The sequence below is a fragment of the Suricata suricatta genome, chromosome 7 (genome assembly GCF_006229205.1).
Source record: "Suricata suricatta isolate VVHF042 chromosome 7, meerkat_22Aug2017_6uvM2_HiC, whole genome shotgun sequence".
In the NCBI taxonomy this organism is placed as follows: Eukaryota; Metazoa; Chordata; class Mammalia; order Carnivora; family Herpestidae; genus Suricata; species Suricata suricatta.
The window spans coordinates 21,398,202-21,466,297 of NC_043706.1; the positions used below are offsets into that span (position 1 = coordinate 21,398,202).

At 42.9% G+C, this 68,096-nt stretch overlaps 3 long non-coding RNA genes across 6 annotated transcripts; 1 reads left to right on the top strand and 2 right to left on the bottom strand.

Moving 5' to 3' along the window:
* Positions 1-5,789: 5,789 nt before the first annotated feature.
* LOC115296902 lies at positions 5,790-22,170 on the bottom strand. Of its 4 annotated transcripts, XR_003911129.1 has the most exons (8): positions 22,081-22,170; positions 21,411-21,578; positions 20,953-21,089; positions 20,069-20,183; positions 19,822-19,916; positions 11,821-11,960; positions 9,331-9,513; positions 5,790-6,111 (listed from the first exon to the last, which is right to left on the bottom strand). It is a non-coding gene; the product is annotated as an uncharacterized LOC115296902 (long non-coding RNA). The 4 variants fall into 4 exon arrangements; XR_003911131.1 differs by lacking the exon at positions 20,953-21,089; XR_003911130.1 differs by lacking the exon at positions 19,822-19,916.
* Positions 22,171-41,329: 19,159 nt separating this feature from the next.
* On the top strand, positions 41,330-60,342 carry LOC115296904. The gene is made up of 3 exons (XR_003911134.1): positions 41,330-41,446; positions 57,725-58,001; positions 60,257-60,342. It is a non-coding gene; the product is annotated as an uncharacterized LOC115296904 (long non-coding RNA).
* On the bottom strand, positions 57,661-59,101 carry LOC115296903. The gene is made up of 2 exons (XR_003911133.1): positions 59,001-59,101; positions 57,661-57,957 (listed from the first exon to the last, which is right to left on the bottom strand). It is a non-coding gene; the product is annotated as an uncharacterized LOC115296903 (long non-coding RNA).
* Positions 60,343-68,096: the final 7,754 nt, after the last annotated feature.

Sequence of the window (68,096 nt, forward strand, 5' to 3'; positions counted from 1 at the left end):
TTATGTGTTAACCTCAACTTTTTTTTTTAATGTTTTTTATTTATTTTTGAGAGTTAGAGAGAGACAGTACGAGCAGGGGAGTGTCAGAGAGGGAGGGAGATATAGAATCTGAAGCAGGCTCCAGGCTCTGAGCTAGCTATCAGCACAGGGCCCGATGCGGGGCTTGAACCCATGAACCGTGAGATCATGACCTGAGCCGAAGCCGGATGCTTAACAGAACTGAGTCACCCAGGCACCCCATTAACTTTTTTAAAAGTCTGTCTTTATGTATTTATTTTAAATAAACCTTTTACCTAATATGGGGCTTGAACTCATGACCCTGAGATCAAGAGTCACATGCTCTACCGACTGAACCAGGTAGACACCCCATCAGCTTTTAACAAAGTCTTGTTAAGTGTCCCAGCCATGCTCAAGGGTGTAAGGGAAGTGTGTTCTAACTTGGTCAGCTGGAGTTTGGTAACCACGTAATGGTAAGAATGTCTTTAGAGGAAGTGCTGGTAGGAATAGAGGTGGCGATTGGGGGTCCAGCTTCCCCTCCCTAGGGCCATCAGCATACGGCAGATCTCCTTCCGTGCTCCCTGGTACTTTGGCATGAAGCATGGAGGAGGGAGGGCAGTATATGATATATTTAGGTGGAGTCAGGGGTCCCGGGTTTGAGTCCCTCCTCTGGCACTTACCAGAAATGTGATATCGAGCAAGTCACTTGACCCCACTGAAACTTGCTTTCTCCACCTATGGAAACGGCATAATTTACAGATCTTAATTGCATTGTGTCTGTTGTCTTTTTCTTGAGGCCTGTATTTCCAGAAGGTCACATCGTTGAGGTCCTTATCTTGCTGGGAGGTTTGTGGTGCAGGACTGAAAGCACAGTTTCCTGAATCCAAACCCACCCTCTGGGGTTTTGTTTTGAAAGCTTAAAGTCCTCTGGCCGATCATGCTAGCTAGTGCCCAGAAGATGGGGTGTGCGCGCAGGGGTGGGGTGGGGAGTGGAGGAATGGAGGCTGGCATTCTTTGTTTTGTTTTTGTTTTGTTTTTCAGTGAGAGGAGAATGAGGCAGAGCAGAGAAGATGCTTTCCAGGGGCTAGCAAAGAGTTGGTCGGTTGGGGATTCTAAAAAAAGCCATAAGAATTTGATCCCTGTGCTGTCATAGCCCAGCCCTCAGGAAGGTGGCCAAACTCAGGAAGGGAATAGCTGCTTGACTCCTTATAGGCAGCATGCAGACCTTTCCTGGGTGCCCAGTGGGCCACTGCGATGACATGTCAGGGATTACCAGGGGGATAGAAAACTAGAGCGGCCATACCTTGAATGTTCTCTCTTGCTTGTGACCCTGGAACCTTTGCCTTTTGAATGACTGCAAGAGCTGGCATGAGAAGTAATAGTCGGAGAAAGGGCTAAAGTTGGACTTGTGTGATTTAATAGAAATGAAGACATTACTATTTCTTATGACCTTAGTTTCTGGAGTGAGAGTCCTACTGGCCACATATAAACACAATGGAGACATCTTAACATCCAGCTAACATAACTACTGTGGGAATAAGAGAGGTGACTTAACAAATGAGCTCTCCATCAGTTCCTCTAGGACCCAGCTGTCCTGGCTCCAGAGAGAGCGTGCGGGTCCCAGACTCCTCTGTGGGATGGTGGGAGCGGAAAATTACCCTGGGGGAGGCAGGCTTCCCTGGGCTTCTGCGTGGGTGTTCGGCGTCTGTTGCATCCATCAGCAGACCAGAGCAGGATGTTGACAGTTGGGGCTGCTTCCTTTGTGGGATGAAGCAGGGCGTTGCTCCTAAATGCTGACACTGCAGATTTTGCTGAGTTTATCAAGGAGGAGAGAGAGAGACTGAAATGCATCTCAGGCCAAGCATCAGAGACTTTCTGAAAGGCTTCTGTGTCCATCCTCTGTCATGCCTCAACTGTCTGGTTCATCACAGCAACAGACAGTGCTGGAAAATGACTGTTCCTGCAGCAGTAAGTCATTCACAGGGAGTCTGGACTCCTGATCAAGGACGGCCTTAGACAGCGGTGTCTAGACTTGCGTAGAAATCCAATGCCCCGCAATTGGAGTCGCATATGTTTGTTTCAATTTTTTTTTAAGTAGCCACATAAAACTTTTTTTTCATAAAAAGTTAAAAAAAAGAAAAAAGGTAAAATTAATATTTAAAATTTTTGTCTTATATAACTCAGTGTATTAAAAATACTATCACTGTGAGGCGCCTGGGTGGCTCAGTCAGTTAAGTGATCAATTTCAGCTCAGGCCATAATCTCAAGGTTCATGAGTTCGAGCCTCGTGTTGGGCTCTGTGCTAACAGCTCAGAGCATGGAGCCTGTTTCAGATTCTGTGTCTTCCTCTCTGTCATGCTCTGTCTCTCAAAAATAAATAAAACATTTAAAAAATCTATGAAAAATACACTATCACTGCAACATGTAATCTGTATAAAATGTAAAAATATAATACAGTAATATAAAAATATTCATGAGATATTTTATATTCTTTGTTTTTCATTAGAATGTTTGAAATCCAGTGTACGTTTTATACTTACAGCACATCTCAGTTTGAACTAGCCACATGTCACACATGCTCAGGGATCACATCTGGCTTCTGGGTTAGACAGTGCTGGTCTACACCAGGGAGTTCTCGAACCTGGGGATAATCCTCCCTCACAGGGCCATTTATTGACTGTGGATGTTTTTGATTGTTGCAGCTGGAGGTAGGTGCTACCAGCACCTGCGGGGTAGAGACCAGAAACACTGCCAGGCATCCTTCAATGCACAGGAGAGCCCCCACAGCAAAGAATGATCTGTCCCAAGACGTCAGCAATGCCAAGGCTGAGAAACACCAGTCTGAACCAATCCCCACTCCCTGCTTTTTTTCTCACAGCAGTGAGAATAAGGCACTGAGAGCCAGGGGGTGGCCGAAAAGGATCTGACACCCAGGCCTCCTGAGATTAGCTCTGGGGCCTTCCCCTACATCACCCATGGCCTCTTCCAGACACATGATGCTAGCAGGTGTCCCTTTTTCCAGCACAGCTCAGTAGATGAATGTAAGTGACAGGTCACAAGCTATGGGCAAGAGACCAAACCCCCACAGAGCTCTCTTTTGTGTTACATGAAAATTTAGGGAAAATTCATGCACTTGTTAGAACCTGAAGACTAGCCCAGGAGACAAAGGAAATGCTGAGGTCAACAAAAATTCTGCAGCTGCTGCCGGTCCAGCACTGGAGGATGCCCTGGAAGGTTGGGTGTCAGAGAAGAGCATCTTTCAATAAGATCATCTTTCTTACTTAGCTGCAAGGGGACCGTTTTCTGCACATCCATTTACATGTTTGTTCTCAGGTGATAGGGTGGCTAAGTCGGTTGAGCATCCAGTTTTGGCTCAGATCATGATCTCAAAGTTCATGGGTTTGAGCCCCGCATCAGTCTCCGTGCTAACAGCTGGAACCTGGAGCCTGCTTCAGACTCTGTGTCTCCCTCCCTCTCTGCTCCTCCCTTGCTTGCACTCTGTCTTTCTCTCAAAAATGAATAAACCTTAAAAAAAAATTTTTTTTTAATGTTTATTCTCATCAGTCAACAAAAAGTATTTTTCAGTGGTCAGGAAGCCAGAGTTTAGAAGTCAAATGACCAAGCATGTTTCCTTTCCCTTTGGCTTCTTAGGAGTCCTTTCCCTGAGTGGGTGAGCAGATATGGGACTTCTTGAAATGCTTATAGAAAGTGATGGGAGAATGAGTGAATGAATGAATGAGTTGCATAGAAGAGCTTCAGATATAAACTAACCTTCCTCTTTGTTTTGCCTCAATGTTAAGTAACATTGGTAAGTAAAAATGGTAAGTCACGTTTACAGTAGTTTTTTTTTTGACCCTTGGCCTCCTTTGCTGGTGATGCTGCTTCTGGCAGAGAACTGTGTGTACAGCCCTGCCCTGCATTCTCATGTCCGGTTTGTGGATGGCCTGATGGCAGTGATGTGGGAAGCCCCCTGGACTCCTCCCTCCCAGGCCATGAGCCTGGTGGGAGGGCTCCATATAAACAAAACTGCGTTTCCCTGCGTCCCACTCTCCTGGACACATTCAGATCTCACTTCTTGCATCAGGGACCACGGGGCTCTCCTGGAGCCTGTCCAGCCTCCGCGGGGAGAAGGAGCCCTTACTACATGTTTCTGCCGACCAGGAGCCCTTCAGCTTCCGCCGCAGTGTACTTGGTTCCAGAGGATATGCTGGCCGCTTGGTGGACACGAGGCAGTCATTTGTTCAGGCGGTCTGCGTTTTATTTCAAGACTCTTGCTGGGGTTTGCCCAACCTTTGTGCCTTTTGCTGCTCATCATCTTAACGGAGGATAAGGAAGCAGCAGTCTGGCTCCAGCCATTTTGTGGTTAGAAAGGAGCTCAGAGCTGCTTGCAGATAAGATTGGCAGAGAAACGTGGGGCTGTCACACGTGGCTCCCTCCCCAGCTCAGTCTCTTGAATTACGGGCTGACCACTGGTGCTCTGACCCCCAAATTTGCAGATGCCAAAAGGCTGAATAACACGGGAATCCCCAGCCCTCTGACCCAAGGCTGTGTCCTGGCCCATTTCCCTCCGTGGTCCTTACATTTCTCATGCCATCAGCAAGAGAGCGAGAGGTCTAACTCCACTGGGTGTGCTGGGTGTGGGGTCATTAGGCTCTAGGACAACAGGCCCAGCTCTGGGACGTGGAAAATATGATGCCCCATGCTGAGAATGAGAGGCTTGTCTCAGAACAGAGGGAGAGCATGTTACTTGGATGTGGATCAGTCTGCTTACCGACAGCCAGCTGCGGGGACAAATCCCTGGTCACACACACAGAGTGGCTGGCTTCAAGGGCACAGCCGCTGCACCAGCTCCTGGTTCTGTATGGCTGCCCAGTGAGCTCACGTGGTTGGTACATTCGCAGAGAGGGGACTCTTGTGTCTGCTGATCAAGTACTAATTAAGCCTTTCCCAGACACTGAGAGCTGTTCTCCTCAGAGAATTAAGCCGTGGCTATTTCTTTTTCCTCTTTCTCATCTTCTTATTATTTTATTTACTTTAAACAATGTACACAATGTCTCTCTTAAATGAGAGGAAGCCCAGAATCCAGGGATCTGTTCTAAGCACAGTGGATTTCTCCAGATCACTCACAAGAACTCGGCTCCATCCTGACAGTCTCCTAGCTCTCATTAGCGGGGAGACACAAGCCCTGCGTGCAGGGGGGTGGCTGTTCCTCGGTTGTCAGCATCTCTGGGGCAGCTGGGCTGGGGCAGGAAGTGGCAGACAGAGGACACTCCCCCGCTGCTGTGCTGCTGTGTGCAAACCACCTCCCCTCCCCAGGCAGGCGGCTTCCGCAGCTGGACCCGGTTACGTGCGATTACGGAACATGGTTTTGTGCTGCAGACACTCGCCAGGACCAGCGTAAATGCCATCATGTGAACACTGACATGAACAGGAGAAAGCGAGTGCTTTGCAACGGGCCCCGGTCTCACCGTCCTCTTTGCTGACCTAGCACATCACTTTAGCTGAATCTTGATGAAAACATTTTTGGACAGGGATGAATACCAGAGGTGCTTTCATTAAAGGGATTTCAGAGCATCGCTGACCCAAGTTCTGAGTGGGACACAGTGCTCCTCTGGTGGGTATGGAATGAACGGCCAGTGTCAGAGGAATGCCACATCTCACTTTTTCTGTTCCATCTGCTTGCTCTGCTGGCTTTATTTTCATTTTACGAGACTACACAATGTTCCGGTGGAGGGTGAGTACCCAGGGAGTCATTTTCAGGGGAAGAACATGAGGACACTGGCACAAGGAAATCCTTATGTTCTCATTGCATTTATTTTTCTGGGGTTTTTTTTTTTTTTCTATTTAGGCTTAAAAAGTTGGAGATCCATAAACCCTTAGAAAGACAGGCAATTTGATTAAATAGTACACAAATGGATCTTAAAACCATCCGTCCCCTCGCCTGTCTGTGCTGGAGAACTGGGAAGCCAAACAGAGCTATAAAAACTGCTCTGTGCAGCCCAGCAACTCTGCCTCCCGCAGCCGCCGCCCGCGGCCCCCTCTGGCCGGGCGCTTGCTGAATCCTGGCGCGGGCAGACATTACTGTAAGTCATCACCGCTCACTTCTGCAGCATCCTGAAAAGAAAACACTCTCAGATGCTGGATCTGGCCTTTCTCTCTCACGCGGGCTTCCTGCTCTTTGCTTTGCTGTCAGGTCCACGGTCCCCCAGGAGGTGACGCGGTGGCAGGAAGCAGGGCACCTCCAGGCCTAATCTCCATGTGTTCTCAAGGAGGAGGCCTGTGGGGGAAGACTTCCTGGAGTTTTCTCTGTCATCTTAGCCCACTGCCCGGGTCCCCCAGGTCTTTCTTCTCACTACTCACTTCATTTCCCAACAGGGGACTACATTCAGATCATCAAAGAAAGAGCCTTGCTTTGGGAAGGCATATGCTAATGAGGTTGGGCCTGGAATCCAGAGCCCCACTCTGCTGATCTCTTAGGGTGCCCCCCTTTCCTGCTCTGCCTGGGCCTTAGACGTCACCGAGAGCACCTCCCCTTTCCTCCCCCGCCTCCCATCCCCATCTGCGGTGCATCAGGAAAGCAACCAAGCAGCCTGTTTGCCTTTCTCTTTCAACACTGCCACTGATCAGAAATCCAGAAGAGTTCAGCTGCTGAGGCGGCTGCTTCAGCCTTCTTAGGACACATGGGAGAATGGAAGAATTAGAACTTCAGTGCCCCCAAGAGGTGGGATGGATTGAAAACATAGGTGCAAAAAAAGGTTTAGGTGGATGCATAAAGTGACCAGTTTCTAGAATTTTCAAAGGGATCTAGGAATTACTTATATGTAAGCCTCTGCTATGTGCCAAAGAGAAAGATGAAGCAAATAGGGTCCTTGCTTCAAAGAGCTCTCACAGTCTTGGAAGGAGGTGGGCACAGCCTGTAGGTGAGAGATCCCTACCCACACACAGTGAGGACCTTCTGCCTCCCACAGCTTTAAGACCTTTCTCAGCAGGGGGCGAACACAAAGGAACACAAATCAGACTCCATGGGTGTTACAGAGTAATGCACACATTTACTAGAAACTTCTTGAGGGGGGCTTTGAAGCCCTGAGGGGTTGGGCATTGCATAGAACAGCACAGTGAAGACTTACAGGAAAAATTCCTCTTACCCATCTCCCTCTCTGGTTCTAAGCCTCAACGTGAGGGCTGAAAGATTTCTTCTCTCTTAGAAGAGACAGCCTCCTGCTGTTTGGCTGTCGCCTTCTCTTTTGTCAACCTCACACCACATTGCCCCCCACAGCCAGCCCCATTGAGGCTGTCTTCCTTCTTTCATTCTCTTGGCCCCTCTCAGTTTCTACACCCACTTCCCCCATCAGCCAAAGGACAGGGGACCTCCTTCCTGATAGGGCTAAACTTCACTTGAGATTTCTGCTCCCTAAGAACAGGGAAGGTTAATCTCTCTCAACTTTGTGACTGAAATCTCCCACCCCTCAGTGGTCTGGGAAATGACTTATTACAGAGACCATCCTTCCCCCACATGCCTTAGGTAAGACCCGTTGTTACAGGCCGAAGGTATCACCTCAATATTCGTATCTTAACATCTTGAGTTTCTAATCCCCAGTACCTCAGAATGGAACTGTATTTGGAGATAGGGTTTTAAAGAGGGGATTCAGTTAAAATTAGATCATAAAAACAGGGCCCTAATCCACTATGACTGGTGTCCTTATAAGAACAGGAGGTCAGGACACAGGCATAAACAGAGGGACAACCATGTGAAAACACAGGGAAAAGACGGTCATCTATAACCCAAGGAGAGAGGCCTCAGAAGAAACCAACCTTGACAACACCTTGATCTCAGACTTCCAGCCTCCATATCTGTGGGAAATCAATTCCTGTTGTTTAAGCTCCTTGGTTTATAGTGTTTGCTATGGGTGCCCTACGTCTCACCATCCAATCTTTCTCGTGACTCATGGATGGTTCCATTGTCTACCTGTGACAAGACTGGACACAGAGCCTCCAAATTCCCATCTTCCTTTCATAAATGGTTAGCTGAACTGTTCCATCCCCCTAAACTGGCTAGACACAGAGGTAGACCTACCTTGGTCAGCTAACAGACAGACTCCTCCTGATTACAAAATCATCCCAACTGTGAAATGACCCACCTGTGACATGTCTACTCCTCCTTAGAATGTCTAGACAAACCACTGGGGAGACTGTCTGGTCTTTGGATCTGGGGTGTTCTCTCTAATACAAGAGTCTGAGTAAAATTAGTGCCCTTACTTACTTTGTCTTCTGTCCTTTTTTTTTTTCTCATGTTTATTAATTTTTGAGAGACAGAGACAGAGGAACAGAGAGTGAGCTTGGGGAGGGGCAGAGAGAGAGGAAGACACAGAATCTGAAGCAGGCTCTAGGCTCTGAGATGTCAGCACAGAGCCTGATATGGGGTTTGAACCCACAACCTGAGAGATCATGACCTGAGTCAAAGTCAGACGCTTAACTGACTGAGCCACCCAGGTGCCCTGCTTTGTCTTCGGTCTTTGACAGTTTGGTCCTGGAAGCCTGCCTGGACCTTGTCTTCTCCTCCTGGATGCTGAAACCCCTCCATCCTGTTGGGTTCTTTTCTCACCTGGAGTTCCAGGGATCCCACGTGAGCCTGGTTCTTGGTCCCCTGCTCTAGACATTCATCCATGATAGCATGGTAAGGACTTGACTTCAATTCTCGGTTTGAGTGCTCTTTTGGTTGTGATTTTTTGTTGTTGTTGTCTTTTGTTTAACCTTGGTAAAATGAAACCTCTGAATCTACTTCTCTGCTCTTTCTGAAAAACCCCTCTGATTATATGCTTCACCACTACGGTGACAATTCAGTTCCTTACCTTAAAAAATGGCACAGTTTCAACTGAGAACAATTCAGAACTACAGTGGCCCCTCTGGGGCACCTAGACTCTCTTTAAACATTGAGGGCTTTAAGATCTCTGCTCCTCCAAGGTCAGCTCATTTTGCTTTACAAAGAGGCCGAAAAATTAGACAATGTCTCCAGTCCATCTCAAACAGTGCTTAAGAATTTCTCTCTCACCACCAGCTCTCTGCTCCTGCTCCTTCTTCCCCCTCAACGAAACCTCATAACCCTTTCCTTGCCCAGTACCTTCTACATGCCCCACTCTTGTGCCTCCCATACCCACTATTGCCTCTTAGCCTGCAGATTCTTTTTTCTTTCTTCAGCCCATTGTCTTCCCCATCATCCCTCCCTGGCCCCACTAAACTTCTCTATTCCCAACTCCCCATCATAACCCATACATTAGCATTTCTCACCTGCAATGGAACCCTAATGACCTGAAGGCTCACTGCACAAGGACTTACTCAGATTAAAATGCTGTTGTTAAGGATTTTCCAGACAGTAAGAGTAGGGAAGTGTTTACAGTCAATTCAGACTGGTCCTCAGGGCATCTTTGCCTGCAATTCCTGATTTATAACAATTTGTGCAGCTGTGTTCCAGAGATGCCACTGTATGGTTTGGAAAAGCCGAATGGGCTTCACAAGGACCTTCAAAAAAATCAAAATACCGCTGAGACTTAGAGGCTAAAACCACCTGAAAGAAACTTTAGAATCCATTCTCAATGTTTTCTCTCAAAAATTGATGGCCAAATATACAAGGTTGCAGGTGACAAAGAGATGAACCCACCTCTATGGACATAGACTAGAAAATGTGGGGAAGAACTACTTCAGTCTTGCTCTTGCCAACTAACCACTCTTGGTTACTAATTTTGTAGATGGCTAACAACCAGAAATTAGAGAAAAACATAGTGTAAATAAACAGAATGCTCCTCTCTCTGAAAATCTACACTCGTTCAACACCATGGAGACACCATTGCAGAGAAGGTCAAATCAACACAGTGCAAACCAAAGTCTCCACAACTTAACTAATTAGAAGAAGCAAGTCAGGGCAGCCTGCTTCCTTCAGAACTCCCCATAGACAGAGACACTTGCAGATAACGTCAGTAAAGAGGCTATCGGACTTGGGATTGCCTGGCTTTAAAATGCAGAAGAGAACAAGAATCCAAAATATATCTCCCTGATGACTTTCTCTGAGGGACCCTCCCCCTGTGTCAACTCTAACATGCAAGAGGAAACAATCATTCACATGAATGAGCACCCCACCCCTTTCTTCATGAGCCAAATAGAACACATTCTGCCATTAACACCTTTTATTTCTTACCACCCTCCCTTGTACAAAAGCTGTACTATGGAGAGACTGATAATTGCCCACATGACTGTCTTTCTTGAACCTCTTCCTGTCTCACTAGGATCCTTTACTACCCAGTACAGCTTTCTGCTCAGTAACACTTCTTGAATAGTTTCCAGCTGGAGTCTCAGTGTTCTTTGCTCCCACAACAATCTCACCCTTGAAGTCCCCTAGCACCCTGCTCACACCTTTTTCCTTTAATGGCTCTCATCAGCCATCAGATTTTTCTTACTCCTGTCAAAATTCCCAACCCCATTTAAACCATCAAGTACAAACTATATACTTGACTTTCTTTGAGCTGCTCACTCCATTGACACAGACCTAATCTGGGAGGCTGAACTTCTTCAAGTAGAAAAAGAACCACTCTCAACACTGCCATAATATCCTCTAAAAACAATAATTCTTTAAGGTCTCTGACTTATAATTCCAGGTCTCCTTAACAAGGGAGTCTTAGTCCCAACAACCAGTTCCTGTAATACCTCCATCCTCCCTGTGAAGAAGCCAAATGGGATACCACTTAGTCCAAGGCTTGTGGGCAATCAGCAGAACAGTTGCTCTCAGGTTTTCTCTAGTTCTGAAGGACCCCAGCCATCCTGGCCTCTCTCCACCCAGCACCACCTGCCTCATGGATATTAGCTTATGTTTTCTGCTTTTGCCAGTATATTTTTCAACACTTTCTCATAATATCTTTTGACTTCATACGGAAAAGTCAAGAACACATATGGTCCATCCTGTCTCAGGGGTTTACTGAGGTCCTTACTTATTTGTCTAGGGCCTTAAATACAGACCTGAAAGATCCAACCCTCCCCGGCAGTTCTGTCTTTATACAATATGTAGATGACATTTTTTTCTGCTCTCCTGATTTTTAACAGCTCATTTATCACTGCCCACTGTTTATTCCAGCTCTTGCCTGAAAGGGTTATAAGCACTCTAGAAACAGAATGCAATGCTACAGTCCTCAGTGCGTTACCTTAGGGCATGATATCTCTCAAGAGAGAAGATTTTACCCCCTAAACGAATTAACACTACCATCAATTTCTCTCTCCCTGAAACCAAAAGGTGACTCCAAGACTTTCTAAGATCTTGCCTGAAAGGGTTCCACCTTTGGATTCCCTGGATTGGACTTATTATCCTTTCCCATTTTTATAAGCAAAAGGGAAGAACATGCATTTGGGTCCCCATGCTATGTGCTCCTACCCAATGTGCTTTTGGAGTTGTACATGATTGTGTTATGCTATGGAAACAGAGTGAGTCACCCACCAAAAATGGAACCCAAATCACTGGCCTATTAGTGGCTCTACCCAAGGAATTAAAGATTCTTAAAATTGAATCTCACAAGAGTAGCCACCCCCCCAAATTAAAGAAAACTCCCTTGTGTGACAAATATACTATAATAGCTGCTTCCCAAGAAAAACTTTCTTAATCACCTGCATACTTCCCATTGTTCAACCTTTAGAGATGGAAACTCTACTTCAGAAGCTCAGGACACATGAATTGCCAACACTTAAGCCTGATAAAACTAATTGGAAATATGCTGGATATTTGATCCACTCAGATGGGCTTTGGAGATGCCCAGATGGTCACTTGGTCTCTTCTCTGTCCCTTACCTGAACATTGGTCCAGAGCCTCCATTAGATTGCACATCATGGAAAAGGTAAAGTCTCCTCCTAATGGTGAGAATGCTTCTGCCTTCATATTGAGCAAGTTCTGTCAAGTTGGCCCATGGGTCAGAAATGCTGGTAAAATACTGGTGAAAATGTAAATGTAAGACAAAGATAAGAGCCAGCTCCCTCTGCCCTTGTCTCCATTGACAAGTAGACTGTATCCACTCCCTGAAATGCCACGAGCATGAACATGTTCTAACCTTAGTCTTGTGTTAAGATAATTAGTTTGTGTGTATGTGTGTGTGTGTGTGTGTGTGTGTGTGTGTGTGTTGTTTTTTTGTTTGTTTGTTTGTTTTTGGTTTTGTTTTCTGTTTTCAAACTACCAGGCAACTGCTGCCATTGTAGCTTCTACTACAAAGAATTTTGTCACTTGCAGGATCCCTTTTTTCCTCTCTAGTGATAGAGGAACTCATTGCATTGCTGGGGGTATGTAGAACATTCAACAAATATTTCCTTTCTCATAAAAATAGCACTGTCCTTATTGTCTTCAATCCTCTGAAAAAATAGAAATCAGTCAATGGAGTTCTTAACTCAAGTTCATCAAGCTCACTGAGAAAGTCAGCCTGCCTTGGCCCAAAGTCTTGTCTTTGGCCCTGATGATTCGTTCCTTCTCCCTCTCCAGTCAGCATTGATTATTTCCTTATGAGATAATTGCCAGGCCAATAAAGATCCCCTGCTACCTTGGAAGATCCTAATCTGATATAATCCAATATCCTTAAATCCTGCCAAGGTCTTATTAAATATTCTCATACTTAACACCAGCAGGCTACATTTATTTTTCCCCAGACACCCGAGCAGCCCTTACCTGATCTTCAGATTTGAAACCCACTTGAACCAGGAGGAATGGACCTTACCTTGCCCTCTGAACCACCATATTGCTGCATTACTACATGGAGTACAACCTTGGGTTTATGTTTCACAATTAAAAAATTACACACTTTGGGAGTACCTGGGTGGCTCAGTTGGTTAAGCATCCAATTCATGATTTTGGCTCAGGACCACATTGGGCTTTGCACTGACAATGTAGAGACTGCTTGAAATTCCCTTTCTCCCCCTCTCTCTGCCCCTTCCCCATTCTCTCTCATTCTCTCTCAATAAATAAATAAACTTAAAACTAAAATAAATAAATAAATAAATATAAGCCTTGCTCTGAATGGCAATCCATTCTAAGTGAGAGACCTTAAACCAAGGTTCCATGAAAGCCCCTGGAAGCAGATGAGACCACAAAGGAGGCTGCTTTCACAAGACTGTCAGAACAGGCAAATGGCATCACAAGTATTGAGCATGCATCCTGTCCAGAGTTGCACAGGTAGACCTTGTTTTATTGTGCTTTGCAGATATTGAATTTTTTTACAAATTGAAGGTCAGTGGAAACCTTTTGTTAAACAAGTCTATTGGTGCCATTTTTACAACACATTTGCTCACTTCCAGTCTCCGTGTCACATTTTGGTAATTCTCACAACAGCTCAAACTTCAAACTTTTTCATTATTTTTGTATTTGTTATGGTGATTTCTGATCAGTGATTATGACTGGCTAAAAGTTCAAATGATGGTTAGCATTTTTTTTTAGCAATAAAGTATTTTCTAAATTAAGATATGACTTTTTAAGACACAATACTATTTCATACATAGTAGGCTACATTATAGTGTAAACGTAACTTTTATATTCACTGGGGAAGAAAATTTCAATTGACTTGCTTTATTGTGATATTTGCTTTATTGCACTGGCCCGGCACTGAACTCACAATATCTCCAAGATATGTCTGTAAATAGTATTGTGCAGCCATTGACCTAACATGATTCAATCATATATCATGATCCAGTGGCCCCAAAAACTTTTCCTACAGCTGAATTTGTTCACAGAGGCCAAATCTGAGCTGACAACCTTATATCTGGTGATTGAATCTGGACTAACGGTGGTGCACATCTGGACATCCCCAGTGCCTCATTTGTCCACCACAGCTTCATGACTGTGTTGAACCAGAGGAGAGACAAGTAATACTGAACTTTACTTGAGTCCTGTGCTTCTAGAAAACAGTGAAGGCTAATACCCTAAACTTTTGTTCTCCAAAATCTCCTATGCTTTTGTATTCTTGGAAACAGCTTATTGCAAAGAACAGCCCTTCCCCATGACTTAGATAAGACCAGCTGTCCACTTGTTTTGTGACCCCTATAAGAATCATGGATGACCCTTTAGTTTACCTGTGACAAGGTCAGACACAGGCCCTCCAAAGTCCATCTTTGTTTCAGAAATGATTACTGAAGTCTTTGTCTTCCCAAATGAGGTACCCACAGAGCTAGACATTTCTTGTTCAGCTGACTTATTTCTCCTACCTGTGACTTGTCTACTCTCTCTATAAATATCTAGACAAAACCACTGCTGAGACACTCTGGACCATAGATCTGGGATGCTCTCCCTACTGCAATGAGAAACTAACATCTATTGAGCACTTAGCATTGGTCAGGCACTATTCTGAGGACTATATATTATCTCACTTAACACAACAATTGTATGAGGTAGATATTATGTTTCATAAGAGGAAAACAAGGTTAAGTAACTTGCCTTGTGTCTCATGAAAGAAAATGGCATATTTGAGGTACAAATACTGCATTCTTTCTTTACAGTCTGAACTATGGCCATGAATTCTCATACGTTAAGTATTTATATACTTGTTTTGGCATATTAGTAACAGAAATTGAAAGTGCTCTGCAAAGCCAGGAATTAAGAGGTGCAGGAAGGCTTACAAGAAGGTGGCATTTAAAGATCATGTGGAAGTCTGGAAAAGCCTTTGATGAGCAGAGATGGAGAAAGGATGCTGCAGGCTAAGAACAGGCTCATGTCCATCAGACAATGGAATCAGGCTCTGGACTCAGGATAGCTTTTTGGAACTAAGTCGTAGGTTGAGGAATCATGCGTATAGAAGTGCTGGGGGACATTGAGAGTTTTTTCAGAGTAGCAGTGAAACTGGCAGTCACATGGCCATGAATTGATGAGTTAGCAGGACAAGGCAGAAAGTACTGAACACTTCTTTGAGAAATGTGATAGCAAAAATGTAGAGGAAATATTTAAAAAATTGAAGAGTTAGTTGGGTCCAGCAAGTACCTAAAACATACATGTCATGGTGACATTTATAACCCATAGAAATAGACATTGAGCTTTACCATTCTTCCAGGCACTGAGCTAAATACAACACTATCAGATCCTTCCCCAGATCCTATTGAGTGGCTACCATAACCGTTTCCATGTTAGAGATGAGGATGGTGAAGCTCAGAAAGGTTAACAGGAACTTTCAGGTCATAGAGTCAGTGGAACTGTCATCCATACATTGCCAGTGGGACTCTAAATTGATACAGCTACCTTTCTAAAAGGTTTGGCAATTAAAAATAATTTTTTTTAATATTTATTTATTTTTGAGAAAGGGAGAGACAGAGCATGAGCAGGGAAGGGGCAGAGAGAGACACACACACAGAGAGAATCCGAAGCAGCCTCTAGGCTCTGAGCTGTTAGCACAGAGCTTGACGTGGGGCTCAAACTTGTCAGCCATGGCTCAACAGTGTGCCAAAGTTGGACACTCAACAGACTGAGCCACCTAGTGCCCCAAAGGTTTGGTAATTTTTATAAGGTTAAACATATACTTACCAAAGGACCTAGCATTTGCTATCTGAGGAATTTGTTCTCTCCAAGAGAAATGTAAACATGTCCATATAGAGTCTTGATATCTAGTGTTCATAATAGTTTTGTTCATAGTAGCACCAAATTGGAGACAACCCAATTGCCCATCAATAGGTGAATGGATTAACAAGTTGGGGCATAGCCATAAACTATGTCACTGGTTTCCAATAAAAAGGAACAAACTACTGATAGAGGCAACCACTAGGGATGAACTGCAAAGGCATTATAATAAGAGGAAGAAGCCAGATACAATAAGAGTACATATAGCATGATTTAGTTTATAACCAACTCTTGAAAAGATAAATCCATCTACAGTAACAAATCAGAACAGGGGCTAAGTGTGGAGAGTATTGGCTGGGAAGTGAATATTTCTGGAAGGACTGAAAAATCCTTTACCTTCATTGTGAAGGCAATTACACAGGTATGCATTTGTCAAATAGGAACATTTTGTTGTATGTAAATTACACTTCAATAAAACTGATATAAACTTAAAGAAAAAAAGAATGAGGCACATGAACTGACATGAAATACTTCAAAAATAAGTCACAGAAAAATAAACCTAGAATAACTTTAAAAATAATATAATTTTAGGGACATCTGGGTGGCTCAGTCAGTTAAACATCTGACTCTTAGTCTCGGCTCAAGTAATGATCTCATGGTTTGTGAGTTTGAGCCCCACGTCAGACTCTGTGCTGACAGTGCAGAGCTTGCTTGGGATTCTGTCTCTCTCTCTCTCTGCCCTTCCCTACCTCACAAATGGAAAGAAAGAAAGAAAGAAAGAAAGAAAGAAAGAAAGAAAGAAAGAAAGAAAGAAAAGAAGAAACTTAAAAAAATACAATTTTAATTAGTTTCTTATCTATGTAAATACATGGAAAAGGATCCAGGAAAATTGTTAACAAAGTGATAACTGAATGTCACCCAAGGGCAAAGGAGAAAGATGGAGGGGGCTTCTCACTAACAATAAATATATGTCCACTCTGTATTGTTAGGTTTTTATAATAATATGCATGTATTTAAAAATTTTTATTTTATATTTTTTACATTTATTTTTTATTTTATTAATTTTATTTTGTTGCTTTTATTTTTAGAGAGAGAAAGTGAGAGAGCATGAGTGGGACAGAAGGAGAGGGAATCTTAAGCAGTCTCCACTCTTGGCAAAGAGCCTGATGTGGGGCTTGATCTTCTGACCCTGGCATTGTGGCCCGAGTGGAAACCAAGAGTCAGATGTTCAACTGACTGAGTCACCCAGGTGCCCCCATAGTATGTGCATATTGTTTGTATACTGGCATTAAAAAAAGAAAAAAGAAAAACACAGACACAGACACAAAGGCACCTGTCCCATGAATCTGAGCCCAGTTTTGACTATAGAGCCGGAGGCCAGAGCCAGCTGTGAAGGACACAGCTACAGGCTGAAGAGCAGGCTGTTCCAGTGGCCACTTTGCATGCTCTTCTGGGTTCTGGCCACCATGGGTTGAAAGATCATGTGAAAACACTAAACCAGAAAACACTAAATGCTTCAGACTCTCTCACTCTCCAATAATATTTAGCTGCAAAGCCAGAGCAATGTTGAATCTTTTTTTCTTGTAAGTGTTTTCTAATGACAACAAAATAATTTCCTCTAGTAGTTTCCTCTAGATCCATGGTTCTCCATAAAGGACAATTTTGTCTCTCAGGAGACATCTGGCAGTGTCTGGAGACCTTTCCAATGTCACAAGCTGAGGAAAGAGGGTGTTTTGGCATCTTGTGGGTTAGAGGCCAGGGATGCTGCTCTACATCATGTAGAGCCCAGGGAAGCCCCCACACAAAGGATTATCCTGCCTGAAATGTTGACAGTATGGAGGCTGAGAAATCCTGATGTAGCACTCTCCAATCTTATTAAAAAAATAAAAGTTCGCTTTAATGATGGAGATTGATTCTTACAGTTGTGTTCTGCTTTAAATATTACATGAACCAGGGGTGCTGGGTGGCTGAGTGGATTAAGCATCCGACTCTTGGTTTTGACTCATGAATTCAAGCCCTGTCTCAGGCTCTGCTCTGATGGGGCAGGACCTGCTTGAAATTCTCTCTCTTTCCTCTCTCTGTTTGTGCTCTCTCTACATGTAAGTAGATAAGTAACTAAGTAAATAAATAAATATTACATGGATCATAATATGGAAATAGAAACAAAATAGGTGTCTTCTTGTTTCTGGACAAAAGTTGGTCTTGGGCATGTACATGTAGGGCAACTCTGGGAAGTTAGGAAATGTGTTGGTAAAAGGTGAAAGATTTATGCGATCTGAAGAGAAACCAGAGTATTAGGAAATGTGTTGGAAGAGAACTTGGCAATGATTATGGTGCCCTGGGTTCCAGCTCTGGCTCCTACATGCCCCTGCTCTGTATTTCTGGGGGTGCCGCTGTCCTGGATGGGGGGACTGAAGCACCTTCAGCTCTCTGCTGGCTCCACAGTCTTTATTCTCTAACAGGTCCAGGCATGAGCCAGTTTGGAGTGTGGCAAAAGCACAACAACATGTAATGGAAGGAGGAAGAGGAATTTTTTCCAGCACTTCCCCACCACTCCCAGCGTGTGCTCCTCATGTGACTCGCTTCCTCTCTTCTGCTGAGAAAGGAGGAGGTCAGCCCCGCAGGCAGGCCGGGGGGTGAGGTCCCAGCTTGGGGACTGGTCGTGTGACAATGGACTGGGCAGAGGGAACTCTGCAGGGCTTGTGTTCACAGCAGGTCCAGGAGGAGCAGTTGCTTGCCAGTATTCTCAAAGAAACTCTCAAAGGAGTGGTGACCAGCCTTGGACATTTCAATGTCACTCTTTAAAAAGAGCTATACTTTTTCCCAGGGTGAATTCTAGCTCTTAAGGTATTTCTTTTTAGAGTCATTCCAGAAGCTAATATTTTTCCATAATTTTAATGAAAGAGATTTGCATTTGTGCTTTTGTTTTGTTTCAGAAGCAAGTAAGAGTAGGTGCTGTTTTTAAATATATATATTAAATTATTTTTATAGGTAATGTATGCACATGGTAAGAGGTGTAAATTTTACAAAGGGTGCACAGTGAAAAATAAGTCCTCCTCCCAGCACTGGGGCAAATAATCTTGTTTTCTTCACAAAGCGATCTTCGGGAGACTAACCAAGTTGGAGAGCAGTTGCTATAGCTGTTGCTTTAGGAAAGGAGACTGGGGGCACCAGCCAGCCAGCAGCAGCTGGATGGAACTGCTTCTAGGAAGAGGATATTATGTTCTGGCCAGACTTTTACAGGGTAATAAACTATTGCACACAACTCAGGTAGTTGCTCTGCTGTTCGGTGATAAAAGAAAGCGGGGAAAAGTCAAGAGATAGGAACAAAGCAAGAAATTGAGGCTTTGGGAGGTATAAGCTGGAGTTTTACTGGGATTTCTTCTGAAATAGTCCACAAAGGTGTATTAGACAACCACGTCTGTCTTCCTTTCTATGTCATCATTTTCAGAGTATGTGGCTGGCCAACAGGGAAGTGACATGAATTAGAAAGGATTGCACAGGATTCCTCTGTCTTTGGTGTCTTCTGAGAACTTTGCAGTCTTCTTTCTGAGTTCAAAGCAATTTTTGGTTTGCATAGAAAGCATGGCTTCCAGGGGCCATCAGTGCCTTGACTTACTCAGCATAGGCTTATCATGTTTACCTGGCCCTGGCCTTGAGTCTCACTGGACTCCCAGGCCTGTGGGACCATCCACTGGGATTCTGTGCTCATGGGCATCACAAACATTGCATATAAATGGGGCAGCAGGGAAGGGCAGCCATGCACATTGTGTATATCTCCTCTTTTCCTAGGCATGCTTCACTGCCCTACAGAAAGAACTTCACTCACAAAACCTGAGTTCAAAGATAATATTTTTAAAATTTTCAAGATGGTGCCAGCAAAGCATAAAACAAGTGTAGGGCCCCTCCAAGCACTGAGTCCTGGACAGCTGCACAGACTGACGGGCCCGCAGTGTGATGTGAAACCAGGGCTGCTAAGGCATCTTGAAACCAGGAGATGAGCTGCCTGAGGCCAACTCTAACACCCTGAGGACTGGAGAGCCAAGAGCTGGAAGGAACTGGGGTTCCTGATGACATTGCCAAACCACAGTTTTAATCCCTTTGGAGCTTGCTGGACATCTTATCATCTAAGATAAAAATATCCTTGTTCTTAAAGCTGGTTTGAGCTGAGCATTCTGTTACTTGCAGTGGAAAGTATTCTAACGTATACAGGCTGACATTCTGTCCATAATGAGTGATTGCCCCACTTACTGCCTTAACCCCCATCTTACCTGGCTACCTGTTGCTGCTCCATGCTGTTGACAAAGCTGGATACATAAAACCAGGGGCCACCTGATTAGTCCTGATAAGATTTGGAGCTGAAAAGCTGGAGAAGACATAGGGGACCAAGCTGGCAATCAGATTCCAGATGGAATGCCGTTCCAAACAGTTACTGAGCCAAGACGTGTGCCCTCCTTAAAGATGCTATATTTACCTTCAGTGACCTCTTTAGATAAATGGTCATCTTGTAAGGCTCACCTGTGACTTGAAGAAGCCTGGTCCAGTCACACCCGGGGTTCAGTTAACGCATCGAGTTTCACTGTCTGTGTTGGTTCCTCCTGTTTCTAACTTCAGGGTCATTTGATTTAGAAGGCTAAAAAAAAAAAAAAAAAAGCAATAGTATAGGCATAGTAACTCCAAGGCTCTCAAAATGTGACCTCAGAAATCATGAACTAAGCAATAGAGCTATAGGAAATCCTTGCAGATAATTAGACAACTCTACCAGCCTACATATGTTTACCTGCCTTTCCTGGACTTGGTAAGTGCTCACGTATGCCGAGATTGCATGACTTATAGCACAAAGGGCTCTGGGACATGTTATACAGACTGATCTTGCAGATTCAAAGCCATCCCTTTTCTTTACATGCAGGCCCTAAGCCCTGCCAACGGCCTCAGATATGGTACGAGTGTCACAGTTAAAGACTAAGGATAATGAACACAAGTAGCTGGGAAATGCTAACAATGACAACATTGTTATCAATATTCTTAAGTGCCTGCAATTCTTTGTAGAAGTTTATGGCTGGAAAAGTCCCATAGAGGTTACTTGGTCTAGCCCTACTGTTGAGGTAATTGAGACACAGGTGTGATTTGCTCAAGGTCAGCGGTTGATGCCTACCTGGGATCGGGTGTTTTGATTTCCTGCCTAGTGCTCTTTCCCCTACACCCCACCCTCTCTTATTGCTAGCTAATTTATTATAGGCTCTATTTCTACCCTTTCCTCAAATGGTTTATGTCCAGGGGATGCTCTTTTCAGGATGAGATTACACTTTTTTCCACATTACTTCCCAATCTTCTCTCCTCTTTCCCAGGGCTGTAGTTACTGCTGCTGAGTCTCCAGCTGAACCCAGTTAAGGGGGACTTACTGCCAAGTGACTTATTCCCAGAGAACAAGCCTGAGGAGCTGAGTATGAAGTAGAGTCTTGGTTATATTCTTTCTGGTATGTGTTACACATTGGCCTTGATTTAACTTTGTCGGGCTCAGAAATGTGCCCGAGTTACTCTGTAAACAACCACAAGACATCAGATTGAGAATATCATCCTATGGTTCTCTAACTGTGCTCTAGAGAACCCTAGGGGTGGCTCAGGGGTCCCTTTCTTTCAACCTGTAATAGCAGTTGAACTGGGGAGCTGAGCAGACTCAGGTTTAGGCCTTTTCCCTCTCCCCTCAGTTATTTTATTCAGTTGAGGTTCTATGTAAGGTTTCTTGTGAAGAAAGGATTTTGGTGCTATGAAATGGCTTTTAGCTCTGGCTCTAGTCTGTCATTCTCCTTTTAAATATGGAGACCATGGAGGTTCTGAAGAAAGGAAGGTGAAGCTGTACTAGATCCATGCAAAGCTGCACAACTAGGTAGAAACAGAAGCAGGGCTGGAATCCTGGTCTGATGACTCCCTCAGCACTTTGCAGAGGTGACCTGGTCCCTCCAATAAGCAGTATTTTTGGCTTGATTTTCGCTTGGCTGTTGGAACCAGCACCACGGCAGCTGCTCATCTGGAAAAAAAAAAAAGGAACAAAATCAATAGTTACCAAGTGACTACTGTGTGCCAGACACTGAAAACATGTACATTTGCTCTCTCAGAGCAGATTTAGTGGGCACCTCTTCTGTGCCAGCCACTTGGAGCAGATATCACCCCAGCAGGCCACATGGATTCTTTCCTTGTACCCTCATGACAAGGCAGCCGGGGAAATGGCTACATGTTGCAGAGGGTGGAGGCTCCAGGAGGGTGAGTGACTGACAGGGTAGCACAGCTAGGAAGCGGCAGAGCCACATTTGAACTGACATCTATTGAATTCCAGTTCTGCTGTGCTGGGCCTCGTCATGTCCTTACACTTGGTGTTCTTTCTTTCCTTTTTTTTTTTTTTTTTTTTTACAGGCTCAGGAAGTCAACAGCTGCCAGTTGCATGTGAGCCTTCCAGATATTTGAAACTTAGCAAAAAAAAAAAAAAAAAAAAAGGAAAAGGAAAAAGAACGACCATGTGAATTTTCCTTTACCTATTTGGAAAGCGGTAGGTCTCCTCTCCAGGCCTGTTCTTGGTAGGTGGGGAGGGGGCAGCCTTCACGATGTGGAGTTCCCTCATAGTCCTAATCTGTCTGCCTGTTTAGGCTTTCATGATTCACCCACATGCAGCTTAGCCCATCTCCCGCTCACAGTGGAAAACATTGCTCATCTTGCAGCTCAGCTTCAGGGTGGGTCTCAGAGCAGCTGTCTGTAGGGGCTTGGGGCCTGGGTGAGGCTGATGCTGTGCATGTGAGTCCGAGCGATGGGGTGATAACAATCAGGCGCTGTGGAGGGAGAAAGTGTGTGTGTTCACGAGTGGGGGAGGCAACCTTTGGTGAAGTTTCCAACTGTCCTTGTCTTTCAAGAGATGGTGTGTCTCAATAGAGTGCCAGCAACTTCTGAAGATATTTTGGGCTCTTTTTGTTTGGTTCTAGTTGTGGCGTCTTCCTGCTCTACTCCGTCGGCCTCTGCTCATCTCAATATCCTTTGCAGAGAGACCAGGAGTCCTTCTAAATAAATTGGACTGATATGGGTGCTGGGAGGGGAGGGTCTGTTGGAAAGAGAATAGAAAGGGAAGCACAGGGATTGTACCATCTCTACTGGGAAATGTGATAGTTGTCATGCCTTTGAATATTGGCCTTTTCAGCCTAGGACCCAGGGTCTTTCCCCCCTGCTCTTACAGGATACTGTTAGAAGCTGTTGGTGGTGATGGCTTAATGGGGACTTGGACATGGCCATGTGACTTGTACTCAAGCTTGCTTTGCAAGCTATAGAGGTAAACGCATGGTCCCTCAATTTAAAAATTAAACTCTAAATTTTTATGAAAATGTTTGAGCTTAAGTAATAAACTGAATACAGTATTCCAAGTGAGCATGAAAATTTATGAAGAAATAAAACCACAGCATCTTTTGACATCTTTCTCGTTAATTTTTAGCAGGTTATTAACTTACAATCATATTCTCTCCCATTGGAAAGAGAAAATTTTATCTATTCCTTCTAAAGATGAATGAGGTATGTCGCTCCCCTCGGTAACTCCATCTGAATATTCCATTCTTTTTAAGCAACTCCTTAGCAAAGACATAGCAACTCTTGGCAAAGTACCTCTGGGCCAACTAATGCCAAAAATGAGATCTGGGAGGCTCTTGGTAGCCCTGATGCTTGGCCAGTGGAAATAGCCTCTGCCTACCCGTCCCTATCACCTCTCACTGGGTGAGCAACTGTTAGCACCTCTCTGCTCCCCCCATCTCCAGGCAGGGCTCTATAACGATGTAGCACCTACCCCTGGGGCAGAGGCCAGCTTGTCTTCCTTACTTTGTGAGCAGAAGTATAATAGGATAGAATGAAAAAAAACATACTACCTTTTTGTGCTGTTTTCTGACCTGCATAATGCCCTAGATGATTTCCCATTAGAGGATTCCAGGTAGAATCTTGACCTGGATAAAGCAGGCTGTCCACCCCTAAGGGACAGATGTTACTTGGTAGTGTTGGTATTATTGAAGAACCTTTCAGATTTTCTTCTTGCTTGTAACTTTAGTGAACACAAGCATTGGGCCAACATCAGTCACCCAGAGACAGCTGTGCATTTAGGACACATTACCCACAGGAAGGCTTTCCTTTGTTTTAAAGAAATTCCATCTCTGTTTTCTTCATGTTTCTTCACTTCTTCTACTATACATTTCTTTCTTTTTTGGAGAGTCAGTTTGGGTCATTGGACACTCAAGAGCATCAGGAATGGGCCAGGGCTAGACGTCTCGGGGACAACATTCCTCATGATTCTCTTAAGAGCTTAGAGATTTGGAACTGGTGGCAACTGGTAAAGTTTTCAATGTTTGGTAACCAGCCAGGGTCCTGAGCTCTGAGAACAGTTTTATTTAGCTCTCTAAGATTTCGGTTAGAGGCTCCCAAGGAGCTGGTGTAGGGCAGAGAAATAAACAATTGCTTCTCAGTCACACATGACAGCCAATGGACAGCTCTGAAAGACAGCCCACAGTGGAGAGAGAGTCCAATGAACAGCCTTGGACCACAGTTTTCAGAATAGAACTTTTTCTTCCCCAACTTCTCTGCATCTGCCTGGACTTTGTCTGTGAACACCACAGTGTTGGTATGCTTTGGGCGAGTTCTGTGGCCATAGCAACAGAATGGGAGAGACCCAGTCCTTAAGAATGAGAACAGTGGATAAGAATGAGATATGGATCAGGCAGGAGAGGAGGTAGGGAGGTAAGCTAAAGGTTGAAATTGCTGAAGAATGGAGCCATTTTATTGGATAAAGCCCCTGGGTAGGGCAGTGCTGAAGGTCCCTCTGAGACTGGATTGTGGCTCAGATGCACACTCCTTCCCTCTAATGAGCAGGTGTGGTTCAAGCTGAGATCTTGGGAGATTTGGAGACTATAATCAACTCAGTGACTTGTTCTCATCAAACGAAGTAGATTATGTACTGGTGATGTGCCACTGACCTACTACCTACTGTGGGCTAATACTTGTTGAAATCTTTATGTTGAAAGATGCTGTCCAAGAGACATGGAGTGCCATGAGAGAATGTTTTCTCTTGGGCAATTCCTGAGTAAGTCTGATTCTCACATGGATGTGAAGTGGGAGGAATAAAACTCACCCCATCCAGAGAAAAGTGCTGTCTGTGGGAAGCCTGAGATTTGAGCACTGGGCTCAGGTTCAAAGATCTGAGTTCAAATCCCAGCAATGCCATGATACTTCACATGAACTCTCTGTGCCTCTGTTTCCTCACCTATCAGTGAAGGTGGGGAGGTAATCTACAGGACCTCTCCAGTTCTGAATTTCTGTGCATCTATGGACTATCGAATAAAAGAGTAGGTAGTACGTATATTAGGTAAGCTTCCTTCATTTTCTATGTTCATTTCCTTGGAGCCATCAGCTGGAGTTGAGGACAAGTTTTAGAAATGGATAGGTTTCTTTTCAACCTTCCTTCTTACCAGTCCTCTGTCCGTATCTTCCTAACTCTTGTAAGTGTCATGTAGCTTCATGATTTTTCATGATTTGATAGAAGTGTTGTTCAGGTAGAAATTGTAGAAAGTCATTTATCTCTTGTCAGTCTTATCTCCTCACCTCTATGATAGCCCCAACAGCTCCTTAAGGCCTAGATTCCCAGGCTCACTATTCCTGTCAGCCCATTCCCCAGCAGGTCAGCCATCAGATTTTCAAGCTATGGGGTTCCATCCCTTCTTTTGTCTCAGTGATCTTCACCCCAGCCATGGCATCATAGCCTTTGGAATTGTTCATCTGAGGCAGGAATTCTCAATCCTAGTTCTGCAATGCAACCAACTGAGAAACAAAAATTAAAAAGCAATCAATCCCTCGAGATTCTGATTCCATTGCTCTTCATTGGTATTTTGTAAAGTTCTCCCAAGTGATGCTAAGATGGAATCACTCTGAACATTACTATTAAATGAGAATGGACCTTGTGCTCTTGAATGTCAGTCATCCTTAGAATAAGACCATAGAGGATCTTTTCTTGTATTCTGATATGGTTTCCCTGTGAGGGCATGCCCTGTAGATTGAGGTCACTCTCTGGGGTGGCAGCTTCTAAGATTGTTCCCAACAGTCCCCACTTCCTGGTACTCATGCTCTTGTGTAATCCCTTCTCTTACAACTGGGGCAGACCTAGTGACTTGCTTCTAGCCAACAGCACAAAATGGCAAAATGAAGGAATGTCATTTCCAAGATTTAGTTATGAAAGATGGTGAACTGTCTAGCTTGCCCTGTCTGTCTGTCTGTCTGTCTCTGTCCCCTCCTTCTCCCCTTCTTGAGCTCCTGTTCTGAGGAAAGCAAGCTGATATGTTGTGATTAACCCTATGGAGAGAGACAATCATGTGGCAGGAAGTTAATATTTCTGGTCAACAGCCAGTGAGGACTTGAGGCCAGCCAACCCTTTGACAGGAGTGAGCCTGAAAGTGAAACGGCCTCCAGGGGAGCCTTGTGATGACCGTTGACCCTCTGCCGCACTGTAAGAGAGACCCTATGTCACGGTTACCAGGCTAAGCCATGTCCAGATTCCTAGAGCACAGAAGCTGTGAGAAAATAAATGTTTATTGTTTTAAACTAAGTTTGAGGGTCACTTCTTACACAGCAATAGATAGGATATCCTGATATCCTGAGGGAAGGAGCAGATCCATAGACAGGAACTTATCACAGGGAAGGCCAGGCTGTTTGTCAGTTTTGAGGAGTGTAGGGGTCTAAGTGAGGATTCCTGGGAAGGGTGGGTGTTCAGTAGGCAGAGCTGGGTTGCTGAGGTGAGGAAAGAAGATGTTCTTTAAGTAGAATCTTGCCAGCTAGATCAGTGCCTCTCAAATATCAGGGTGCATTTAGATCACTGGAAGAATCTTGTTAAAATGTAGATTCTGATTCAGTGGATCTGATTCAGGGGGTCTGGGAGTCTACGTTGCTCCCTGGTGATGCTGATGCTACTGGTCTGGGGGCCAGATTTTAGGGGACAGGGAGCTGCACTGTCCACATTTGTGCGACACTCTGTGGTTGCTTCCTTCATAAATAGTCTTTGTTCCAACGCTAACTTGGTGGTGTTTCAGAAAGCCAAGGAAGTGGCCTTTGCCCTTTGGGGCAGAGTTTAGGAGGAGGAGCAGTGCCCCCTGGAGGCCACATGGTGCAGGCATTGGTGAGGGAGAAACCCTTCACAAGTGAATCTCAGAATTAGAGTGAATCACATGAAGTAGTCATTCATATGAGTAAAAATTGTCAGTTATTAGCAACTTCATAAATTTTCATAAATTTTAGCCATCCATCCCTACTGAGAGATCTTTTCAGGCTGGTCCTGGAGCTTTTATGTGTATACATTCCTCAGCAGTGTCTCTTAAACTCTTCCTTCCCCCTTCCTGTCCCTCTAACCACAGAGGGGCACCAATGTCGGGCATGCAGCCTGAGGCAGCCCCCAGAAAGTCTTTGAAGTCTTTTTAAAAAAATCTTACTATTCCATGAGGATCAATAGAATGTGTTCATTATAGTATAAAAATAACTTCCTCCCCAAATGCATGTGTAAAACTGCTGCATCAGGAAGTTGTACTTGGACTAATGGGTGGACTGGGAATACGCCTCTCCCAGGTGAGCAGCTCTGCCTACACCCTTCCTTGGTCCAACTCTGAAATTCCCATCTCCCTCTAAAACCACTCCCATCTCCTCACCCTCCCTGACCTCCTGACCTTGACCCTGTTCCCTCCACTTTTCTGAGTCTACCAATTCCCTCTGGCCATCTCTCTGGTCTTTGCCAAGGGTGTCTCCAAGGTCAACCGTTTCAAACCTATTCAATCAACACTCACACCCTGGACCTCCCACCACACCTACCTGGATAATGGATAAGCTCCACCCTCTTGGATAAACCCCACCCTCTTGGATAAACTCCATCCCTCAGGATAGATCTTACTCTCCTGCCTAAACTCCACCCTCTGGGATAGACCCACTCTCACTACTAAATTCCATCAAAAGTGTTCTCCCCATGGACTTTTGGGCAGCATCTTTTGCCCTGAATAGTATACTAAGTGAATCCCCTCAATTTCATGTTATCCAGCCTTTCATGGGTTCTCCATGCTGCTCAACAGAGATTGAATTCACTGTTTCCCCAGACTTGCCTAATGTTAAGTATAGACACAGGCTGTCCTAACAATGTAGGTTTTTGGTCCCATCCCAGTCCTAGAGAATCAGTCTCCAGGGAAGGAGCTGGAAAATCTGCATTTTGACACTCCCTTCCAGAGATTCTTCTCAGGAGGCAAGCTTGGGAACCACTGCTGCTCCTCACCCGGGATTCTCTATTCTTGGCCCGCTGTGGCCCCAGGGGAATTGTCCAGCCTCCCCACTCAGCCCCGCCTCCCATCACCGCCCTAGCCAAATTCGACTTCTCCTTTCCCACTTACAAGATTAAGTCCATCTGCTCTGGGCTTCCCTCCTTCCACCCTCAGGCTGCATTATTTCCTATTTTTTCTTTCCCTTTTTTCTCTCATCTCTTAGGAAAGAGACACCTTCCTGTGGCTGATTTCTCTTTCTGAATCTGGGTGCCTCCTTGTCTGTGTCCTCTGCACATGGCCCTTCATCATCCCCTTTCCAGTACATTTAGCTTGGCCCTCACTAAGGGAAAGTTTTGGTTGTTTTCGAATGAGACTTTTGTCTTCTTAAAACACAAAACATCTCATGGTAGTGAGATGTGGAACTTCACTTATTCAAGCTCATCCCCCAGCGTCCTCCCACTGCTGGCACTCCCCTCCCATGTGACAGTGAATGTGTTACCACAGTGACAAAAAGGACTTTGGAGATGTGATTAGGTTAAGGATGGAGAGATGAGATCATCCTGCATTGTCAGAGTGGGCCCAGTATGATCACAAGATGCTATAAGAGGGAGACAGGGAAACAGAAAGGCAGGGTCAGAGGAATCTTGATGACAGAAGCAGCGGTCTGAGTGACTTGAAGAAAGAGCCAGTAGCCAAGGACTGTGAGCAGCTTCTAGAAGCTACAAAAGGCCAGGGGTAGATTCTGTCTTACAGCATTCAGAATGAATGCAGCCCTGAGTAGCTATTTCAGACTTCTGACCTCCAGGGCTGTAAGTTAATAAATTTGTATTGTTTTGAGTCCCTAGGCTACTGGTGATTTGGTACAGCAGCCACAGGAAGCAAAGATCTGGAGGAAGCCACAGGAAGCTGAGGAGTTGCTGGGATGTGGGTCTGACCCTTCCAAGGAGAGGGGGAAATCTGGAGAGCTGGGAGGAAACAGCTGAGTGCAGTGTAGTTTTAAGGAAGCTTTGGCAGATGGATGGCAGGTCTTTGAGCCCAAGTTGCCTGAGAGAGGAGCGCCAACTGCTGTCCCTGCCGTATGGTCCCTGGATGGGAGAGGTGGATTTCAGAGTGCTGGGCTTGGCCCATGGTGATCCTCTGTGCACGTTCTGGGAACAGTTCCTCAGTAGACCTCATGACCTCTTCTCCAGAAGGGACACTTAAAGGAAGGAAGCTAGAGGCAGAGCGGCCACAACTTCTATTCATTCTCTCCTTCCTCCACTTTCCATCTGCTTACCCCTGTTGTCTTTCATCTTGGTAGATTGTGGTGACTTACCTGGTGGTGGGACCCAGACCTCATTCCTGGAGGTACCTGATCCCCTTTGAAGTGTGGGGTTGCTAGGAGTGTCTACTTACAGTTACTATGGGGAGGAGGTGCCAAGAGACACTCAAGGGGATCTCTGGACTCCACACAAATTCCTCTTGCCCCATTGTGTAAAAAGAGCCCTTCCTCTTCCTGCTGGTCAGGGTCACCAGCTCCTGCCAGCTGACAGGTCCCTGAAACCTCATAGGGACCTTCTTTATGTCTGATCCCTCCTAGTGCATGCATCTTACCAAGTTCTCTAGTGAACTAACCACCTATTATTTCTTCTGTCCTATCACCATGATGTCATTATGTTCTGTAGGACGTTCAGATGGTCTACTTATCTTCAGATTATTTTATGACAGAAGGCAGGAAAATTCATATAACCCCAAGACAAAGCTCTAATGGAATATTGTTTTCCATCTCACATCAGTACAAACTATTTAATCCTTTCTTGACTGGAATTGAAAAGAATGCACCTGCCAAGTCAATGACTGCATGCCCTGGACTATGTCCAGTGTAGCACCTGTGATCAGGGTTACTATTTGTCTAATTTGTTGTAGATTATCTCATTCCCTAAGATCTATTCTGTTTCTGCAGGGGGCCAGACCTGAATTAAATGGAGATATGATTCATACCACCATTTTATATCCTGAAAGTCTTCAATGGCGGTACAAATTTCTAGCATATTTTTCAGAATGCAATATTGTTTTTGATTTACTACCTTGGCTGATGGAGTTATTTTCAGATGTGGTGTTCTGCACTGTGATAGGTTTTATCCCAAGGGCCAGTTTTAAAGCTAATTGAACTACCAAGCATGCCAATTACAATTTTGCATTTAGGAAACAAGAAAATGACCACAGGCATGTCAGTGGAGCCAGCAGGATCACTGTGAGCTGGACATTAACCAGAACCCCACTTACTGTTTGGCCTTGTAGGTTCCCTCTCTAACAAGGGGGCCATGATGACCCTTTGGGTCTCCAGGTATCACTGTCAAACCCCGTGTCCTGTAGTCCTTGAATAGTTTGTGTCTTCCCCTTTCCCAGTGATTAGTTACCTAGTACATGACCTTTGGGGGAGGACTGTTGTTATGAGTTGAATTATGTCCCCCAGAAGAAGATATGTTGAAGTCCTATTCCCCGTATCTGTGAATGAGAGCTTACTTGGAAATGGTATCTTTGCAGATCTATCTATGTCAGGATGAGTTTAGTTCGTTACAATGGACCTTAATCCAATATGACTGAAGTCTTTATAAAAAGGGGAAATTTGAACACAGAGACAGACAGGCACAGAAGAAAAACTATATGAAGACATGGGGAGAAGACAGTCATGTGAAGCTGGCATTGGAGTGAGGTATCTATAAGCCAAGAATATCAAAGATTGCAACAACCACCAGACCCTAGGAAGAGGCAAGGAAGATTAATCCCCAGGTTTTAGAGAGAGCATGGCTCTCCCAAAACATTGATTTCAGACTTCTGGATTCCAAAACTAAGAGAGATGAAATTTCTGCTGTTGTAAGCCACATACTCATTACACTTTGTTACAGCAGCCCCAGGAAGCTAATAAAACTATCTTCACAGTACAGCCTGACATGGCATTTTAGAATTCTGCCTCCTTAGTGAATGGATTCAAAAATCGGAAAATTGGCTCAGATTTGGAAGCTAAACAAGGGATCAGCCTCCCCCTTTATCCATGCCTTTGTTGTTGGAGATATTAAGCAGAGTCCTTTTTGGCTGCCTGTTTATTTTGCCCTTGAAAGACCACACTGCACTGACCAACTCCCTGATGGGCATGCCTCTTGGGTTGTTTCTTAGACATTATCAGTCAGTAGAGTGGTTGTGGCCTCATGACTTCTGGTGGTTAAGTATAGACTTGTGGCTGTTAGTGCTTCTAGGTCCTCCCCCATTCCAACCATAGCTGTTCAAAAACCCAGTTTTGCACCTACCCACCTCTAGTCAGCCCCTGCCAGCAGAGCAGAGACACCATTGAGCATCTTGGTGATGATGGTGCCCCTCACCAGCACATCTCTGATGGCTTTGGTGAAAGTGTGTCACCTGGGCCTTCTGTGGAACATTATCTACTGGTGGGTCTTCTGCCTTCACCTAACATACACAGTCCAACATGCCCATTGCTTCTTCCTCCCTTCCTTGTTCACCTGTTAGGGCAGTTTAGGCATTTCTACTTCACCCAGTATTGCCCATCAGTTTCTCCAGCAGAAAATTTGTCCATCCTCTGGGGTTCTTGCCGAGATATTAAATCCTGACTCTGGAGAAATAGCCTTTGAGTCAATGAATCCTATTTTCTACAGTCTTATACTCAGATCTCTGTGATGGAGGCTGAGGGGTGTGCTCCTAGCTCCTGCGAATAAACACAGCTAATTCTTGCAGCAACTTTGGTGTGTAATTTCTTTCTTTCCTTATCAGGCCCAGCAGATCCCCAACCAGGTTATGCTGGACTTCACTGTAATTATCAACTAGGAGGGAAGAGGAGAGGTGGGGAGTTCCCAAAGGGGCATCAGATACCTGCAAGGCAGAGGAGGAGAACCTTTGAATGATACGCAAGTGTAACCCCAGTGAAAGGCAGAAGGAAGGAAAGTACCTGTGGTGCAGATCTAAGAAAGTTCCACTTATGCAAAGTCTCAAGGTCAACGTTATTCATTGAAGATGAGAGGAATCCCTGTCTTCCAGAAACAAGGCATCCTCCCTCATTCTGAGTGTAAGCCAGTCAAATGCCTTGTTTATGAAATGACACGGACATTTATGGTACAGGAAGCTGTGAGGGTTGAGTGAAACAATGCCTGACATGTACCCCATTCAGGCTGGCAAATATGTGCCACTCCCCTTTCCCAATGCAGATGTCACAAATTCATGCTAGCATTTCTCCCCAGGGGAGCCTGATTCAGCCCCTAAATCATTCTCAATATGATGTAGCAAGTAGTGTCTGAAATGAAATCATTTCCCCAAGCTAGACGTAGGCACTGGCCTGACTCTGTCCCCAGAGAACTCCTTCTTGAGAGTCCTCAGACATTTCTAGGGCTTATTAACTGGTAGCTCTGTTTAAAGAGTACGCTCTGTAACTTCCAGGTATTCTGTTAGAATACTATTATCCAAACAGTGCATCACAAAACTCTGGCTCATTGGGAGGACATTCACTTCCTTGGGTTCTTTGCCAATTTTCGATTTAGGGAAGTTGAGGGAGGAGACTCCAGTAACCATGATGAAGAGAGCAGGGAGGACAGCTGGATGTGTGTATATGTGGAAATGCACTGGGTGGGGGTTGAGGGCGGGTTGTGAAGGGCCTACTTCTCTATGGGGTGAGGGTGAAGGTGTGTGCTTCTCTGAGAGCCCCCACAGGGTCAGGTCGGTGTCAACTGAATGACTGGTAGGAAATACTGCAATTGGTGTTCAACTACAAAGTCTCCTGTATTTAGGAGCAGAGGGAAGAAAGACAATGGATCTGCTCCTTTCTCTTTCACTCTCACAACTAATCAGACTTGCTTTGGGCAGCTCTGGGTAGCATGGAAATGAAGTCTCCTAAAGCAGCCTGTGTTGAGTTCAGTGAGACAAAAAGCTCACAGATGCACACCACCAATTCTTTCTAATGTGGTGTTCTTTCAAGAAGCTACAAGGAGGTGGAACATATTTCTGTAGTCAGCAAAGCTCCAGGCCATGCCATATACTAATAGCTTACCAGCCAACACACGTGTGCAGAATCAGGTAATGACACCAAATCTCAGTATACTGTTTAATATTTTCTTTTTGACTGAGTGAGGAAATAGGCCATGTTCTCTTCCCTACTTCCTTTCCTCTAAATTGCTGTCTACATGTACATTTTTTTTTCTATTTAACTCATTAATGTCAAGGAAAGAGAATTTTCATGCTTTTAAAGCATATATACCTCTGTCTCTAGGCCTGTTGACCTTGAAAAAGAACCGTACTTGCCTTTGGTAAGCCTCATGAAAGTCTTCTGCTGGTCCTGATTCATCTTTCTGAGGACGGATATTTTTATGGATGCCTCTGTTACTGCAGACTATAAGAGGTCAGGATGGTTATTGATTAAACTTTGGGATTTCTGTAATTTCTATATGCTTCTCTTTTTGTCCCCCTTGTTCCTTGTGCAACATCTGCATTATTCTTGATTTTTGATGATTATTTCAGATAAGGGTCCTCCCAAATTTAAAGAGGTAAAATTCATTTGCATGTGTGTGTGGTGCATGTATGTGTATGTGTGTTGGGAAGGGAAAGGAAGGAGGAAGGGAGGAGGATGAAAAAATACATAGAGGAAGAAATATGGGACAATCCCTGCTGGGCTGGCAACTTCTGCCACTGTTATCATTGAAGAAATCTGGGAAGGATTTTTCTAACACCATGCTTGGTCAGAATAGGTGGGTATGGCTGTTTGGCTATGTGCAGACTAAAGCTGTCCAATCAGTTGACTTTGAATGTCCAATAGAGGACTCTGAATGGCGGGATGAGAGGCTTGCATTTAATGTATAGCGAAGAGCAATGGAAGCTTTGCATGCCAGAGAGTGTGCCATGTGCAGACTGCATGAGAGCAAAGGGAATCCCAGGTGTGGGAAGTGCATGGGCAGCTGTTGGAATCCCTCATTCAGAGGAAGACAGGCTTGCACTGTGGTGGGGGCAGCAGGAATGCAGCAGAGCAGATAGACAGGAAGGGCACAGCCAGTGAGTGGATCAGGAGTCAAGGAAGAGGGAGGAGACAGATGACTCCTCTGGAGTCAAGAGGGTGAGGTCTGGAAGGTGGCAGGGCCTTGGGGAAGGAGGAAGGTCATGGGGAAGAAGAGATTTTGTGCAGATGGGGATGGGTTTTGTTTTGGACATGCATGGCCTGTGGAATGCCTGGGAGGAAATGTCCAGAATGTCATGGCAAATGTGGGTCAGACCTTCAGCAGTAGGATTTAGATTTAGGATGCACATACATGCATCATCTGCTTAGAGGTGAGAACTACAATTGTAAGAGGAAATAAGACATGTAAGGGATCATGATTAATTACAAAATTTAGATGTCTGAAATCCATCTTGACATTTTCATTTTGTGGGGCATATATCTGTATACCAGGCTAGAGATTTCATGTATAGCATATCTATCCTCTCTCTCTCTCTCTCTCTCTCACTCTCTCTCATCTATCTATCTATCTATCTATCTATCTATCTATCTATCTATCTATCGCCTATCTACACCTATTATGGGCTGTATTGTGTCCCCTACCAAATTCACACGCTGAACTCCTAACCCCTACAACCTCAGAATGTGACTGTATTTAGGGTTAGGGTCCTACAGACATGCCTAAATTAACAGGAAACTATTAGAGTGCCCCCGCTCCAATCCAGATTACTTATGTCTTTATAAGAAAGAGAACCTTGCATGCACAAAGAGACATGGGAGGCACACGTGCATGGAGTAAAGACTGTGTGGGGACACAGGAAGAAGCGTCTATAAGCCAAGGAGAGAGGCCTCAGGAGACACCACCCCTACCCACACCTTGCTCTTGGACTCTCAGCCTCCTGCACAGTGAGGATATAAATGTCTGTTGTTTAGGCCACTCAGTCTTGGTGTTTGTGATGACTACCTGAGAAGATGAATACAATATCTATATCCATATGTATCCATGTACAAACGCATATGTATGTACATATACAGAAAATCTTTTTGCCTACAGCAAAACAAAAACCACTTAGTGTAGTTGGGAAGGACACTAAAAAGCACAGGCTGGAGGGATGGCCTGGAGGCAAGTGATCTAAAAAGGACACATCATATGAGCACTGATGATTTTATGAATATGAAGGAAGTTTAGATGAGTCATCGATAGTTTTCATGCCCAAGGAATTTCCTAAGACTCAACAAACAGATTAGAAATCATGGTAGATCTATCCCTCCATGCAAGAATTCACTCTCTGATTGTGTTCTCATGAAATTAGATAAACAGGGAAGGATACAAATTACACCCATCTAATGTTCACATTAAAACTTCCCAGATGCTTGCATCTGATGTGATGATGAAGAAGCACTGATTGACTCAGAGATCTGCCATCTTGCCTCCTCTTCCTGATGGAGATGGCTGTGTCAGGTGCCTGTATGAACTGCCCAGAGTTCTGACTCCCATGTCTTGGGGCCATGCCTTGGGGGCCCCGTAAGTGTGGAAGGAAAATATGGGTGCTGTGTTACTGACTAGGCCTATCTTGAGACATAAGCCCATGGCACTGGGCATATGCAGATATTGAGCCCAAAATGGTGCTCTCTCCATGGTCCCCAAAGGCCTCACTGATTCTCCTCTTCTGAGCAATCAGAGCTCATCTTAGGTCTTTGGAAATTTCCACCTGTGCTGTCGTGAGTAGGAGGCAATGCTCTGTAAAAAAAGGGACTGAACACTGTGCCTAGACACAGAGAATAGTCAGTCAATGTTAGCATTAACCATTATTGTTAGGTCCTTACCACCCCTCTTACTCAGGGGCACTCTATGTGTAACCGTGGTATTTGGGTCCCTTACACAACTCCACATGGCAGGTTCAATAACACTTATCAATTGATGAAGAGTAAGACCACATAAATTTTCTTTTTTGTTTTGTTTTGTTTTTATTTGTTTTTATTTTTTTTAATTTAAAAATTTTATTTATTTTTTACTTTATAAAGTTTCGTATTTTTTTAATGTAACACATAAATTTTCTTAACATCAGAGCTTTACATGTAGTCTTTCCTTTGTGCAGTAGTGTGGGACTGTGGAAATGACCAAGCAAGCTGAAACTGTGGGTAGCAATCTCCATAATCAGTGAAAATAATCAATGAGATTGTTTCATGACCTTAAAAATCTTTGTCAAAACATAAAGGACTTTCTTACTGTTGGTTACAAATGTATATGAAAAATTTAAAGACGGCAAAGCTAGGGGCGCTTGGGTGGCTCAGTTGGTTAAGCGTCCGGCTTCAGCTCAGGTCGTGATCTCATGGTTCATGGGTTCGAGCCCCGCGTCGGGCTCTGTGCTGACAGCTAGCTCAGAGCCTGGAGCCTGTTTCGGATTCTGTATCTCCCACTCTCTCTGACCCTCCCCTGCTCGTGCTGTCTCTCTCTGTCTCTCAAAAATAAATAATAAACAGGAAAAAAATTTTAAAAAAAGACAGCAAAGCTAATATTTAGCCTACTATAACTTAAAAACATTAGAAATATTGAGAAAGAATGTTTGATTTCTTTGTATACATTTTTTCCGAGAATTTTCAGTAGTATGAAATGGACCAAGCACCAAGCACCTTTTCTAACTTTCTGACTTATACCTTCAATGTTATAAAATATCCCCAAGAATTCCCTAAGACAACTTTTTTTTGCCAGCCTTTTTATCCCCCACCCCCCAATTGCTTTCCTCATTTATTTCAACACATATGCTAGGTTCCTCTGGCTGAAGATCTAGAATCTCTTGAACAAGAGCAGAACTACCCTTCTTATACTTCCCATCTGACACCCTCCAGTGTTTCTTTAAGAACTCTTGCTTACATCTCATTAAACTTTGACTTCCAGCATCACCACTTTCTGTGTCTTTGTCACACCTTCATCTTTGTTGGCTAATTCTCTCGTAGGAGTCAGTAAAATGTCATGTGGGTCTATCACTGGGAGACCAGGAGACCACACAACCAAATGCTTTGCTGTCTGCATGTGAACTGATAACATGTACACAGTGACCAGTCATGGGCAGGCTCTGAATGGAGTGACTTGGTTGTTGGTCCCCAATCAGGATGCACAACTTATGTTGTGTAACTTACCTAGTGATCTGCAGACTGAAGCACAAGCAGCAGAAATTGTGTGGGACACAATTACTCATCGTTAATATAGAGCAATTGGGACTGTGTTGTTGGGGGGCTGGTATTAGTTAACTTCTGTTACTATAGGGGTAACTGGAAATTGTGCATAAGAGAAATGCACAAAGGAGGCTTGCCTGGGTATTCCAGAATGTGATGCATGCCTGAGAATACACTGCATAATTGTCGCTGAGTGTTTTTCATTATTCTTGACCATCAATTTCAAGAAGTCTTTGTTGAAGGTATCAGGTTGCTCCTGTGTTAAGGAGTTTTCCTCCTAAAAGAAATGGCATTCCCAGTTTTCCTCATTGAATCCATTGCTCCGCACGTATTTGAGGTAAATTCTCTTGATGCTTTCTTTAGTGGCTTCCATGCTCTGGTACCTGGAGTGTATCTGCATGACGATTAAGCACTGAGAACAAAGAGTTAGCTTTAAAGAAGTTGCGGGCTTGGGGCGCCTGGGTGGCTCAGGCAGTTAAGTGTCTGACTTCGGCTCAGGTCATGATCTCAAGGTTTATAGGTTTGAGCCCCGCATCAGGCTCTGTGCTGACAGCTCAGAGCCTGGAGCCTGCTTCCAATTCTGTGTCTCCCTCTCTGCCCCTCCCGCACTTGTTCTCTATCTCTCTCTCAAAAATAAATAAATGTTTAAAAAATAAGCAAAAAGAAGTTGCAGGCTTTCTCAGCGTATTTCATATGTTCATGCACATTGTGGGTTTCCAGGATTTGGAGCTGCTGTTATTTAAAAAGTATCATTGGGTTAATAAATCTTTATAGAAAGTGTCTTGGGTGACTCAGTTGGTTAAGCGTCTGATTCTTGATATAAATTCAGGTCCTGATCTCACAGTTTATGAGACTGAGCCCTAACTCAGGCTCTGTGCTGTCAGCTTGGAGCCTGCTTGGTATCTCTCTCTCTCTCTCTCTCTCTCTCTCTTCCCCTCCCCACCCCCTGCTTGCTCTATCATAATAAATAAACTTAAAAAAAAGTGTCTTGGCCTGCCAATGCTGTCATAGCAATGTTCCACGGACTGGGTGGGTTAAACAACAGGAGAACAGTTTATTTTTTGACAGTGCCGAAGGCTGAAAATCCAAGATCTGGGTGTCAATAGGTTGGTTTCTACCACGGGCTCTGACCTTGGCTTAAAGGTGGTGACTTCTTCCTGTGTGCTCTCTTGGTCTTCTCTTCATGCACACACATTTCTTTGTGTGTCCAAAAGTCTTATTCTTATAAAGACACAAAGCTGATTGTGTTAGAACCCATATAAACAGACTCATTTTAACTTAATCAGTTCTTTGAAGGTCCATGTCCAAACTGAGCCACATTTTGATGTATTGAGCATTAGGGCTTCAACATATGAATTTCATGGAATGAAATTGAGTGTTAGAATCCAGAAAATATGGTAGTATACAGTATCCATCCAATTTATTGGACACGTCCAATTAATATGGATATAATTCTTTCATCTCATTGAGGTGGTATTCTACTGATCACAACACAAAATGTTGAAGTTGGCTGGTAAAGAGACAGTAGGAAACAACATACACATTTTTGTACAATGTAGAGAAGTGTGTCTACTAAAACATTTTGTTTGGGATGTTCCTGACTGTCTAAATATATTTATAGGAAATTTACCACAATCATCAGAGATTTAAACTCTCCACCTCCAAGTACAAGTTTAGGAGGGGGTCCTTAGATGCTGTCAATCACAAGATGGTCCTTTCCAACGAGCGTGAGCCCTTCCTTTTGTGACGTTCCTTACTCTGCAGAGCTTCTGGGTGCTAAATCCACACTCCATCAGTCAGGATCCCTTGGTTGCACACGTGCCTCAGCTCAACTTTGGATGCCTCTACTTCCTGTGACTGTTCTAAACCCTGGTGAGAAATGTCTGCAGGACCTCGCCTAACACTTTCATATGCTCAGCCTGGAAAGAGGGGCCAAAGGAGCCAGGGTCAAAGGCCAATGGATGAATGCTTTTGTCTCATCCCTTGGGCAGACAATCCTGAGATGTACTGAAGAGGTTTCTCCAAAAGCTGTAGCAAGATCTTTCTCCAGACATCCATCTTGGGGGTTAACTTGATAATACATCCTTGGATTGACATCTCCTCTTTCCTTAATTCCTGCTCCCTGGACCCTCTTCCCAAATAAACTATTGCATGTAATGTTCTGCTTTTGGGAAAATCCAGGCTAAGGCAGATGGGGCCTTATCACTAGCCAGACCTGAGTTCTGGGTCTTTGCCTGGGGCCCCAAGTAGCCATGGGATGGGTGGGGATATAGAACTCAGGTGGAGAAAGTGCAGATACTCGATGAAAAGGAGTATTGTTCCAGAATGAGTTGCAAAGACCAAAACCAGGTAAAAAAAAGAGAATGAGAGAGTGGACTATCCACTATCTATACAGTGGCCTTGAGTAGTAGTAGAAACTAGACTTTTAGAAATATGGTTTACTAAGTGGTCAGGCTGGAAGTTGGCTCACAAGTGCGTCATACTGGTAGTTAGCATTCCCTCTATGTTTTCCCCATTAGAACATACAAAACACCCATGTTTCCCAAATTCTTAGTTATCAGAACATACGTGTAGAGGATATAAGGCTATTATTATACAGATGGGAAACCAAGGCAAAGTGATTAATTATCACCCAAAGCCATAAAAGAAAGCCACAGCTGAGTTTAGGATTGTGTTTTGGGTTTCCTGCCTATTGCAATTGAGCCCCACTTCTTACTGGAACCAACCCCAAGGAAGAAGGTTTGTGGGGTTTCCTGGAAGGCGGAGGTTTGCATTCGCATGCCCTGTGCTGGGGCATTTGAATGGGCGCAGCCAGGAGACTGTTGCAGTTGGTGTGCCTAAGGAAAGGGAGGGGCGAGGAAGCATTCTGAGCAAGCCAGCCGTGGGACTGGCTGTGTCATCGCCTACCGTCTGCTCATGACTGGACGCGCCAGTGTCGGAGAAGAGGTTCTCCGTCTCCATCCATTGACACCAAAGGACAGAACAGACTTGACTCATGCCGCCAGGTATTATTTGAAAAATTACCATTTGTCATTGAATGCAAAAAAAAAAAATACTGCCTCCAATGTTTAGTTGTTATTTTTACGTGCTGGTGAAAATCTGTGATTTTCAGGAGAAATTCTCACTATGTATTTCCCAGTTGAAATACAAACAAAAACATGTTTCAACTTCATTTTGAAAACATTTTTAAAATGTTTACTTATTTATTTTGAGAGGGGGAATGGAAGGGCAGAGAGAGAGAGAGGAAGAGAGAGAATCCCAAGCAGGCTCCACACCGTCAATGCAGAGCCCTACCTATTATGGGGAGATCATGGCCTGAGCTGAAATCAAGAGTCAGATGTTCAACCAGCTGAGCCACCCAGGTGCCCCTCAACTTTGTTTTTTAAATGGTGGTTCTGATATCCTTTCAGGTTTTGGAGTGATTCCTGGATCTGTATAATAAGGAAGGGATAAATGGGGGGGGGGGGCCAAGACATATTGGACATTTATTAATGACATTTACCTAGGTTATTCTATTTACTCCTTGTAACAGCCCTGTGAGAAATATACTATAATTATCTTTTTTTTTTTTAATAAATGAGCAGCCTGGAGCTTAGACAGGCCCCATAACATGAGCATCACCAGGTGGGTTTAGTGAGAAAACCAGCACCCATGCCCGGCTGTGCCTGGCCCCACACACTGAGCTGTGTGTACCTCTCACAGCCCAGCTCCCCGCACGGTGGACTCACACCGCACATGATCTGGAGGCACTCTGGGAGTCCACCGCCACAACCCAAATCATGGGTTTGTCATGTTTTTCTCAACTGTGGTTTTTCCTGCTTTTTATTATTATTATTATTATTATTATATGTCAGATTTTCCTCCTTCTCTGGAAGTTATCTTAGATACACACACACACACACACACACACACACACACACACACACCCTGTACCTGGGGCGGGGGAGGCAGGATAGGAGACAGCAAACGTACACATGAAGTTTTAGTGAGTACGTCTTAGTCAGTAGAGCTTCCACAACAAAGTACTACAAACTGGGTGTCTTACCAACATCAGACATTTCTTTCTTTCAGTCCTGGGAAGCCATGGTCAAGGGCTCAAGGCCCCAGCAGATTTGGTGTCTGGTGAGAGTCCGCTTCCCGACCAGGCTTACCCAGCCATCTTCTTGCTGAGTCCTCACCTGGGGAGAGGGGTGAGGGCGCTCTCTGAGGTCCCTATTATGAGGCACTGATCTGATTCACAAAGCTCTGCCCTCATAACCTAGTCACCTTCCTAAGTCCCACCTCATAATGCCATTCCCTTGGGGATTAGACTTCACATATGAATTGTAGGGGGAAGATAGTCACCCCATTTCATTGATTTTAAGAGGAGCGCTTTCTCCTGCTTCAGCCACTCTGAAAGCCCCATGCCTGGTACTCACTGTCAGGGAGGCAGCGTCAACGCTCAGACAGCAGGTGTCAGAGGCTTTGGGGTAAAATTCTGAATAATCATGGGGTACTTTTAGAAGAAATACAGCCTACCAGACCTCTCCTGAAAGCTCCGGATGGCTCACAGGACAACTATGTTTGGGAAAACAGGGATTTCAAAGGCCCTGCCTCAAAATGTGATTTCTAAGAGGTAGATTCTGTTTGTCACAAAGTTTTAGGCATAAGTTAACTGATTTATTGAGCTTCTATTCCTTTTTGCATGTGCAGAATAGTGATACACAGTTTTAAAAATTCTACGTCCAAATAGGTCTGAAAAGGTTTTTAAAAATTCATTTGAAATAAAAACCCTAAGGGCCTAAGAGAGCATGTGACACATTATCGTTGGATAGGAGTGTTTTCCCCTTTAGTGCGTCATTTAATAAGTGTGTCTTACACCAATGGAGTTTTAAATTCCATATTATACAGTATTTGTGTTTTATTTTTCAATACTCATCAATCTGTTTCTAATGTATTTGTGGAAAAATATATGAGCCATCTTGCCATTCAACTATTTTCAAAATCTCATGGTAACCTGCCAATATTTTTGTAACTTGGCTAAGAAACTCTTTTGCTTTTGGAAGGAGAAGGACCCATACTGTAGGGCTATGTTTCTAGATATATTTTTGGTTAGGTTTTTGTCAATCCTGGCACTTTTCTTTCTTTCTTTTTTAAAAATTTATTTATTTATTTATTTTGAGAGAGAGAGAGAGAGAGCACACAAGGAGGGAGGGGCAGAGAGAGGGGGAGAGAGAATCCAAGCAAGGCTCCATGCTGTCAGAGCAGAGCTTGACATGGGGTTCGATCCCATGAACTATGTGATCCATGACGGGAGCTGAAATCAAGAGTTGGATGCTTAACCCACTGAGCCACCCAGATGCCCCAATCCTGGCATTTTTCTAAAGCAAAAAAATAGTAATAATAAATGAAGATGAGCAAACATCAAAGTGCTTTCATTATAAAAAATGCAGCACCTGGAGAACACAAAGTCAGCCATGCAAAGTCGCTGCAGATTGTATAAACATTTCCGTCTGAAAATCTCCCTTATCTGCTTCTGCCTTGGCTCACTATGATTAGGGACTTGTGTGTCCTTGAGCCTTCTTGGTTATACCCCATGAATTTATGTATTGGTATATTTAAATAGAAAAATTTCACCTTATCATTGGTGCTGCAGGTGTATTTATTTATATTATCTTGCTTTTAGAAAAATACTATTATATCAGAAAATATTTTATCCTTAAATTACTTCCCACCAGCCTCGAGTTTCATGTGGTTTCTATCAGGGCATGAAAAGAAATCAATACACTGGCTCGAAGGGCAGGGGACTTTGGCTCTTGTCGCGCTTTCAGATAAAAAGTGCTTCACATAAAGTAGGCCCGGTCTTTCCATTTTGTGCCATTCTTTCAGTTCTGGTGCTGCCGTGCAGTCACGTCTGGGCTGATAGCAGTGCCTAGGCATGGAGGAAATTGCATTTCCAAGAAAGCAGAATGCAGACATCCTGTGGTTTGTGTACATCTGCATTAAACAAAGCTAACATGAAGCCCCTGGTTTGGGATTTGGGGTGCCCTGTTGGCCTTTTAGATGAACTGTCCTTTTCCATCTCCATGTCCCTCAACACTGAAGCCAAGCTCCTCAGTGTCCCCCGGCCTGTCCCCCATGGTGGGGGCCCAGGTTGTTCCTTCCACATATGCTCTCCTCCCTGTGGTCCTGGAGGTCTGCAGCTCCAGCTCTGAGGTCAGAGTTTGCTCCCAGTATCCTGAGGGGGAAAAGGGTTTCAGCTGTTCTGATCAGGTGGATCTCCATTTAACACTGTTTGACGGTGCCACATTGCCTTCAGGATAAAATCTAAATTCCTAAAGTGGCTTCCAAAATCCTTGATCATCTCCTGGGCTTCAGGGCACCTTCCACTGTGTTGCTGTCCATTCCTGGTCTGCCAGCCCAATGCTCCCCAACTATGATCTTGGTCCAGCCCCCCACCTCCCAGGTTGCCATGCTTTCCTTGGCTCCCTTGTCTCTTCACAAGGCCTAGAGTGGGTTTGGATGGTTTTAGGGAGTCCTGTAAATGTACTGCCATAAGCCTCCTTGTTTTAGTGGGGAAACATATTTCAAACAAACTTTTAAACCGATGTGTGTACAGTTGGCTATAAGCAAGGGCTTCATAGGTTCTGTTAGCCAATCAGGTTACACTGGAAGAGCGGTATCTGGGGCCTAACTCCTTGACCCAGTAAAGAAGTACTTTCAGAGCTTTGGAAGCTTCTACTCAGAAGACTGAGCCATTCCATGCCTGCCCTGTGTGGCACGTAAGGGCATTTGGAATACAGCTGGCTAGGACGGAATGCTGACCACCAAGCAGCTCTGGTAAATAGCCCAGGTTCTCAGGGGACTTCTGGGCCAGGACAGCCAGCATCCATTGGCTTCACCACATGGTAACTGGCATTCCTAGTGGCAAACATACTTGCAAAAATTACCTGCGCTGCTGCAAGCTCATTCTCAGGGGTTAATAGGTGTGAAATAGGTATTTATCACATGTCTTTTCATTGTGTGGCTTCTGTGAGTACCCACTTCTTCCTAACCTCAGAAGGGACACTTTTCCTTCCCTACAGTTCAAATACCTGTTAGAGCTTTGGCTTGGTGTCAAGGTTTCTGACGCCATATAAGCAAACATTTCTGTTACTCTTATCAAAATCAGCAGGTGACTTTTCTCTGGCCACAGTGAAAACAGAGGACTTCTCTGTAAGCCCTGGATGGTGGCCAGAGCCAGGACCATTGCAGGGATGCAGAATCTGAGGGGGCTGAGCTGTGGGAGGGACCATCTGGAAGTATTTTCATGCATCTAGAAGAAGGAAAATCTTCCTTCGAGCTGTGATATCTTGGCTGAAGAAAGCAATGACTCTAAGCAGACCTGGTGTGTGTGGGTGTGCGTGTGTGTGTTGTGTGTGTGCACATGTGTGCAAGGATCTTTATAGATTATTGGGTATGATGAACTTTGGACCTTCTAGAATCTGCTGGTGAGCAAGCTTGCTCTATTTGATGACCATACCCCAGTTTAAGTCTCTGTCCATGATGACTAGTGTTTATTGAAAACTTACTACAGCTCAAGGCCTGTCCTAAGGATTTGCACATATGATCTCATTCTATCCTCATAATGATACAGGCAGGATCATTATCCCTATTTAACAGATGAGGAAACAAGATGGAGACCTTACACCATTCTTCTGAATCCTGAAGCTGGGTCCCTCTGCTGCCACAGCCGAGAAGCTATTCTGCCATCATTTGTCTCCTTGGGGATTGAATATGTGGAAATGGGGAAGGCGTGGCCTCCACGAATGCAGTAGAGATAGGACACTGTGAGCACATTGTCAGACTTTTCCTCAACATTCTTCAAAATATGTCATCAGAAATACAATAAAAATGGCTGGATGTTTAGATTTAAGGGCAGAAAACCTCTTTACCTTGAGATCTTCCTACTGGCTTCTTTTCATTGCTATTTCTAAATTCAGTTAGCTGCCCTACTGCTCTGCTTAAGAACTTTGAAAGGCACCTGGTTTCCCTCGGGGTCAGATCTCAAGCCCTTAAGTGACTTCCCAAATTCCCTGGAATCCATCACTGTCTGAGCAGGCATACTGTGGTCTGAACCTTACAAGGTAGCAATAAGGCTGTTTCAATTAAACATCTCTCAGGAAAACTATGAGACCCAGGTTTGTACAAGGAAGACACCTGGATGTTGTGGGTGGGAAAACCCTCTGTGTTAGTGACTCAGAACTTGGGAATGACACTCTTACCTCAACAGAATAGTTATTCAGCTTCCAGTTATTTCCTACAGAATCTTTCATCATGCTCAGCCTGCCTGGAGCTGGGATGGGTCTGGCTGCTTGGCTGAGTCCTCCTCTTTATACACCTTCCCACCACCCGGAAGGGCAGATCTGATAAGGGCTGGGGCTTCAGTGCGTCCTGCTTCCTAAAATGCACAGCTGACTTTTGCTGTTGGGAAAATATTTATTGAGGATCTGGCTGTAGCTGAGACAGTCTGACAGCGTATAAGGCACAAACATTCTTTATCTGCAGGATGAGGTTAGTTTCTTTTGGGCCTGGTGTTTTGTAAGAAGGAAATCGCTTTCATAAGCATCAGATTAGATCCAGGAAGCATCCACAGGACAATGAAAAGCTGATAGAAGCCCAGCGTCAGGATGTTCTCACTGGCTACTACTGCCATCTTCTGGCTGATCTTGTGAACTACACAGCAGCTTTTGGGGAAAGAAACCATATTAGGAAAGGTTACTTACCCCTCTTTTTATAATCCCCATTTTTATAATCTCTGTGTGGTGCAAAAAGGAAATAGAAGAATTATTCTTTAAATAGAGTATTTGTTGGTATATTTCAAATTAGCAACAATGCTAAAGCAGACAGATGAATTATATAAAAATAAACATACAGTGGACTGTTTGCATTTGAGGCAATAGGGAAAAGAATCCATAAGAGCAATTTATTACACCTTGTGACTCAGTATTCATTAGCTTTGACCAAAATAGGTGTTTATTCCTTATATGAATTTCCAAGACCTCCTTTCAACCCTCTAAAGCTGTTTTCTACACAAATTTAGGTTATCTCAATGGTTTTGGAAAATCAGTACAAAATTAGAGATGTAAGTGAAAATTGCTACCTAAAAAATTATTGGATGTAAGACACGTTTTAAAATTATGCAATAGCAAACATCAAGTTTTTTTTTAAAATTTATTTTTATTTGTTATTTTTTAATGTTTATTTATTTTTTTGAGAGAGACAGAGACAGAGAGCGAGTAGGGGAGCTGCAGAGAGAGAGGGAGACACAGAATCCAAAACAAGCTCTGGGCTCTGAACTGTCAGCACAAAGCCCAATGCGGCGCTTGAACTCACGGACCACAGGATCATGACCTGAGCCAAAGCCAGGTGCTTAACTGACTGAGCCACCTAAGCGCCCCTAAAAAGTTTTTATTTTAATCATCCAGTGTTCATCATGACAAGTGCACTCCTTAATCCCCATCACTTATTTAGCCTATCCCCCACCCACCTTCTTTCTGTTAACTATCAGTCTGTTCTCTGTTTCTTGGCTTGTCTCTCTGCAACCCCCACCCTGTCCCCTGCCTTTAGTTATTTCTTTTGCTTCTTGAATTCCACATCTGAGTGAAATCATATGGCATTTCTCTTTCTCTGACTTATTTCATTTAGCATTATACTGTCTAGCTCCATCCATGTTATTGAAAATGGCAAGATCTCATTCTTTTTTATGACTGAATAACATTTTATTGACTGTATATACCACCTCTTCTCTATCCATCAGGCGATGGGCACTTGGACTGCTTCCACAATTTGGTTATTGTAAATAAAGCTGCTATAAACATAGCGGTGCATGTGTCACTTTGAATTAGTGTTTTTGTATCCTTTGGGCATACTTAGCGATGTGATTGCTGGTTTGTAGGGAGGCTCTATTTTTAGCTTTTTGAGGCACCTCTGTACCGTTTTCCAGAGTGGCTGCTTCAGTTTTCATTCTTACCAACAATGCAAGAGGGGTCCTTTTTCTCCACATCCTCTCCAGCACCTACTGTTTCTTGTGTTTTTGATTTTAGCTATTCTGACAGGTGTGAGGTTATATCTTATTGTAGTTTTGACTCGCATTACCCTGATAATCAGTGATGTTGAACATCTTTTTCAACATCTTTTTCATGTCTTTAGAGAAATGTCTGTTCATTTCTCTTGCCCGTTTTTAAATTGGATTACTTGTTTTATGGGCATTGATTTGTATAGGTTCTTTATATATTTTGGATACTAACCCTTTATCAGATCTATCATTTGCAAATACCTTTTCCCATTCAGTAGGTTGTCTTTTAGTTTTGTTGTTTCCTTCACTGTGCAGAAGCTTCTATTTATTTATAATTTTTTTAGTTTTTTTAAATGTTTATTTATTTTTGAGAATGCAAAGCAGACTCCAGGCTCTGAGCTGTCAGCACAAAACCTGACACAGGGCTCGAACTCACAAGCCATGTAATCATGACCTGAGTTGAAGTAAAAAGCTTTAACTGGCTGTGCCACCCAGGCACCCCAGAAGCCTTTTATTTTGATGTAATCCCAATAGTTTATTTTTGCTTTTGTTTCCCTTGCCTCAGGGTACTTATCTAGAAAGTTGCTATGGCCCATGCCAGAGAAATTACTGCCTGTGCTCGTTTCTAAAGTTTTTCTGGTTTCTGGTCTTGCATTTAGGTCTTTAATCCATTTTGAATTTACTTTTGTGTATGGCATTATAAAGTGGTCCAGTTTCATTCTTTTGCATGTTCCTGTCCAGTTTTCCCAACACTGTTTGTTGAAAAGACTGTATTTTTCCCATTGAATATTCTTTCCTATTTTGTCAAAGATTATTTTGCCATATAATTATTAGTTTATTTCTGGATTTTCCATTCTGTTCTACTGATATATGTGTCTGTTTCTTTTTTGGTGCCAGTTCCATACTGTTTTGATTACTATAGCTTTGTAATAGAATTTGATGTCCAGAATTGTGATGCCTCCAGCTTTGCTTTTCTTTTTCAAGTTTGCTTTGGCTATTCAGGATCCTTTTGGTTCCATGAAAGTTTTAGGATTCTTTGTTCTAGTTCTGTGAAATATGCTGTTGATATTTTTATAGGAATTGCATTCAATGTGTAGATTGCTTTGGGTAGTATAGATATTTTAACAGTATGTGTTCTTCCAATCCATGAGTGTGTAATATCTTTCCATTTCTTTGTGTCATCTTCAATTTCCTTCATCAGTGTTTTATAGTTTTGAGAATGCAGGTCTTTCACCTCTTTGATTGGGTTTATTCCAAGATATCTTATTACTATTATTGTTATTATTTTGGTGTAATTATAAATGAGAATGTTTTCTTAATTTCTCTTTCTAATGCTTCATTACTGGTGTATAGAAATGCAACAGATTTCTGTACATTGATTTTGTATCCTGTGACTTTACTGATTTATCAGTTCTAGCAGTTTTTCGGTGGAGTCTTTTGGGTTCTCTCTATATAATATCATGTCATCTGCAGATAATGAAAGTTTTACTTCTTCTTTACCCACTCGGATGCCTTTTTTGTTGTTGTTGTCTGATTTCTGTGGCTAGGACTTCCAGTACTATGTTGAATAAAAGTGGTGAGAGTGGATGTCCTTGTCTCGTTCTTGACATTAGGGGAAGGGCTTTCAGTTTTTTCCAATTGAAGATGATGTTAGGTATGAGTTTTTCATATATGGACTTTATTATGTTGGAGTGTGTTCCCTCTAAATCTACTTTGTTAAGTTTTTTTTTTTTTAAATCATGAATGGATGTACTTTGTCAAATGATTTTTTTGTATCTATTGAAATGATCATATGGTTCTTATCCTATCTTTATTGATGTGATATATCACATTGATTGATTTGTAAATATTGGACTCACCTTTGAAATCCAGGAATAAATCCTACTTGATTGTAGTGAATGATTTTTTTAAATGTATTATTGGATTTGGTTTGCTAGTATTTTGGTAGAGTTTTGCATGTAGTTCTTTCTCTGTAGAGTCTTTATTTGGCTTTGATATCAGAGTAATGCTGCCTTCATAGCATGAATTTGAACGTTTTCCTTCCTCTTCTATTTTTTTGGAATAGTTTGAGAAGAACAGATTTCAACTCTTCTTCAAATGTTTGGTAGAATTTGTCTATGAAGCCATCTGGTTCTGGACTTTTGTTTGTTGGGAGTTTTTTGATTGCTGATTCAATTTCTTTGCTGGTAATCAGTGTGTCCAAATTTCCCATTTCTTCCTATTTTGGTTTGGGTAGTTTATATGTTCCCGGGGATTTATCCATTTCTTCCAGGTCGTCCATTTGTTGACAGATAGTTTTCATAATATTCTCTTATAATTGTTTGCATTTCTGTGATGTTGGTTGCTAGTTTTCCTCTATCATTTTCTATTTAATTTATTTGGGTCCTTTCTCTTTTCTTTTTAGTAAATCTGGCTTGGAGTTTATACATTTTATTAATTTTTTCAAATAGCCAGTTTCTGGTTTCATTGATCTGTTCTTTTTTTTTTTTTTAACAGTATTTATTTCTGCTGTAATTTTTATTATGCCTTCCTTCTTCTGGTTTTAGGTTTTGTTTATTGTTCTTTTTCTAACTTCTTTAAGCTTTTCCTGGCTCCTTTAGGTGCAAGGTTAAGTTGTTTATTTGAGAATTTTCTTGCTTCTTGAGGCAGACCTGTATTACTATAAACTTCCCCCTTCGAACTGCTTTTGCTGCATCCCAAAATTTTTGAACCATTGTGTGTGTGTGTGTGTGTGTGTGTGTGTGTGTGTGTGTGTTTAACGCTTATTTATTTTTGAGAGACAGAGAGACAGAGCATGAGCAGGGGAGGGGCAGAGAGAGGAGATGCAGAATTTGAATCAGGCTCCAGGCTATGAGCTGTGAGCCCAGAGTGAGCTGCCAGCCCAGAGCCCAACACGGGGCTCAGTCTCACAGACTGCGAGATCATGACCTGCACTGAAGTCGGACACTCAACTGACTGAGCCACCCAGGCGCCCCATGAACCATTGTGTTTTAATTTGCATTTGTTTCCATATACTTTTTAATTTCTTTTATTTCTTGGTTGGCCCATTTATTGGTTAGTAGCATGTTATTTAACCTCCATTGATTTGCAGTCTTTCCATATTTTGTTCTTGTGGCTGATTTCTAGTTTCATAGGATTGTGATCAGAAAAGACACATGGTATGATTTTCTTTTTTTGATTTGCTGAGGCTTGTTTGTGGCCTAAAATAAAATCTATTCTAGAGAATGTTCCATGTGCACTTGAAAAGAATGTGCATTCTGATGTTTCAGGGTAGAATGTTCTGAGTATATCTGTTAAGTCCATCTGGTCCAACATGTCATTCACAGCCATTGTTTCCTTGTTGATTTTCTGGTTAGATGATCTGTCCATTGCTATAAGAGGGATGTTAAAATCCCCTACTATTATTGTATTGTTATTGATTAGTTCCTTTATGTTTGTTATTAACTGTTTTATGTATTTGGGTGCTCCCATGTTGGATGCATAAATATGTTTGTCATATCTTCTTGTTGGATTTTTGTCTTTACTATTATATTGTGTCTTTTTTGTCTTTGTGTATAGTCGTTGTTTTAAAGCGTAATTTTTAAAATATTTATTTATTTTTGAGAGACAGAGAAACAAGAGTGTGAGCAGGGGAGGGGCAGAGAGAGAAGGAGACACAGACTCTGAAGCAGGCTCCAGGCTCTGAGCTGTCAGCACGGATCCTGATACAGGGCTCAAACTCAAGAACCACAAGATCATGACCTGAGCTGAAGTTGATTGCTTAACTGACCGAGCCACCCAGGCACCCCTAAAGTGTATTTTGTCCAATACAAGTATTGCTACTCCAGCTTTCTTTTGATATTCATTTGCATGATAGTTGTTTCTCCATGCCCTCATTTTCAATCCGCAGGTAATTTTAGGTCTAAAATGAGTCTTGTGAAGGCAGCAAATAGATAAGTCTTGTGTCTTTTGAATGGGCTATTTAGTCCATTTACATTAAAAGTGATTATCAATAGATATGTATTTACTGCCATTTTATTACCTGTTTTGTGATTGTTTCTGAAGTTTTCACTGATCCTTTCTTGTTATTCTCTTTGTCATGGTTTGCTTTTTTTCTTTTTTTGGAACATTTGGATATATTTGGAATTACCTCTCTTTTTTTCCTTTGCATATTTATTAGTGTTTTTTTTGGATTACCATTAAGTTGGTATATAACTTCTTGTGCCTATAACAGCCTATATCAAGTTGATGGTTATTTAAGTTTGAACTCTTTCTTTACTCTTCTCCTCCCCCACATTTATGTATATGGTGTTATATTTTGTTTATGTCCTTTTTTGTGTGTCAGTTTCTTGACTTTTCTTTTACAGAAATATTTATTTTTACTGATTTTGTGTTTCCTATCTTCATACTGTCATTTTTAGTCTTCCTTTCCATTCAAAGAACCCCCTTTAATATTTCTTGTAGGGCTGGTGAGTGGTCATGAAGTCATCTAGTTTTTGTCTGGGAAACTCTTTATCTCTCCTTATATTCTGAATGGTAGCCTGGGTGGGTACAGTATCCTTGGCTGCAGGTATTTCCCAGTCAGCACGTTGAATATACATTGTCACTCTTTTCTGGCTTGGAAATTTTCTGCTGAAAAATTGCCTAATAGCCTTACAATTTTTCCTTTGTATATTACTGGCTTCTTTTGTCTTGTTGCTTTTAATATTTTGCTTTATCACAATTTTGTGCCATTTTAATTTACAATATGTCTTGGTGTCAATCTGCTTTTGTTGACTTTATTGGGGGTTCTCCGTGCCTCTTGGATCTGGGTATTTGTTTCCTTCCCTTGATTAGGGAAGTTTTCAGCTATTATTTCTTCAAATAAATTCTCTGCTCTTGTTTCTCTCTCTTCTCTTCTGGGATCCTATGATACAAATATTATTACATTTGATGGAGTCACTGAGTTCCCTAAATCTACTCTCATTTTGCATAGTTCTTTTTTTCTCTCTTTTGTTCAGCTTGATTACTTTCCACTATTCTGTTTTCGAGGTCATTCATTTGTTCCTCTGCTTCTTCCAGTCTGCTGTTCATTCCATCAAGTGTCTTTCTCATTTTGTTTACTGAGTCTTTAACTCTGCTATGCTTTTCCTTATCTCTGTGTTAATGGTCTCATTGATGTCCTCTACTCTTGTTTCAAATCCAGTGAGTATCCTTATGATCATTGCTTTAAATTCTTCATGAGCCATGTTACTTATATCTGTTTTGCTTAAGTTTCTGTCCAGGGTCTTGCTCTGTTCTTTCATTTGGGACAAATCTTCTGTCTTATTTTGTCTAAGTCTCTGTGCCTTTTTCTCTGTGTTAGAAAAGTCAGCTGAATGTCCTGTTCTCAAGGGTAATGACTTCATGAAGAAGATGTCCTTTAGTGCCCTACAGTGTGGTGTCCCCTGTGCCCAAGGGCCTGTTGCTTCTGGGAGTGTCTCCAATGTGTGCTGCGTGTGCTCTGCTGTTGTGTCTTGGCTACTTTTTGCTTTAGGCCAGTCATCCATAGAGGTTCTCTTTGCCTGTTGTGGACAGTGTTTGGTCACTGGACTGAATGTGGCATGTTTTAACTAGATGTGGTCTAGTCTGCTTGTGAAAGGAGACCTGTTGCTGCACACTAGAACGAAGGTGGGTTTGGGAGACAGTGTTGGCAGGGCTTTGGGCAGGTCTTCTGGGGGAAAGGCCCCACTGCACTGGGACTGAGGCAAGCATGACTGAGAAGGGTGGTTCCACTGGAGTGTGGGAGTGCAAGGCTTCATGTTGTCAAGGTAGGTAGTGAGTATTGGTGTTGTGCTGGTCCCCACAGGTGGTCCAGGACTTATACTGAGGGCTGGGGAAGGGGAATGGCACCTGCCATTTCTTTCTTTGCCAGAGGGGTCTCTCTGTGAATGCTGCCTGTCTGGGCCATGCTCTGAAAGGAACAACTAACTTCTCCACTGTGTGCCCACGTGCTCTTCAGGTTGCTGTTTCCACATTGTATGTCCTCCAAGTTCTCTTAGGGCTAAGCATGCTGACCTTTTAAACACTAAGCTTTAAGCTCTGCTAGTTGTAGGAATTCATGAAATTCAGGCATTGTCTCTTTCCAAGCCAATTGCTATGGTGATTCATTTTCTATGTGTGTTCCCCTGTGTGTTAATCTGTCTCTGACCCTCTCTGCAACCACAGCTCCCTCACTGCTGCAGCAGCCATCATCCATTTCTCTCCAATCCCTGTCTCTGCACTCCGTACTGTCTTTAGGGTGTCCCCTCCTCTACCTTTAGTTGTGGAGTTTGTTCTGCCAGTCTTCAGATTGATTTCTGGGGTCTTTAAGATGATTTGATAGTTATTTATTTGTGTTTATGAGAAAAGTAAGCCTAGGGTCCTCCTACTCTGCTACCATCTTCCCCTCTCTTTATGCAGTAACAAATACCAAATTTTACATCAGTCCTTATCTTTACTGCATAGTGGTTTTATTTTTAGGATCTTACTCTCTAGAAATTTTAGTTCTAAGTTAAGTAAAGGCTTATCATAGCACACACAGTACACATATATTGAAAGAAGTAGAAATAAGTTTTTCTAGTTATTTAGATTTTATTTTGGGAAAGGGAGGTTGTATTTTACCTTTAATATAGTATGTGCTGAGGCCAATAGGTCCATAACTATATTAAGTATGCTGGCAGAGACTACTAAGAATCCTTTCTCCCCTTTATCCTCAACAACAGAAACAGCAGAATCCTAGCTGGCTCATGACCACTGTGTTATTCTGGGTGCTTTGAGAAGTAGATGACGAGAAGGGATTTATTAAGGGGAACATCCATTAGAGAAGGTTGGAAGGGAGCTATAGGAAGTCTGGAAGGGCCACTAGACCGCAATGCAGGTTTGACCCCAAGTGCAAGAGAGAAGGAAGGGAGGAAGGAAGGGAGGAAGGAAGGAACGGAAGAAGGAAGATGGAAGGAAAGAAGATGAAAGAGGAAGGAAGGGGGAAGAAAGAAGAATAGAAGGAAGGAAAGAAGGGAGAAAGGAGGGGAAGAAGGAAGATAGAAGGGAGGAAGGAAGGAATGGAAGAAGGAAGGAAGGAAGAAAGATGGAAGGGAGGAAGGAGAAGGAAGGAAGCAAGCTGGATGGAAGCATGTTAGACTATAGTGCAGTTCTAAGGAAAGTTGGGCAAAGCTGTAGGGGACCCTTGTGATAGGCAGATTCTAAAAATGAACCCAATGACCTCTGTTTCCTGGTGCATATGACCTTGTGAAATCACTTCCCTTTGAGGATGGACAGGACCTAGTGATTAATTTCTAGTGAGGAAAATATGGCAAAGTGATGGAATGTCACTTCCATGATGCTGTTACAAAAGCCTTTGATTTCCATCTTGTTGGATCCTCTCTTGCTGATTTCAGTGAAGCAAACTGCCATGTTGGAAAGTCTCATGTAACAAACAATGGCTAGAGAAGAGCTGAGGCCCTCAGTCCAACAACACATGAGATGCTGAATTCTGACCACCACTGCCAGTTGCGCTTGGAGGCAGATCTTCCCCAGCCGGGCCTTGTATGAGACCACAGCCCTGGCTTGCACTTGGGCTTCATCCTTGTGAGAGGTCTTGAAGCAGAGTGTCCAGATGAACTGTTTTTGAATTCCTGGCTCACAGAAACTGTGAGATAAATGTGCGTTGCTTGGATCCACTATGTTTTGGAGTAATTTGTTGTTCAACAACAGATAATCAATCTAGTTCTAAGCCAATGTTGCCAATAGAGAAGTCTTAATGACTCCTACAAAGTCTGCCTTGGTATTCCTGATGCACTCAGTCATTGGCTTGGAGCAACCTGTGGGAAGCACGGCCTCACTGCAAATGTGGTGATGGATTTCAGAGTGCAGGAGCTGGGGCCCTCGGATAATTATGCTTGCTGCCATTTGAGATCCAAGAGACACATTATCATTGCTGTTGCAGACACCCAGAGTAAATATCATACTTCCTGTCCTTCTTGAAGTTTGGATGGTCTTGTGTTGAGTTGTGGTCAATATGGCATATACGTAAGCTGCATAAACAACTTTCAGAAATGGTTCTTAAATAAAGGGACTGTGCACCCCTTCCTTGCCCTTTCTCCTTTCCTGCTGGTGGGATTATGATGAGATGACTGGACCTGACCAGCCATTTTGGACCATGAGACAGAATCCCTCTGTGGAGGATGATGAAGCCAAAAATACAACAAGCCCAAGCTCCACTGATCATGGACAACCTGGGTTCATGGGAAATAAAAATAAACTTCCAACTTGTGTAAAACACTGCTTGATTTTCTATTCCTCAAAACAGAATTTAATCCTGATTGAAAATATCTACATTTTGTGTATAAAGCCTGAAGATTAAAGGAGTAAATATTTCTCATGGGATGAATGATGCAAAAAGAAAGCTTAATCCCCCAGAACTGTTACTGGGAGATGATATTTATTCCATAGGCTGGGAGTACCGGCAGATCTGACCTTCCTGTTGCTAGGACAGCGTCCCTCTTAGCAAGGGCAAGAGAAGGAAGCCACTGATGTTCATCACAGAGAGGTCTTTGAAAACAGCATGTGAGAAAGCAGCGTAAACCACCCCACTGTGTGCCAGGCTAAGAACATTGGACCCAGAGGCTAACAATTTGTTGAATGAAGGGACCAAGAAGAAAACCAGCTTGATTTTAATTGTCTGTCAAATCTGTGGAAAATTAACTTTTCCTAAACTAAGTCCTTTTGAAGCTTTCAAAGCTTGAGAACATAATAAATGCTACCCTTCACTGGGCTTGGCATTGATTCAACCTGGTACCATGCTTTGACCAGCGCACATGGGCTATTTTCTGGAAGGATATGTCTGTTCTCTCTGATGACTTTCAAAACATGAATTTACCCACCGAAACTTTCTGGCTATGCTATCCATAGCATTTTTAACCCTTATGTGTATTTCCAGTACATGGAATCTGAAGGTTAGCAAATTCCATGTTTACTAAGTGCTCCACAGGTTAGGAGGCAGTAGAAGAAAAGTAAGTACACAGGCCTGTAGACACACCAGTCTGGCTCTAGCTTTGGCTCTGTCACTGAACCACTTGTGTCACCTTGAGCTTAATTTCTGAGATTGCCCCTCATTTGTGACAGTTTCTAGCTTGTAGGATTGCTGTGGGTATTAAATTCGATAATGCATAAAAAAACTTAGAGGCTCAGTATAGAGTGCTGGTCATGTTGTAAGTACACAGTAAATATTACCTATCTATCTCTAACAATTTAATACCCATCAAGTCTCTAGTCACAGGTTGTCCAATATAGCATCCACTGGTCACATGTAGCCTTTGAACATTTGAAATGAGGCTAGTTCAAATTGAGATGTGTGGGAATATAAAATACAAATTGGATTTTAAAGTCTTGGTATGAACACAAGAATGTAAAATATTTCCTGAGTAATTTAAAAAATATTGATTACATGTTAAAATGATACATTCTGGATATATTGTATTAAATTTCACCTGTTTCTTCCTCTTTTTTAAAAAATGTGGCTACTAGAAAAATTTAAATTATGCCTTTGGCTTGCACACCAAATTTCTTTTGTACCCTGTAAGTCCAGGCAGGCAGATGAAGTGGGATGGTAAAGTGAACCCCAAAGTCATGGTCCATGTGATTAGTATCTGGTGATTATCATAGGCTTGGATAAAGGTCTGGGGGAGGAAATCTACTTCCTAGGTGAATACTTACTTATACTATTCAATTCTATAGATACTTACTGAGGTCAAGAGGTGGCCATCTGAGGGAGCAGCACTCAGTCACCTGAGTCTAAAAATGGAACAAAAAAATCTGGGGGTTTTGACAATGGAAGTTTGGAGAGGTAAAAACCAGGATTTGGGGTAGAGTCTAAGATCCAGGGTAGAGCATATCATTGTGAGAGAATCAAATGAAAAATGACAAGAGAAGCAGAAGCTCGGGGGTAGAAAATCCACTTCTCAGGGGAAGTTGATATGGATACAATCAGTTCCATAGATATTGATTCAAACCTACTATATTCCAAACCCCTTATTAGAAACTCATGAAAGTGCTTTACCTGCCTGCAAGATGCTAGTAGCACAGAGTGATGAAGTGCTATGATAAACTACAGTGGGAGCTTATTATAGAGAAAATGAATCTTCTTGTGGGTAAGGAACATTTTCCTAGAGAAAGCAACAACTCAACTAAGATCTCCGAGGAAGTAGCCAGAAGGAAGGGATAAGCACATTCTAGGTAAGGGAGCACCACGGGCAAAAGTTAGGTGGTCGGGAGAGCACTGTGCACACAAGAATATACAAATGCTCAGTGTTGCTTCAGAGTAGATTAAAAGGTGTGAGTGGCTGGAACCTGGAGAGAGGAGAAGCCAGATCATAGAGTAGATGGTATCACGGATGCAAAGCTCTGAGGGTACAAGGCAGGGAGCTTTACAGAACATTCAGCACAGGAGTGACCTGGCCATATTTGTGCTTTAGAAAGATTTCTCTGACTACATTGTGAGGGTTCCAGTTCTAGATAAGATGAATTAAACACAGCCCATCCAGGATCTCCCACTTAAATCAGTATAAAACCTGGACAGAATGCATGGAACAGCTATTTAAGGACTCTGAAGCTAAATAGTAGTAAGTGGATCAGGAAAGAAGACCAACATTTGAAGTGCCACTAAGCCAATGGCGAATTTATGTTTGTTTGTTTGTTTGTTTGATTTTTTCCCATTCCAGTGATTCCTGGACTCAGCACAACCTGCAACATGGGAGGTGACACCAACACAGAGAAAGATCCAGGAAGCTCTTTGTTTCTGACTTGAAGAGTGAATAAGTGCTCTCCTAATGCTAGCAAAACGTGGGAATATTTTTCTCCATTTTTTTCTCCATTTCTCCATTCTCTTGCATCTCAGCTCCTAAGCAATCCTTTGGTGGCAGAAGGCACAGTGGCAGCAATGGGAGCCCAAAAACTGAGGGAAGAAGAATTCCAATCAGAAGAGCTGTGTCCAAGAAGGTGCACTGAATACTTATTAATGTTTAAAAATTTTGGTTCATTGTTTGGTCTTAGGCATGGACTTAGTTGCACCAAGTGTGTGTCATAGTGAGTAAATATGCTCCAACATTCTGGCTGGAGACTGAAAAGACCAGAAAATATTGGGGGGGACAACAGAGAAGAAGGAGCTCAGAAAAGCAATCTTGTAAAGTTGTTTATGAAGTGCTGGGCTCACCCCTGGGCTGCACGTGTGTGGATCTTACCCTAAACAAAATGTCACAGACTTTGAGAACTGACCCATTGGGTAGATCACTGCCCAGCATCCAGACTGTCCACTGGATGCACACATGGGAGGCACATCTGAATAACACTGTAAAAAGCTTTGAAAATGGTACTTATATTTAAAACCACAGAAAGCTTTTCACAACTTGCAGCTTGAACCCAGCAGATCTGCTAGACAAAGAAGTTTTCCTCTCTAAACAAAACCATCAACATTCCCCATAAGTTTGAAAATAAGACCTGGAGTCTTAGAACATAACATATAAAATATCCAGGAAATAATCCAAAATTACCTAGCACCAGGAAATTACCAAGAACCAGGAAAATTTTAATTTGCATGGAAAAATAACCAACAGATGCCAAAGCCATAATGTCACAGAACTTGGAATTATCTGAAAGACTTTAAAGCAGTAATTATAAGAATGCTCCAAGAAGTAATAGCAAACCCTCTTGAAATGAGTGAGGGGATAGAAAGTCTCAGTGAACAAACAGAAGATACTAAATAATGAAAAGAACCAAATAGGAATTTTAGAAATGAAATATACAGCAACCAAAATTTAAAATTTAAAAACTGAGTGGGTTTCATATAAGTGATAGAGAAAAGAATCAGTGAACTTGACAATGGATGAACAGGAATGTTCTAATATGAATAACCAGATGCTCAGCTTCTGACATTCAAAATTGATTTTTCCAGCTTGACAATAGGTTTTGGTAAAGGAAAACATTTTCTAATATCTTTACCTCTTATTTAGTGTCTGAAGAAGCGAGTCTAGGATGGAGGGTTCCATTAATTCCATAGCATAGAGACGATGCCTTAGTTGTGCAGATCCCTTTCCTTCCTGGGAGATGATAAGAGAAAAAAAAAGTGAAAAATAGGCAGGAGAGGAAGTTGGTTAGAAGTGTGTTACAGTTTTCTATCTTTATGCTAGGGAGGATTGAGAGGGCCAGAGTATCAGAAGTGTGTTGGAGCTGGCTTGTACCAGTTCCTCAAAGCCAACAGTTAAAATTTCAGGCATGTTTGCAAGCTGATTATTAAATAATTTCCAGCTTGAAATTGGACATGGTAGGGATATTTGCATGGTAGGGATATTTGATAACTGGAAAACACTTCAAACTATTGGAGAGCCTGTTGCTAAATTATCAACATAGTACTGGTGACAGATGGATCAAGGGGAATATTGGGGCCAGGGGGTGGGGCATGCTTCCCCTCTTCACCATTTGGAACCCTGAAGGACAACGTTATGCAGGGACTGTGCTAACATGGTGTGATCCAGTGTGGTGGTATGACATTGTTGGACAGAGAGCAAATCTGGTAAACATTCTCAACCCTACCTAGTTTCTCACGTACCTTAAATGCTGGGCTGAAAGCCATGCCCTGCTGTAGTAAGGTGAGGAATCCCACCAAAGAGCCTGGTCTGCGAACTCAGACTCAGCTGTCTGTTGACCAGTGAGAGCTGAACGAAGGCTGAATCAGTGGGGAGGACCCACTGGCAAAGAATGGGCCACAGGGTCATGAGGCACAGACATCAGCAGCAGACTGGCAGATGCAAATTAGACCACTTAGTGCCAGATTGATCAGGACAAGTTGAGGCTGAGGATAGTTTCTGGGTCCCTAGATCTCTTTATTCCACCACCATGAGGTCATAAGAGGCCTCTTCCTCCATATTTGAGGTACCATCTTGGAAGGGATGGGCATAGAAGTGAGGACACTGAGATATAATTCCCCCAAGAATGAATATCAAAGAGACTGTTTAAATCACTGCATCTAACTAAGGTCATAAATCAAGAGGAAAACAGAATCAGGTACAGGTCCAAACTAAACAGATCACATTTTTTCTACATCTCTGACTGGAAGTGTAAATTTGCCACCCAGCAACACTTGGAAAATAAATAAATAGCATAACTTGTGTTTATTCAAATGTATAATTCATGAGTTTTTTTTTTTAAGCTCAGTCATACTTTGCAGACCGAGGTTTGAATTCACTTTTATTTTGCAGATGGAAAAGAGGCTGGGGAAATTGGAGTGGAAGACAGAAAGACTGCAATCTTGGGTGCCTCTCTATGATGTGAGGCTCTGATGTCAGACAGAAGTTGAGTTTTTTTCATTTATCTCTGGAATAACCAGGATAAAAGAAGTGGTTTATTTTAATCTCAGAAGAGGTGACTTGATAAAGAATACTGAGTTTGTTTAGCTGCTGTAAAAAAATGTAATTGTCAAAGGGCTGGAATGCTCAAAGCCGTAAACTTTTAGGGCCAAAAAGATAGCTGAGATAATTGAGTCCAGGAAACTGAGACCTGAGGAAGTGAAAACCATATTCAAGTTTACGCAGCTCATTGTCTATGGCAGGATTAGAACTCAAACTCTGACCCTACTCCCATCTTATATGAGGACTATAGGATTCTACCACACCACTTCATTTGCAGAAGAGTCTATGTGAGGACCCATGTCACAGCTGGAAGGCTGCTTAACAATCATGCTGTTGGAAAAAGAGCTTCCTTCCACTTGCCAAACACATGGAAATCTCCAGTGGTCCCATTTTTCATATACACAGATGTTGATTCTCTGCTTCTTCCCCCTGCCCCCCCCTCCCAAATTCCATGAAGAAAGACTCCTGCGTCTTTCCTGAGGCTATAAATGCTTAGGGCATATTATCTCTGAGTGGCATGCAAAGCCCAACAGTTTTGATAGAGTCAAAATGTGTTCCAGGTGATGTAGTAATGATAATAGCTACTGGTGACAGGTTCTTGTATTGGGCATTTTCCCAATTGTCAGATATTGGTGTTGAGTATTTTACATGTGTTATTTTTTTATTGACAGACTTACAAAACATTCCTAAAGGTCTACTAGTTTCTACCTAAGAACATGTTTTTTCCCCCCACACCTGTGGGCCTTCCTGGTCTGTGTGGAACAGGGTGGCTGGTGGGTCACATCAGCAGCCATGTTTCATGTAGCTTCCTCAATATTCCAACTCTTCTCTCTCACGCCACAGGGATCCCACACTCCTATGTCTTGGAGGGCTCTGAAAGCCACAGGAATTCTTGGGCCAATCCAGGCTCTGTTAGGCACATACTTTCTCTCTTACATGGGTTCAAATCTCCATGTTGGCTTATGTGCAAGGCTGGTGAGCTGCTTGAGAGAGACTTGTGTTCTGTTTTCAACAAAAGGGAAGAATAAATTGGAAACACTTAAGAGACATGTAATATTCTAGAGAACGAACATAAATTAGAGAAGTGCACTAAATGGTTGAGATTTGTGGTCTATACCTCAAGATTTGGAGCTCTGTGAGTCCCTTGGCAAGGACCAATGGCAGACAGATCCCCGTGTACTGCCCTGGACTCTGAGGGAGGCAGGCGGGTGGTGCGAAAAACTATTACTTTTCAGGTACTTGTGGGGTAGCTGTCCATCAAAGAGCTCTTGGAAAACTGACGGAAATGGGGCATGGGGGTGGGTGGGGGTGGATAGGGATGTGACCAAATAAAAATGAGGGACATCTGGGCTGGACTCCAAGGCAGAGGACAGCATTCAGGGGACAGCCTGGCCCCTTTACCATCTCTACCTGGTCTGACCCTTTAGATCAACGTAAACTTTGGGAGTAGAAGGACTGATAAATACAAAGAATTGAGAAAAAGACTCTGTACACTTCATCAAATTTTCTCTGTTGGTATTTTTTTCTTTCCCTCTCTCTGTTTTAAGTAGGCCTCATGCTCGGTGTGGAGTCCAATGCAGGGCTTGAACTCATGACCCTGAGATCAAGACCTGGGCTGAGATCAAGAGTTGGATGCTTCATGGTGGGGGCACTTGTGGAGAGAAGCACTGGGTGTTGTATGGAAACCAATTTGACAATAAACTATTACAAAAAAAAAAAAGAGTTGGATGCTTAACTGAGCCACCCAGGTGCCCCTCTGTTTGGTATTTCTGTTTCATTTTTTAATGATCAAAACTCTATAAATGTCCACAACGGCCTTTGTTTTATATTGTGGTAAAATATACATAATCTTTATCATCTTAACTGCTTGTTCAGTGGCATTAAATACCTTTACGCTGTTGTGCAACCATCACCATGATCCATCTCCAGAACTATTTCATCTTCCCAAACAAAAACTCTGTCCCCATTAGACAATAACTACCCACTTCACCCACTGCCAGCCCATCGCAACCCCCATTCCACTTTCTGTCTCTATGAATTGGACAACTCTAAGTACTGGATGGAAGTAGAATTATACAGTATTCATCCTTTTGTGAATGGCTCATTTCACTTAGCACACCTTCAACGTTCATCAGTGTTGTAGCTCATGTCAGAATTTCCTTCTTTTTAAGGCTGAATAATATTCCATTGTATGTATAGACCACAGTTTCTAATCCATTCATTTATCAATGGACACTTGAGTTTCCCCCCACCTTTTGACCACTATGAACATAGCCATGCAAATATCTGTTCAAGTCCCTTCTTTCCATGTTTTCCCAGTGCATATCTAGGAAGGAAATTGCTGGAATATGTGGTAATTTTATTTTTAATGTTTTGAGAAACTGCTCTACCATGCACAAATATTTTTACACTGTATTCTGTCACTTCAGACACACCCATTTTCTCCCTATAACTATGAAGATTATCAGGGGTTTGCTATTACTTGGTAGCACTGGATTTGAATATTTTAATTTAACCAGGGGTTTATTTCATTCATTTAAAAAAATGGAAAGGATCTTTCTGAAACCATCCCCTCCTTTGGGAACCTAGGTGTGTCCCTCAGTCTGGTTTGTTGAGGAAGACAGAATAAGAGCCCCCAAAGATGTCTCTGTCTTTTTTAAAGTTTACTTATTTATTTTTGAGGCATAGACACAGAGAGCATGTGAGGTACAGAGAGAGAGAAAGAGAGAGAGAGAGAGAGAGAGAGAGAGAGAGAGAGAGAGAGAGAGAGAGAGAGAGAGAGAGAGAGAGAGAGAGAGAGAGAGAGAATCCCAAGCAGACTTTGCACTGTCAGCACAGAGGCCAATGTGGGGCTCAAGCCTGTAAACTGTGAGATCATGACCTAAGCCAAAAACATGAGCTGGATGCTCAACTGACTGAGCCACCCAGGCTCTCCAAGATGTCTCTGTCTTAATCCTTAGAACCTGTTATGTTATATGGTGAAAAGAACGTTGCAGGTGTAATTAGGGACCTTGAGATGTGGAAATCATCCTGGATTATCCAGGTGGGTTCACTGTAATTACAAAGGTCTCTAAGGTGGCCAGGGGAAGCAGGAAACACTCTAAGAAAGGTGTGAATCTGGAAGAAAGACACAGAGGCAACATTTTGAAGATGGAGGGAGAGACTGTGAGCCAATAAATGTGGGTGGCTGAAAAGCAAGGGAATGCAGGACATGCAGAAGGGAACACAGTCTTCACCTTGGTATTAGACCCAGAGGCCCATTTCAGGCCTTTGTCCTCTACACTGAAAGATAATACACTTGTGTTGTGCAAACCACCAAGTTTGTGGTGATTTAGCACAGCAGTGGCAGGAGACCCACACAGGTGGGGACTGTAGGGTCTTGTGCTCACAGTTTATACTTCCCCTGTTGTTATTGCTCATCAAACCAGAAGTGCCCTAAGAGCAAACACTGTGTCCATCTGATTCACCTGGTGACCTGGCCTCTGTCCCAGGGCCGGGTGGGGCAGACATGATGAACACTCAGTGAAGAGACATGAGTGAGTAGGTTGCAAGTATGTCAGCAAAATGATGAGGAAGGGCAAGCCAGGACCAGGCAGGGCTCCATGCTGCCCCACAGCACAAGGGCAGGTAGGCTCTACCCTCATGTAGCTTGAAGAGCTTGGACAGCAGTCCTGGTTGGGGGTTCACACTCTGCACAACTCCATATGCTTGGTTTCCATACTTTATCAAAAACGTAGTTCTCCTAAGAATAGTTCTACTTCAATTACTGACCGTATTATTTTCAATCATGATAATTAGATAATTTATTTTAGTCTCTTTGAACCTCATTTAAAAATATCTTTTAAATGGGGATAGTATTAGTTTACAGGATAAGTGGTGACTTTTAAATTATCTCATTTGCGAGAAAGTATATAGTGCAGTGGTCTTCAGAGCAAGCCTATAATAAGGACTGATAAAAATATTGCAGGTAAATCCAAGGTCAAAGTGCTCAAGGCCACTGATTCTAAATGAAGTGTTCTCCCTTTTTCACTCTTTCTGGGATATTTGAAGAAAGTTGTTTGCTTGCTTTGCATCAGAGACCTTCCTTCTTTTTTTTTTTCTTGCCTTTTGGAAATAGAGAGGAGAGGGTGGGGGAGCATGGAGACTGGAGAGAACCTTCTTACGAATATGGAGCTCAATAGGACCAAGATCTTCCCTCTCTGGACTTTTCTGATAAGAGATGTTTTCCTGTCCCATTAAGAGAATTTGACTCTGTTCCAAGCTTCAGTTTGAAGGGATTGCTACTCTTAAAAGAACAAAGCATTCTGAGAAAAATCTAAACAATGCCTTTGAACATGTTTTTATTATAGTGCTAATGTCTGCCAAAATTTCAGGATCAAAGAAATCTGAAAAGATTTATACAATAGTCAACACTTTGTGAAAAATGTTAGACTAATGGGGAGGCCATGTCAAGTCTTAAACATTTATGGTTCCATTTTCTTTTTCTGGTCCACTAAGGAATAGACTTAGAATGAATTCATTTTAATTTCTTTCAAATTAAAAAAAATTGGTTAACTATAAATAATGTGCACTTTTAGTTATTTAGTTTTCAGTGGCATAAAGTACATTCACTTTGTTGTGTAACCATCACTACTGTCTATCTTCAGAATTTTCTTCACCAAACTAACCTTTGAATTTTAAGATACAAGTTGCATCAGTGGAATTAGAGTCTATATTATCTTCCAGTCGGTATTTATAATTGTTCTGATGTTCTATATAAATATCATGCATTTGCGTATAAGCAGTTATAGATGACTCAAAAGGAGGAAGGGAAGGGAAGGGAAAATATGTATCGAGTGCTTACTAAGCCCTACATATTACATATTCCACACAAAGATCTGTGAAGCAGAAACTGTTACCCCATTTTATAGAAACTGAGGCAGAGAAAATTAAGTAACTTGCCCAAAGTCACATAACCCGGAAGTGATGTAGCTCATGCTCACCCCCGATCTGTTTTCAATGGCACCATGCTCTCAAGTTTAGACCACCTTAAGCACAAAGGAAAGAAGTAAAGGGGTTTGGGTGGGGTGCAGACTTTAGGACTGTTAGGCAGCTGGTTAATGAAGAACCTTCCAGAAAAGTGTAGGTTTTGCTTTGTTGGAGATTTTTAAGGACTCAGGGCACAGGTCTTCTCCAGCTTCTGGTATACTTTGACTGAAAGAATCTCTAAAGGATCCCTGTGGTTGCATAAAGAACCCCCATTGTTACAAGTCATTGTGAAATGGTGACAATAGGGACAAAGATGAGGAAGGGACAGATTAGCAAGCTAGTGGGCAGAGCAAGCTATGTCAGAGGGGAGGATGTCTGGACTGGGCTGCTGTTCCTGGACATTCCTGTTTTGCTCAGAATACCATATCTGAGCTGGAGGAGGAGGTGCTGGAAAGGAAACAGATGGCGTCTCCATGAATACAGGATGGGTGGACTTTGCTAGAAAAGTCTCACCCTTCACAGATGAACCGGAGACTCATGCCTCATTTCTAACTGAAATCTGGTGCTGTCTCTGAGGCTACTTCTCCAGAAGACATAGTTAGAGTGATATCATGATGCAATATTAGCTAATTTTTGTCAGTTCTGTGCTAGACAATGTATGGAAATTATTTTGCTTGTCCTGTGCCTCCAAATGACACAAACACCTCAGTTCTATCAGTGCCTCTATTTATCAGGTGAGGAGATGGAGGCCACATGGCCCAGAGATCCAGGAGCAGAATTTAGCTGAGGACCATCTGTACCCCAAGTCCATGTTCATCTTTACCACAACATTCTGTCTTGTGTTGTAGCCACATACAGATGGGTACAAAACACGGCTTCACTAATTACTATGCTGTGCCATGGAATCTCAGTTTGCAATATTATGAATAATGGGAATTATATTACCTTCTACATGGGATTGCTATGAGTATTAAGTAAAATTACCCATGTGTTAATGTTGGCTAAATAATAGGCACATGTTACAGATTGAATTGCATCCTCCCAAAGGATATGTTGAAATCCTAACCCTAGAACCTTAGGATATGACCTTATTTGAAAATAAGGTGTTTACATAGACAAATTAAAATGATTATTATTAGAGGAGGGCTGAATCCAATATGATTGGTGTCCTTATAAGAAGGGGAATTTGGACATAGAGACAGACATATACAAAGGGAAGGTGATGGAAAGACACCCAGGGAGAAGGCCATGTGAAGACAAAAGATTGAAGAGATGTCAATAAGCCAAAGAATGCCCGGGGTTGGGGCGCCTGGGTGGCTCAGTCAGTTAAGCCTCCGACTTCGGCTCAGGTCAGATCTCACGTTTGTGGGTTCGAGCCCCGCATCAGGCTCTGTGTTGACAGCTAGCTCAGAGCCTGGAGCCTGCTTCCGGTTCTGTGTTTCCTTCTCTCTCTCTGCTCCTCCCCCTCTCATGCTCTGTCTCTCTTTGTATCAAAATAAATAAAACATTAAAAAAAAGTTAAAAAAAAAAAAAGAATGCCCGGGGTTACCAGAGCTAGGAGAAGCACAGAATGGCTCTTTCCTAGCACCTTCAGAGGGAGCATGGCCCTGCTGATAACTTCTTTTATCTTCTGGCCTCCAGAACTGTGAGACAATAAATTTCTGTTGTTGCTAAGTCACTCAATTTGTGGTACTTTTGTTAAAGCAAGCCTGACAAACGAATACAGGGTGCAATCCATATTATTTTTCTTCCCTAGACCATTCATTCAACAGGCATTTGAAGCCAAGTGCTAGAGATTTGTTCAAAGGTGAATAAGTCCTTGTTTCTACTCTCAGGTTGCTTATGCCTCAGTGTGGCAGACAGAAAGTAAACAAGTAATTATAGGAGAATGTAGTTAGTGCAACCCCTATGGTCAAGGCAAGGGGAGGGCACTGCAGGAGCCCTTTTAATCCAGCCTGCGTATTAGAGATGAAAAGCTTCTTGGAGGGAGTGATATTCTAAAAATGGTGAAGCAGCAGTATTTTGGATAAGGACAAAGCTGTCGTGTAACAAGGATGCTAACAGCTTCTTTGTTGTTATAATAGAATAAGCTCAGTTCTGAGTTGATATGACAAATGACAAGAACAAGCAAGATTAGAAGGAAACCTATGTATTTGTTTCGTTTAGCAGTTTTACCTCCAGAATAACATTTTAGCCAGGATGGCTCCTTATTATTATTATTTTTTGCATTTATAATACTTATATTCTAGCTTATGCATTCTTTTTTTATACAATTTATTTTTTTAACATATGCAATTATTTTCCATCATTTACAATACAGTAGTTTTTTTTTAATGTTTTATTTATTTTTGATACAAAGAGAGACAGAGCATGAGAGGGGGAAGGGCAGAGAGAAGGAGACACAGAACTGAAGCAGGCTCCAGGCTTTGAACTAGCTGTCAGCACAGAGCCTGACGTGGGGCTCGAACCCACGGACATGAGATCTGACCTGAGCTGAAGCTGACTGAGCCACCCAGACGCCCCACAATACAGTAGTTTCAATGATACTCCAAACAGAAAAGCAAAGTAAAAAATCAAAACCCCCACTTCTATTTCATGTAATTAGACTTATACAGAAATTAGAAGGTTAGGTACCAACTAGTTAATCACCTAATTTCACAGCTATCTGAAGTGGCAATTGTAATATAGCAGCTTATCTATGATACATTCAAGATACATGATA